The sequence below is a fragment of the Ipomoea nil genome, unplaced genomic scaffold, assembly GCF_001879475.1.
Source record: "Ipomoea nil cultivar Tokyo-kokei standard unplaced genomic scaffold, Asagao_1.1 scaffold0319, whole genome shotgun sequence".
Lineage (NCBI taxonomy): Eukaryota > Viridiplantae > Streptophyta > Magnoliopsida > Solanales > Convolvulaceae > Ipomoea > Ipomoea nil.
In genome coordinates, this window is record NW_017616747.1 from 593,334 (window position 1) to 654,691 (window position 61,358).

The 61,358-nt window shown below is 39.7% G+C and overlaps 2 protein-coding genes and 1 long non-coding RNA gene across 3 annotated transcripts; 1 reads left to right on the forward strand and 2 right to left on the reverse strand.

Moving 5' to 3' along the window:
• Positions 1-19,399: 19,399 nt before the first annotated feature.
• LOC109171483 (proteasome subunit beta type-7-A-like) lies at positions 19,400-23,585 on the reverse strand. The gene is made up of 8 exons (XM_019320513.1): positions 23,225-23,585; positions 21,523-21,664; positions 20,999-21,095; positions 20,828-20,897; positions 20,650-20,754; positions 20,465-20,563; positions 20,269-20,353; positions 19,400-19,655 (listed from the first exon to the last, which is right to left on the reverse strand). The coding sequence occupies exons 1-8, from the start codon at positions 23,366-23,368 to the stop codon at positions 19,579-19,581; spliced, it is 819 nt and encodes a 272-aa protein (XP_019176058.1). The 5' UTR covers positions 23,369-23,585; the 3' UTR covers positions 19,400-19,578.
• A 1,189-nt stretch (positions 23,586-24,774) lies between these two features.
• On the reverse strand, positions 24,775-28,041 carry LOC109171501 (uncharacterized mitochondrial protein AtMg00810-like). The gene is made up of 4 exons (XM_019320532.1): positions 27,951-28,041; positions 26,003-26,055; positions 25,753-25,896; positions 24,775-25,653 (listed from the first exon to the last, which is right to left on the reverse strand). The coding sequence occupies exons 1-4, from the start codon at positions 28,039-28,041 to the stop codon at positions 24,775-24,777; spliced, it is 1,167 nt and encodes a 388-aa protein (XP_019176077.1).
• A 14,015-nt stretch (positions 28,042-42,056) lies between these two features.
• LOC109171529 lies at positions 42,057-45,453 on the forward strand. Its single transcript, XR_002052606.1, has 3 exons — positions 42,057-42,445; positions 43,086-43,158; positions 45,185-45,453. It is a non-coding gene; the product is annotated as an uncharacterized LOC109171529 (long non-coding RNA).
• The last annotated feature ends 15,905 nt before the right edge of the window (positions 45,454-61,358 follow it).

Genomic DNA, 61,358 nt, shown 5'->3' on the forward strand with positions numbered 1-61,358 from the left:
ACTAAGTGCTGTAGGAAGGGATGCGAACAATCAAATGTATCCAGTTGCTTGGGTTGTGGTAGAAATTGAGAATACTGATTCATGGAGTTGGTTCTTGGGATTACTAAAGAATGACTTGGGTATGCACAACAACAGTGAGTGGACTTTAATTTCTTATCAACAAAAGGTACATTTGCTTGCTGATGTTTTATTATAAACTGTAAATTGATATGCATAGACTGATCTTTAAACTGATTTGCAACTCAATTTAAATTGATTTCTTATTTGTGCTCACTGTGAATTAAATTCTGTAAAAGTAGTCATAATTCATAACTTAAAACCAAATATACTTGTGCTGATTGTATGCATGGGCCTATATTGTTAAACTCCACTGTAGTCAAATGTACTATAAGTTATAATTCATAACTTAAAAATTTGATTTTTGCTCACTGGATATGCATAGAATGATTTTTAAATAGATTTGTGCTCACTGTATGCATAATTGGATAGACTATATTGTTAAACTCCACTGCATGCACCCATCTTCTAACAAATATATATATATATATATATATATATATATATATATATATATATATATATATATATATATATATATATATGTATGTATGTATGTATGTATACATACATACATACATACATATATATATATATATATATATATATATATATATATATATATATATATGTATACATATATATATATATGTATACATATATATATATATATGTATACATATATATATACATATATATATATGTATACATATATATATATATATATGTATACATATATATATATATATATATATATATACATATATATATATATATATATATATATATATATATATATATATATATATATATATATATATTGTTACAGCATAATTAAGCATAATATACTTGTGATGATTTACAGTAGCCTAATGTGTTCCCTTGTAAATCTTCTTTGTGTTCACTGCAGGGGTTAACTAAAGTGATCCAAAAATTATTTTCAGAAGCAGAACATAGAAATTGTGCTCGACATATTCATGAAAACTAGAGTAAAAAGCATAGAGGCATGGTGTTCAAGAAACTTTTTTGGAAATGTGCCAAGGCAACGACTACATCACAATTTGATGAAGTTGTAAAAGAATTGGCAAAGAGAGACCCTAAAGCAAGTGAGGATTTGGTAAAGTATCCACCCAAGCTATGGTGTAAAGCATTCTTTCGATCCCATGTTAAATGTGATTCTGTTGACAATAACTTGTCAGAAGCGTTTAATGGCAATATCGTAAAAGCAAGATCAATGCCTATAGTGCCAATGCTTGAAGATATCCGTGTTGCCATGATGAGGAGAATTGCTGAAAAATGTAATTCTATGGATAAGTGGCAAGGAAATCATGGCCATATCATCTTAAAGAAATTAAATCAAAATGTGTTGGATAGCGTTGGATGGCATGTTGACTTTAATGGCATTGATGGTTTTGAGGTAAAGAAAGGAAAACATCAATTCAAGGTTAAGCTACTAGAGAGGACATGTAGCTGCAGAGCATGGGATTTGAGTGGCATCCCTTGTATACATGCTGTTTGTGCAATATTTGACAGGAAAAAAGATCCAGCTGATTATGTACATCATTGCTACAGTAAAGAGATGTACCAACTGAATTATTCTCAAACACTTGAACCGGTAAATGGGGAATTATTCTGGCCAAGAACAGAATGTGAAGATATTCAACCTCCTATACCAAAGAGAATGACATGGCGTCCCAAGAAAAAAAGGAATCGAGAGGAAACTGAGCCACGCCATTCAAAGACCAAAATGTCTAGGAAAGGAGGAACAATCAGTATGTTGTTCCATGTGTAAGGCAACTAGACATAATAAGAGATTTTGTCCAAAAAAAAGACAATTGAAGTTGGCAGTGTATCATTGAATGTAAGTGTTACTAAAACTTGTAATCATTTTTTACACTATTATACTTGCATAATTGAAACTTTATGTTTGGTTTTTATTATAGTCTAGCCAAGCAGGGGAATGAGCTTGGACAGTATTGAGTAGTTGCAAGTGGAGTTGAAAGAGCAAGACAGGCACAATAGTAGAAATGGCAGAATATGTAGTATAACTTGTTTTATTTTTGTATATGTATACTGCCATTAACTTATGGAATGTTTAATGTTAAATTTTTTGTAAAGCTAAACTGTAGCTTGTTGCTAGGAAGTGGAGCTTTTTGTAATAGATGGTGGACTAGTAATGTATGAGAACTATGGAATTTAGTTAACTGCATATGCTCTTTATCTTCTTGAAATTATGGTATATGAATGTATGAAAATTTCTGGCATATTACTTTTCATTTTTACCACTTAATCAAAAGTTTCAGTTCACTAACTTTAGTTGTAGGAAATTGTACTATGAAATTTTTACCCTACTGGAAACCAAAACATACAGTACACTGCATGTTAAATTCAACTAAAAAAAATTGACAGTTAAAATGTACACTGCAAAACATCATTTCAAATTGTACAATGCAAATTTTTTACAGTATTGTTCAATGTACACTGCCATCATCATTCTCATTGCACTGCAAAACATCACAATACATTTTAAGACTAATAAAATACATAAAGTTTTTCTTGTAATCCATAGACCTCTACTTAGCAATCATTTTCCTTGCAAACTCATACAAGTAATCTTAAATCAACATAGGAACATATTCTAAATTCACACTACTGTACTGAAAACTACGAAATAAATAAATTGCTACAACTATTACACTAAAAATCACACACATTCTCTTCATTTTCTTTATTTCTCCGGATTGAACTTCCAAATCCCTTCGTAGGTGTTTGATTTCATCTTGCAATTCCAATATCACGCTTTTCAACTCATGAATTGGCGATTACTCACATCATTCACAACTTCAACATCATTAGCCAAGATGTCTTCTTTCCAAACAAAGAAACCACATCCTCCATCTTGTAAAATAAATATTATATAAATTCAAATTCAACTACACAAATTAATTAACATCATCTTAATGGTTCAGTATACTGTCATCTTAATGGTTCAATACCAAAATAAATTAAACTATACTGTCATCTTAATGGTTCAGTACCAAAATCATGCCACCAATCAAAATTTCGAATAAGTAAATGATAGAATTTTTTGTTTTACACCCACTCATAATACTCTGCAAAAATTCAAAAAATTCAAACCTTATATCTTTGACACCCAAAAATTTTTTGCCCATTATCTCGTGTACGATACAATGGAGCTTTTAACCCACAACGACAATAGATTGCTGGCTCATAATGGAGATTTGGTCTCAAAGAATTCGATGAAAATGGCAACCCACTATGACCGGAAGAAGACATTTCGAGACTCCACAACCGAAGAAGACGAGTGTGATGACTGATCGATTGAGCGATTCCAGAATGCGAGAAAAATCCAAGAGCTTATTATGTGTTGTGAGTTCAGAGAATGAAGTGAAGAGGGATCAAAGTCAGAGAATGAAGAGAAGAGGGATCGAAGTTAGAGAATGAAGAGATAGGGTTTCTGTGCAAATTTAATATTAATAAGAAGGAAATTCCAGTTAGGATATATACATGTGCAGATTTAATCCACGTGGATGACAAGTAAGCATTTACCGGCTGGGGTGGTAAGCGTTGGACTTAATTAGAGTTTTTTACCGGTTTAGGGGGGTTAATTGGAGCTTTTTTTAATTGGGGGGGCCAATTGCACTATCCGGTTGACTTAGGGGGCTGATTTGGCACTTTTTCCTAAGATTAATCCAGGGCTGATCAATTCCCATCCGGTGCATAATTTCTTTCAAAAAATCCATTCCATCTTGTCATAAGCTTTCGCCATGTCCAATTTTAGTGCACACCAACCGGTTTTGCCCTCTTTTTTTCGGTTCAAAAAATGTACTACCTCCGAGGCAATAAGGACATTATCAGTAATGAGACGTCTAGGAAGGAAAGCGCTTTGCGGGGTAGAAATAACATTATCAAGGACTTCTTTCAAACGGTTTGCCAACATTTTTGAAAGAATTTATACGTCACATTGCATAGAGCAATCGGACGTAAATCTCCCATACGGGTTGGCGCCACTTTTTTCGGATCAAAGTTATAAAGGCGCCATTCATACCATTTGGCCATTCCTCACCATTAGCACACTTCAATATAAAATCTGCAACATCATGACCGATCTCGCTTCAAAAATACTAAAAGAATGACGAGCTAAACACATCCGGGCCAGGTGATTTATCCGGTGCCATAGAAAAAATAGCATCCTTGACATCTTCACTGGAAAAAGGACGCAGCAGCTTTTGATTCTCTAAATCTGAAACTCGAGGCATGAGATTATCCAGAGAGAGGCATTCACTGATACACCTTGGGAAGCAAAAATATCAGTAAAATAGCGAGTTGCCAGATTGAGAATATCTTGACTTTCAACCCACTGATCCATTTCATCTTTGAGCATGGTTATAGTGTTCTTCCTTTTTCTAGCAGAGGCATATAAATGAAAGAATTTAGTATTTCGATCACCATTAACTAACTAGTGTTGTTTCGCTTTTTTACGCCATATAGTATTCTGTTGGTCATATAAAGCATTCAGCTTACTGTTTAATTCACGAAAGGAGGCTAAGGAAACTTCATCACGAGAATCCCTTAGGGCATTCAATTGATTTTTGAATAAAACCAATTTCATTGTCAATCTGCTTCATAATCCACCACCCCAATTTTTGAGAGATAATCCACAATAATCCAACCTACTAGGGAGAATATCACCAACTGTTGCATTCTGCGTATTCAAAACCACATTTTTACATCCAGAATCCTTTAGCCACGCATTTTCAAAAAGAAATCTACGTCGGTGTTTACTTAATCGGGGGCCCTCAACTTCAACAAATAAAGTCATTTGGTCTGAATTAATGACATCCATATTTCAAACCACAGCTTGGTTATAGATCGATGCTAGACCAATCTGCCCCTACAACAGCCCGGTCTAGACGTTCCTCAACCGAATTTTCGATGCATTTCCCTCGGTCCCAACTAAATTTCCTCCCCTGCATTCCAAGATCAAAGAGATGGCAATCTTCCAGAGCTTTATTAAAACCTTCTAACAAAGCAGTAGGATGGGAATGTTGTCCACGGTTTTCACTAGGTAAGGCCAAATCATTGAAGTCACCCGCTACTAGCCAAGGTAGAGTAGACTTCGTAGCAAGTGACTGTAATAAGTCCCAAGATTGTTGCCTTCTACTTCTTTCAGGAACCCATAAAAACCCATCAATCACCAGATGTTGCTGCCAGGCAGCTGCACCTGAATGTCGATATGTTTTTTCGAGTAGCTAATTAGATTCACAACATCCTTATCTCCCCAAAACAGAGACGCCTCGGGGCCGAGTGGAGGGGGTTAGACATCTCCTTGGAGCCCCTCCATGAGGCGGGTCTAGTAGTGTTGCGGCTTACTGGATTGCGACCTGTAACACCCCACTTTTTCTAAATCTTAATTATAATTTTAAACCACACTAAACATAAACTAAGCAGCGGATAAACAACTAAATAAGATAACTAGTGGGAATGTCACCGCCACAACCACCACTCCGTGGTGATTGCACATGCTAAGGGTAGAACTAGAAATAAAGATTTAATAACTAACATCCATAATATTAACTGAAAGTCATAAGGGGGAAAAAGACACCCCGAAGTCTACATCATCAAACGTCATCAACAACATAAGTCTAAATTCCGATAAATAACATCATAATCAAAACATTAAGAGTTTAGACTTCTATAACCACTAGACTAGTCTAACTCGTTCACTTCTCAACGCTGGGCCCACCTGAAAGGGGTTTTACAAACGACACATAGACAAATAGGAAAACACCCGTTAGCATGAAGCTAAGTATAACCACACTCAACCCTGTAAAGTACTATAAAGTATACTTTGGAAAACATTTGATAACATTCATAAACAACAATCTCATCTCATAGGCAACTATAGTCACATCACATACCTTCTATATGCTTGCAACCTATAATATCAACAGGCTTGCTTCAATACAAATGACTTAACAACATAAAGATTTCAACACATAAATATCACAACGAACTCATAGTAATGATCTCATGCTTACAAGCAATTTCATACTATTAAACCATACGAAAACTATCGTCATGCTTTCAAGTTCTCATCATGCAAACTGGATACACAAGACTTCAAAATGTAACAAAATAATCATACTCGATATACAAACTTGAATCATCATTTTCATTATGCAATCTCATGCAATACTCTACTCAAATGCAATCTCGTGCAATACTATACTAATATGCAATCTCGTGCAATACTATACTCATATGCAATCTTGTGCAATACTATACTCATATGCAATCTTGTGCAATACTATAAATATACTCATACACTCGTTGTAAAAATAGAATACTTTCTGTGGAGGTCTCATTGAGTCATAAATGACTTGCTTTCTTTCTTTATTTTCTTAGAGTCGCAATGACTCACTTCTTTCTTTCTTAGAGTCGCAATGACTCACTTCTTTCTTTCTTAAAGTCGCTATGACTCACTCTTTCTCTTTAAATGAACGAGGTAGGAACTTCACCATAGTATGAATGAACCTATCCGGGCACGGCGTCTAGCCGACCTAATACTCTGCTCCTCCACCGAACCACTCTCTTGGTTCTATGCTCAAACTCTGTGGAATCAGGTATCGAACTATTAGCGTGCACACCCCCTGACCAGGATTCCAAGCCTGGCGGGCAGTTTCCAACCTCGTAACGTGGGAATACACCGCGTTACATATACTGGGACCGCAATGTCCATATAATCATCCGAGAGGACATAGTCCCAACGGGGTCCTCCAAAACCTCACCGATATAGATAGTATATAAATATATCTCTCATGCACCAATCTCATGTATGCAACATCTCAACAATTTCTCAATGCATCAAATAATGATATACCACATGCTTATGAATTTTGAAAGTAATACTTGGGCTTACTTTGGCCACTTATGCACCTTTGAAATATGATATATGTGAGATGCAAAATACTCTACAACATTCTCCAAATCCATGTATATAAATCATAAAATTCTCACGGATACAATATCATACTCGGTTTGCAACATAACAAATTCTATATATTTCTATCAACAAAACAAGCTTCAAATCTCATTGGTCAAACAACACATTCTAGTCATGCTTTTCTAATAATTCATATTTTCAAAGTGATCATGCTTCTCTACTCAATACAAAAATAACATCAGACAATAAGGCAAAACATTTCTCTTTCACGGTGAACTTCAAAAACACATACTGTGTAGCAAAATCATTACTAAAACCATCATAACATACTCGTTTTTAATCCAAATTCAACGAAATCAAAGCTAAAACGTGCGTCGAGACGGCCCCGAGGTACTGAGCCACAAGGGCCCGTGACACCAGGCCCGAAACGACACTTAACTGAGCCACAAGGGCCCGACTATTGCACAAAATCTTCTCAGAACAATACTTAAGGACCTAGGGCGGGACTCCTCATAAGCCGCCCCATGAAGGCCGTAGCATGGCCGGGCCTAGGTAACGGCCCTCTCCTAGGGCCGTGCCTTAGGCCCGCTTGGCCCCAGCTCTAGCCGGCGGCCCTCCTGATGGGCCACGGCTAGGGCCGTTACTCTTGTCTGGTGCACACTGTGTGTGTACCAGATAGGCGATTTCATCTGCAAAACTCATTTCAAGCAAGTCCAAAACATCCAAAACATTATCAACACTTCAAAGGCAAATACTAGATCACTTCCAAGCTTAAACACAACAAAAATCTACCATTTCTACTCAATAAAAAATAGGCTTCACAGAGCCAAATATCAAAGAGGGAGTCAATGGGGTTATACCTTTGTAGATCAAAAGTTTATAGTAAAAATCTTTTTAGGGATACATAGTATTTCCCAAAATATACGATGTTAAAAATTTAAGAAATTTTAGGGAAATAATAGTATAAGCATCAAATATCTTTATAATCAAATATACACCTCATACATAATTATATAAGTATATATTCTCAAAATTTAGTATAATATTTCCCCAAAACATATATGCTCATATATATCATTCTTGAAATAGAGCTTTCTTGACAAATCATAGCTTTTGGTAGTTTAAACCCTTCTAAAACATATTTATGATTTTCTATAACAGCACGTTTGGTTTTAAAGGAATAGCAATCCTATTCCACAATGCAATAGAGGGTGGTAGTGGTCCCCATTTATGAAGTTGTATCGCCATATATTTGTGCCAGAGTTGGTGTTGAGTTATTGAGTAATCCAACTGTGGGCGGCTATACCAGTAGGTAGGGGCTGTTGAGATTACCAGTAGGTAGGGGCTGTTGAGATTTTGAGTAATCCAAAATCTTTATTCCTAGTAATGAAGGTAATTGATCAAATAATAAATTGACTGATGCAAGGAATGTAAGCTTATATGTTTTCTTCGTTGGTGCACTTACAGATGGGGATGTCGAAAGCTTTAGATTGGTTCCCATTTCTGAAGTTGCAAATATAATAAGGAGACCTTCATTTTTCAAAGCAAACTGCAATGTTGTTATAATTGAACCAGTTCGACAGCCCCTTAACGAAACCTTAGTTCTGGTCAGAGGCAGGGTTGCTATCGCTGCAACTGGCAATGAACTTGTTGACCGGCGAGAGGGCGCGGTTACAACCTGAGGAGATGTTTTTATGCCGGTGGTCTCATCGGTACTGCCTGAGTCTGTTGTTGTGGCGAAGTCTCCATCGTCGGTGGAGGTTGTTGGTGGCGGAGCTCAGACTTGGTGCTGGGCCTTACATGGTTTGGAGACTCCGACCAATGGAGTAGTGGTGGTGTCGAAAACAATACAAAGACACAGAGAAAGGGTAAAATAGAAAATAAAATATAAAATCTATTCCTGAGTTCTCAGGAATAGGTTAATACCAGGGGGGGCCCTGGTAATAGCTATTCCCCTTGCAGGAGGAATACGCCATTCCAAGGAACATTGTTCCTGGGAATAAAAATTTTTACCAAACAAAGGAATAGGCCTATTACTGGGAATGCTATGCCATTCTAGGCCCATTCCACGAACCAAACGTGCCATAAAAGAATACCTTTAAATATAAATAATCCTTCAATTCCAAATAATATAATATATATTCCAAAATAATTTCTCAAAGGTTGAAGTAGCTCAAGTGGAAGAGTTTTTAATTATTAATTACGAAATTAAGGGTTCAAATCTCATTTTAAACAATTTTCCAAATCATTTCCACACTAACTAAAATTAATAAAGGGGTTCCTCAATTTAAAACTTGGTACGCGAAGTACCCGAAAATTTAGGATTTTGGATTAAAAATAAGTTTTGGTGCTGATTTAATTTAAAATGTGTTCAAAATAATTTATTCAAACACCATTTGATCGCAAAAATTTTTAACGGAGTGAAAATGGCTATTTTGGAATTTCTTAAAATTGAGTTTTTGAAATAAAATTTTGGGTTGTTACACGACCGCCCCTTCTTGGAGACCCGAGACCTGAGGTGGGGTGAGTGGAGCCGACCCGCCATGACAGTTGTTGTTGATCCGATCCCTGAGGTCCCCATCTGACATTACGGGTCAGGTTTGCCGACTCGTCGTTGCACCATTGGGGTTGTTAGCGTGGGAGGGGTTACGTGAATCATGAGAGTTACGGGTGTTTGATCTTGATCTCGTCAGAGCTAAGGACAAATAATAGAGAGAGAGCACGCTTAAGCTTGTACAGCAGCTCTTAATAAGAGCACCAATGAAGGATTATATTAACATGGGGGTCTGAATTATATAACCTGAATATATGTATTTACGTGACAAATATAGGATTGAACGAATTAGGAACGAATATAACGATAATAATGAACGAATATACGTCACGGGGACGAATATTGTATTAATGGTAGGTAAAGTGTTTATTACAAAGGTAGGACTTATGTAATAACAAGACAAGTTTGGATAAAAGATAGAAGATAAGATGTCTAAACAAGACACAAATGAGAATTTTTATACTCAATGTCGCCTCAACAACCCCGAAGAAATCGGTGGAGGTCCCTCAACCGCCTTGGACCGCAACGGACGCCGCGTGACTCAGACAACACGGAGACTCGCCACTCGACCAAGCACGGAGCTCAGACAAGGTCCGCCCTAGCCAACCCTGGGGAGGCCGACCTCGGGTGAGGTCTGCTTTGGCCGACCCCGAGGGGCTGACCCCGGATGAGGATGACCCCGGCGTGGATGACCCCGACATGGATGAACCCGGTGGGATGACCCTGGTGGGGATGACCCTAGCGTGGATGACCCCAGTATGAATGACCCCGGAGTCGATGACCCTAGCTGAGGTCTGCCTTGGCTGACCCCGGCCTAGGTCCGAGTTCGGTGCTTCGGGTTTGGTCCGTTCCGGGTCCGCTTGTAATTATTTTATCAAATAAATATAGAAAATGATAGTCACTTAATGTGTTCATATGGTTTTGAGTAGCTAAAAAAGAATATGCTAACAACTCAACCAAGAACTCTAGATTTATACTCAAACATCCAACATGATCTCAAACTCCGGCAACTGGATGTCAATCTTCGGCGCCTGAAGAAACGACAGGGCAAGAAGAAGGGCCACCCCATTCCCTGGTCTGCGATGGCCAATAATACAAGTTGTGGTTAGGAGTGGGGACAACGAGGCTACTGTGGAAGAAGCAGCTGGAAAGGTGATGGATAAAGGTTTAGAGGGGTGCAATAAAGGGTTGATGGAGTTTGGTACATAATCACTTTGTCTCCATGGATCTGGAGACCGGTTGAACTGTCGAAGGCAGCGTGGTTGCCTTTTTTTTTGTTTGTTTTTTTTTTTTTAATTTCTTTTATAAAGTTTTATAATAAAATATATAAATTAGTGTCACGTAAGCATGGTAACTGGTGACAAAGCAAAGTAACATGTTATTTGGTACAATTGCATCATTTTAAGTTGTTCGATGGCTAAATGCAACTTTTTTTTAGTTCGTAGTCCAATTGCATTTTCATGTATAGTTCAATGGTCTATTTGCACCTTATTCCTTTATTTTTTAATCTTATGATGTAATAGAGTTTTGAGTTAATAACTATTTTTAAGGGAGAAATATGTATGGCGAATGAAGCTTAAAATTAAATTTTCAATTTTGGAATTATAGTAGTAGATAATTCACATAATCATGAACTAAAACAATAGCGGTTAGATTGAAGCTGACCGGATGACGACATCTTGAGCTTTCCAATTGCATTGTAAAATGATTCTATTGCACCTGGAGGTCCTCATGTACTCAGTATAAACGAAGGACGATTTGGGGTTGGGTTGAAGGAGATGAAGACAAGAGTCGGGTGAAGGAGATTGTGCAATCCACAGCTGAAGAGACTAAAAAAAAAAGAAAAAAAAAAAAGAAAACTGGTGCAAAAAATCGAGAAAAACAATGAAGGGACGAAAATTTCATTATCTAAAATAGGGTTTCACTTGAAAAGTCATCGGAAAGACCGAAAGTGTCCAAAATATGATAATCAGGGTTGTTAAATGACAAAAAATGATTATCTGCTGATGGAGAATATACCCTGGGTTTAGGCTCCCCGTACGCTCCGTACTCCTTTTTGGGTTGGTCAAACGGTTCGGGTCGGAGTTAACGGGTCAAGGTCAACCCGCCAACTCTTAACCCTATAAATAGGGTCTTAGCCCTCAAAGTTAGGGGTTCCTTCCCTTCACTTCGACTAGCTCTACTCTCTCTAGACACTCTTTCCTCTCCCTTCCCTCTACAAGCATAGAAGAAGAACATGAATAAAAGGGTCTTTGAGCTTACATACATTGTTCATACGTACAATATACTCTCTATATATAGATCCTACGTACATGAGAATTACCCGTATCATTTTGGCGCCGTCCGTGGGGATCATGATGAAAAGTTACGGTCCTACCATTAAAATATATATATATATAATTTAGAAGGATTTGAACCTAGGCGTTCAAGGTGCTACACTAACGCCCTAACCACCGAACTGCATTGCTTGTTGCTTCTCATTTTACGTTCGTGGAGACTTAAAGGAACCAAGCTGAGGGAGGCCGAAGGTAAAGGAAAACGATGTAGAAGTTCTAGATTGGGATGAGGTATTCAAACCCTGGCGTCCAAACTGGAGGTCCAATGCGCCAATCGTTGGACAACTCTACTTCTTGTTTTATTTTCATCATTTATTGCAACACATTGGACTCCTAGAGCCGCCAGCAGTACGAGGGAAACATTCACGCCACCGCCACTCCGTTCATCGACGCAAACTGCTTGCATCTTGCATGTATGGCTTCAATATCCTGTTTGTGGCTACCGACTTCGACAGACAGAAAAGTCCAACCAAAGACCATGAGAGCCTCACCATCATCATGAGATCCCACCTTCACCATCAGAATCTCTACCATCACCGTTATGAGGCTTCACCCTTCTACAGTTTTTAGAAATATGTATATATATGCATGTATTAAAAAGAAAAAAACGACAGGCACCTCCCCCACCTTCTATGCTTCCCACCAGCAGCAATGAGCCCAGAAAATCAGCCCTGCAGCGCCGGAACCAATATTCACTCTCTTGTTCGGCGATCCATCACCGTCCACCGCCCGCTGCGCTGTGTCTCCGCCAACCTGGGAACGGGACTTCCGTCATGAGCATCAGGATCAGAGGCAGAATCAGAGAAGCGAGCGCAACCTTTTTAATATCCATCAGCCATGTGCTACTGACTTTTATTCTCTGAGAAAGGTGAAGGACAAATTTTGCAGGTGTAGATTCCACAGAAGAATCCCTTTAAAAAATCCCCGCATGATCTATCAGTTATTGGATCGTTGACACCGTTCGTTCGTTGAAAGCCTCTCTCTCATTGATGAGGGGTGACAGTGGATAAAAATAAATAATAATAAAAATATAAATAGCAGGAGCAGTATGGAAAGTAGATAGTGCATGTATGCACTCTGGTTGGTTGCATGCGGCGGTGGCGTGAAAATCGAGTTAGTGGGGGAAAGAGAAGGGCTTTGTCAGATCACATCCTCTTCTCTGTACGTGGTTGGTCTCCCGGGTGTAGTATTTCATCTCCGGTTGTCGTCTTCGCGGTAGATGAATCAGTGACAGAGAGCAAAGAGTTCCCGATTTTTAGTCAAAGCACGAGCAGCGCTGAGCAGGCGTCACCAAGCTGAGCAATCCGGATTAATTACTCGGGTTTCACCATATTTTCTTGGACATTCCTAAGTTGTCACTTTGGCTTGTTCCCGATCGTGGCTGAAAACACCAGCGCACAATGTTCCCGGTCATCAGATCAGTTCTCCGAGCCCGAAGTATTACGAACAGCGTAATTCCGGTTGTTAATGACATGGTCGTCCGTACAACATCCCGGACTGGACCTTCTCCGAGCCGAGCTCCTGCGTATACCGGTCACACCATCCACACCCCAGGCCCTCCGAGCAGTCATAGGTCTCCAAGAACAAGTGTCTAATTCCCGGTTCTCCCGAGCTAATTGCCACGATTGGACCCACTGCTCTCCCGGACAGATGAACCCATGCCACTGCGAACAATCTCTGGACTTTGTGTTTAAATAGTCCCATCGACATCAAACTCCTCTATATTTATGGCAAAGAGGTTCTTCCCGGACATCCCGACGACAAGCTCCATTACCGTGACAGTTTCTCGCCATTTGAGCTTCCAGAGCTTCCCGAGCTTGCAATTTCATCCTTGGTTAGTTCCTCTCGGCCTCAATCTTGACTGTAAGCTAAGAAGAGTGCATCAAATCAACGCCACTGCATGTGAGCTCCAACTTCGCCCTGAGTATTACGGGTTGAAGATTTCCCGATCAACACCGCCGGATCTACGGACTCCGGTGTTACGTTTTTCCCGAGCAGAAAGTCAGCGCATTTCCCGACCTTGCCATGAGTCACCATGCCGCAAGCTATAAATCTAGCGTTCTCGAGCACAGAGTTCCCGAGCACAACCAAAATGCGTTTGACGCATAATTTACCCGGAGCAAGACCTGCAGACCATCACAAAACTACCGAGCGCGGTAGAGGAACCATTAACCGTGAACATAGAGTTCCCGGTCTATAGTCAAAGGACGAGCGGCGCTGAGCAGGCGTCACCGAGTTGGGCAATCCAGAATTAATTATTCAAGCTTCACCAAGCACTCCCCCGACCTCCTCAAGCATCGCAAATCGTCCCGATCACCGGTATCTCATTGATCAGGGCTTCCCGACCTCACCTTCTTTCGTCGATGTACAAGTGTATACGGAGCTCCGTCAACATTCTAGCTTTGTTGATCGAGAAGTTGACACCAGGTCAGTAACCCGCCCCCCCCCCCCCCCCCCCCCCCCCCCCCCCCCCCCCCCCGCCGTCTCTGAACAAGAGACCGGATCGGTGTTGGTCTTCCTGACACTACTGCTCGCCGTCTCTCCAATGCATACAACCCTGAGTGAGCTCCGAAACCACTGCCGAGCAACACCAGCAGCATCACCCAGGTTCCGATCGTAGCGATCCCGAGCAGGTGGCGGGCGCCAACCGGGTTAATTAAATGAAGATTAGTAAATTTTACCTCCTGTTCCTGACCGTCATAACATCTATGATTTTCAAATAAGAGCTAATACTACCTGCCCGGCAAAGTGCACTCAGTAATACTGTGTATGTCCCGAACATCATTATGATTTCGTTGGTCGAAGTATCCGAACAGAGTTCCGACCTCAGTTGGCGAGCTCCCAGTTTTCGGCCTCTCTATTTGAACTTCCCGGTCAGCGTAGAAGTCGTGCGTGCCCCCGAACACACCGGTCATCTATCGCTAGAGTCCCATTTAAACGTTCAGATAACTCAAGAGTAGCATCAGCCAGTTATGTCGCCAATCGCCCCCAAGCTTGATTAAGTTGGTAGTGATCGGGTAAGCCAGGGTCTCCAGGATTAGTGATCAGCTCCTATCAGATATCAGGCGACCATCAATTCTTTAGCGACCGTTCCCTAGCTGATGACCGCAACATTTGTTCTCGAACCGAGAAGGACGAATTCGAAAGCATGGTCGAGCTCATTCCCGATTGGACGCATTGCAGTAAAGGCACCTGTGACCGATCATCTAAGGAAACACGAGAATATATTCCGACAGTAGCATGTTGCCTCAGTGCTCAAAATTTTATATATTACTATCATAAAGTGTAATGATAGTGGTGGTCACCCCAACCTCTGATCGGGCCCCACTGTGTTGGTCGAATAGAACCAAGTGAGATAATTTGTTGGAGGTCGAGCCAGCTGACTACCGAGCAACTACCATGCAAAATTTTGTAAAATATGTAATTTTATTTACATTGTAGATTGTATTAGTCAGTTAGTCGTACCCTTGGACTTAGAAAATTGTAATAGCATATTAATAATTGTAATAAGTCCGGTTAGGTTGAAATTTTCACCACCGGCACCTAAAGCTCGGTCGGATTGGCCACGCCACCAACGGCGTTGTTAAGCCCGGGAAAGGTCCCGGCCCCAAGCCCTACAAAGTAGGTAATTCTGATCTCCCGACCCGCGAGGATAAGAGCCCGACCGCAAAGTCGCTTAAACTTGTATCGACCGCAAAGTCGCTTAAACTTGAAATGACCACAATGTCGCTTAAACTTTCGGCCTTGTTGCCCAAACGACTACAATGTCGCTTAAACTTCCGGCCTTGTTGCCCAAACGACCACAATGTCGCTTAAACTTCCGGCCTTGTTGCCCGAATGACCACAATGTCGCTTAAACTTCCAGCCTTGTTGGCCGAACGACCACAATGTCGCTTAAACTTTCGGCCTTGTCGCCCAAACGACCGCAATGTCTCTTAAACTACCGGTAAAACTTAAAACAACCGTTTGGCGTTAAAAGAAGGTTGGCACGAATAGCCCGACCCCACCGACGGTCTACCATCGTCGAACCAGGGCTAGGGGGGCCAAGGCAATACTGGACGCTCGACCGAACCGAGCGTCAAGACCTGTACCCGACTGAACCAAGCGTCAAGACTTGTATCTATGAAACGCAAAGCACGTAAAGAGAACCAAGCGAAACCTCGACCAAACCGAGCGTCAAACATAAACGAGCAGACAAAATGAGCAAAATGTCGAGCGTTATATATAAAATGCGCGAACAAAGCGAGCAAAACGTCGTCCGACCTCACGCACCGTAATAGCCCGACCCTTTCCCCGGCCGACCGGTGTCGAGCTCAGGCTAGGGTGGTAGGCGAAGCCCCGCCCTTGAAGTATTCGTAGTGTCACAAACGTTCAGTCAAACTGAACGGCGAAGCTCGTAAACAAAACAAACAAAACGTTTAAACCAAACCGAGTGGTAGAATGGCAAACCGAAAGTCGAAAAGCTTTATGTCTCGACTCCATACCATGTATATGGATTAGTTGTGCGCTAAGTTCGGTCCGATCGGCATCTTTGCCCCGTCGGGGCTCTACGCCCGGTTAGGTCAGCATAGCCACCACCGGCGCTCTACGCCCGGTTAGGTCGGCATAGTCACAACCGGCGCTCCACGCCCGGTTAGGTTGGCATAGCCACCACCGGCGCTCTACTCCCGGTCGGCATCATTGCCACCATCGGTGCTCTACGCCCGGGCGGTATCATTGCCATTGTCGGCGCTCTACGCCCGGTTAGGTCGGCATAGCCACCACCGGCGCTCTAAATCCAGTCCGGTCGACATCTTTGTCACCGTCGGCGCTCTACGACCAGTTAGGTTGGCATATCCTCCACCGGCGCTCTACGCCCGGTCGGCATCATTGTCACCGCCGGCGCTCTTCGCCCGGTCGGCATCATTGCCACCGCCGGCGCTTTACGCCCGGTTAGGTTGGCATAGCCTCCACCAGCGCTCTACGCCTGGTCGGCATCACTGCCACCGCCGGCGCTCTATGCCCGGTCGGCATCATTGCCACCGCCGGTGCTCTACGCCCGGTTAGGTCGGCATTGCTACCGCTGGCGCTCTATGCCCGGTCGGCATCATTGCCACTGCAGGCGCTCTACGCCCGGTTAGGTCGGCATAGCCACCACCGACTCTCTTCGCCCGGTCGGCACATTGCCACCGTCGGCGCTCTACCCTCGGTTAGGTCGGCATAGCGACCACCGACGCTCTACGCCTGGTCGGCATAGCCACCATCGGCGCTCTAAGACCGATCCGGTCGGCATCATTGCCACCGTTGGCGCTCTACGCCCGGTTAGGTTTGCATTGCCACCACCGATCCCTATCACATTAGGGGACCGATCCCTTGATCGGTGCGACTAGATCTAACAAAGTCCCAAAGTCCTACAAATTAGGCAAGGTGACAGGCGGTGCATCGGCGTTGTGTGCCCGCTCGGGTCACTTCCCGATCAGCGAGCTGTGAGTATGATCCAATGTATTGGCATCACAAACTCGATAGGGTCATTTCCCGATCGCAACCTAAGTTGCAAAGCAAACTTGAGAAACTATCGTATCTACTCCCTTAGGCTGACGATTCTCGCAACTAAGGGAGTGGGGCGCTACACTCATGAGGTTGTAGAGCACGCTCCCTCAGCCTGTGGAGCTTCCCGAGCGTAGATCGACCTTCCTGGCTTCCTGGTCTCGTAGATCGACCTTCCCGGTCTTGTAGATAGCTTCCCCCGTAGATCGACCTTCTCGGTCTCGTAGATCGCATCACGCGTGGATCGCCTTCCCGATCAAAATGCGTAGATCGACTTCCCTGGTCTCGTCATCGAGTCTCGATCAAAATAACCTTCCCGGTCTCGTCTCCGTTAGACCTTCGAGTCTTCCAGCGCCTAGCGTTTCCCGATCAAAATAACCTTCCCGGTCTCGCTATCGATAAACCATCGGGTCTCCTAGTGTTAGATCGTAGAAAGTTCGATCCCTAAATCGCAAGTTAACCCAACCTCCCGATTGCAGCTCTCAATTCGATCACTAGATCGGTAGAAATCCGGTTTCTTAAGTCGTGCCGTAAATCCAATCCTATTATTGGTAAAGTTAGATCTCTAGGTCACATTTAGCCTGACCTCTCGGTCATACCCAGCAACCTGGTCGGTAAACCGGCGAAGTAGACCTCCAAATTGTAGCTAACCTGATCTCTTGATCGTAGCTAGCTTCCCGGCCGCTCGATCGGTAAAGGTTCGACCTCTCAAATCGTGTTGCAAAACCGCCCCTAGGTCAGGCAACTCCCTTTTTAGTCCACCAGATTGCGTTTAGCGTTGTGCTCCTTTTTCCTTAGCTGAAATTTTTTCCCACGGGGTTTTTTATTAGCTTAAGGTTTTTAACGAGACAACCGGCGTAAGTCACGGACCGTAGTCAGATTTTCAGCCCAAACCCTTCCTCACTAACTCATCGTCAGGGCACGAACTAGGGGGGCTCCTTGATGGGGAATATACCCCGGTTTAGGCTCCCCGTACGCTCCGTGTTCCTTTGTGGGTTGGTCAAACGGTTCTGATCGGAGTTAACTGGTCAAGGTCAACTCGCCAACCCTTGACCCTATAAATAGGGTCTTAGCCCTCAAAGTTAGGGGTTCCTTCCCTTCACTTCGACTAGCTCTACTCTCTCTAGATGACCTTACATATAGTGTTCATACGTACAATATACTCTCTATATATACATCCTACGTAGATGGGAATTACCCGTATCATCTGCGACTAAATTTGGAATTGACATCAAAGACAAGGGACCTCCACTAAAATTAACTCATTGAAAAATTAATAAAAAAATTAAAGAGACGAAAATACTCTTGTCTAAAATAAGGTTTTTTTCACCCGAAAAATCATCAGAATGACCAAAAGTGTCCAAAATATGATAATCTAAGGTGTTTAATAACAAAAATGATATTCTGAGACTAAATTTGAAATTGCGACAATGGACCTCCGCTAGAATTAGCTCTGAATATAAACTTGTATATCATTCAATTATCTAAACTTCCATTTCCAAATTCTAACTAAAAGTAATTAATATTTTTTTTTTGAAGTAAAAAAATAATTAGTATTAATATATTTACACTATAATATAATATAATAATTATAATAATTTTTATTTTTTTCATTATGTATTTTCATTTAAAAAATATTTTATTTTGTAATAACTAATAAATAAATTTATTAATATATGTAAACTCAATGTATATTTTGGTCCATATTACTTGTGAAACAAAATAATAACTTTAAATAGCTCGGGTTATCAGGTTAGCCTACTAAGAATCAAATTAACCCGTTCATGCCACCGAACTTATTAGTTTCTAACTTATCAGATTGTTTTTTTTTAATAAACCTAAACCAACCCATCAATTTAGGCTAATATTCACTGTAATTATCATAAACAACTGTCTAATTTTATATAATATTAAATCAAAAGAAAAAGGAAACAAAATTTAATGAAATGCTGCTGCATAAAAAAAGGATTTTTAAAATCATCTACACCACCATATCATTTAAGAAAACATCTTATATATTTTGTCTGAAAGCAACATCTCATCAGATGAAATAGTTCACACAAATAGAAGATTCAAGCATGGCAACATAATAAAAAATAAATAAAGAAAGCAATCTTGCATTCTTGCAGCAGCATAACTCACTCTTCCATAGCATCACCACCTTCTATCACTTCTACCATATCTCTCAACGGTGTAATTTTCGTCAGAAGAACCTCTGTCACAAACAATTAATATAACCATCCAACCAAAAGTGCATAGCATTTAAAAAATTTGAAGGACCAGGACCTCGACCTGTAACTGGTCACGAAAATATTTGAGGGGAAATGGAAATAAAATTTCATGGGGAAAAAATTACCAAAAAAATTGATTCTATTGTTTGGTTGGTAGAAAAGAAATTACTAGGAATATTAATTCTATTGTTTGGTTGGGGTTAGAATGGTAAGAAATAATAAATATAAAGACTAAAATGCCCTTACACAATGATAATGATAATAAAAGTAATAGTGATTTTTAAATTAAAATATTATTATTTAGAAAATACAATATTATAAATTAAAATATTATAATTATATATTTTATTATAATAAATTAATAATATAATAAAAATTATTATACACATTTTGGTCTAAGGTAATTCAGAATGTTCCAGGGGCAAAATAGTCGTATCATGTGATACTTTGTTCCCAAGTTCCATGAAAACTTTTCCCTGTGAACCAAACGGAGGAAAAGTCCCCATTTTCCTAAAATTTAACGAAAAAGAAAAAAGTTTTCCATCCAACCTCAAGCCTTTACTTCAAGAGTAAAATGTTGAATAAGTGAACACTGACCAGTCTTTTTAGGAAAGACATAACCCTTCTGAGGATAGGTTCGGGGATTCGGCAACTTGTGGTTTCTAATGTATTCTGCATGCCCCTAAAGAACAAAGAGTAGACAACTTCAGAAAAATTAGTAATCATATTCAACAAGGTTGAAACATACCAAGGCAAAAATTCTTCATCACTATTATATGTTCCAGAAAAGCACCTTTGTTATAACACAAACATCAACATTGCTTCCACTGCCCAGATCATTGAAAATTCCTGCCAGTATCGCATCTGTCACCAGTTGAATTCCGTCTTCCCTCTGCAATAAAATTTCCCCTCAACGCTCAAGAAAATTCCAACTGGAGCCCTAATGCAACAAATAAATACACAAGCAAATGTACTTACAGTTAGCCCTTCTTTGTATCTTGACTCAAAGACGGACATTGCTGCTAGGGAACCAGAGCCCATTGTAGCAAATGGCAGTGTGTCAGTTGAACCATGCGGATAAATCTGTGAAATAATTCACAATTAAACCGTGTGATACAAAGAAGAATTGATGGGATTGGATTTTAAAGTTACTCACAGTGTGCAAATGAGGACCAGTGATATCAACTCCCCCAAGAACCAAAGCAGCTGAAACATATCCTTGGTGACTGGTTGATTTATAATATAGTTAGCCCTTGCACAAATGCAATATTACCTACATATAGGAAAATTGAAGACTCAAGGGAGACAAACATGAAAATAAACTCACCTGAAAAGATGGGACTTCAAAAGTGTAAGAGCTGTCACAACCCTGGATTCACGGCCAGTGTGATATCTATGAAGCTTCAGTTGGGAACTGACCATGTCTAGAAAATAACCATTGCACAATAAACACAATGAAGGCAGACAGACAGCAATAACATTATGCAATTGTAACTATCAAACAAAGATTCTTGATACAACCCTGGGGTTGTATGGGAATGCTCTTCTTCGAGTCAAGAACTAAACTCCAGAAAGCAGGAGAGAAAAGACATGGTTGTGCTTTGAGTGGCAGCCCAACTCCAGAAAAGGAGAAGAGAATGTCACCAGACAAATTCAATATATATTCTTCAGTCCCTTCTTCAAATACATAGATAGCTATATATACAGGATCATAAAACTACCCACTACCCCATTACTGTGTTATAACTACCCATGAATCCCACTATGCACTAATAATAATAATAATAATAATAGAACATGGGTGTATCATTGCTGATGCACCATGTGGTAAAAAAAAAAAAAAAGGCATACCAGTTACAGCCTCGGTATCAGCAGCAGTCCCTGCTCCACAACAATAAATATTAGGAGCCATGTAGTGAATTTTCTCACAATTCTTATCAGCAACTATGGGTCCTTCAGTGGCTCGTGTGTCCGCTCCGAGAATAACACCATCCTGAGGACATGTCATTACCAAAAAGGTAAGTATCTTTCAATTCAGCAAGCAAGGATTACCAAAACCTTGAATACAGTGGATGTCATGAAAGCTATATCAACAGCCAAGCAGTAATAACTATGTAATGCATGAATGATAAGGTGGAAGTTGACTGATAAGGGCACAACTAAAGATGAGAGGAAGCTGCTATAAAGAGAGTGAAAATAGTGCAAGTTCCCACGGCAACAAATTAAAGTTTATCCAGTGGCCATCCATTCAACATCATGAATCACTTAGTTTGAAAGAAAACTAAAGTCTGTGTCAATTATCCTCATTTTAAGTCATTGTTAATGATGATCTTGTATTCTTGTTTAGTAAATAGTAATGAGATTGATTACCAAACTTTTGACAGGAGCTTCACTGGAGTAAGCAGATTAACCACTCTTCTAACACAAGTATGCCAATGGTTGAAGAAAAGATACATAATTCCATGCATGATATAAATTAGACAGTTGAGTTGGACAGCTTTACAATTAAGAAGTTCATTACAACTGATACCCAACAGAACCAATTTCAACCAATGGTTGTTGAGTGAGAGTCAAATCTATCAGAAGTTATTCCTAATTGATAGAGTGGCCAAAATTAATTAATCATATACAATGAATCCATGACAATCCATGCAATAGAATTTAGAAACCAGTAGTCAGTGCAGGACCATCAGACAAACTGCATAATTATATTTCCGGGAACAAAATCACAAGCAGCATATGGAAGATTTCAAAGGTTTCCTTTCAAGAATGAAAATAGTTATACTCTGCAAGCCAGCCACTTATTAATAACTGTCAATACAAGTCAGCCATATTCTGAAGCCCTTGACTTCAAATAATTACCTCTCCAAATGAAATATTAACCATCTTGTCCAGAAACTCCGAGAGATCCATTATCCTCAACAAACTACACTTGTTATACCATGGACCAAGTCCAACTTCCATTTTGGACCCGGGTCTAAAACGACATTCATAGCCTCAAGTTAACATATTATGTACCTTCGGTTAATAAATTATGTGCCTACGATAATTAACATATCATGTATATGCAATTAATATATTATGTGCCTGAAGTTCACATAGTGTGCCTTCAATTTATTATTTATAAGTACATAATCCATTAACTGCAAGCAACGCACATAATATGAATGTACCCAGGTCCCCACTGCAAAGTGGACTATAAACTACTAAACTTTTTAAGTTTACTGCCTTATTCATAGAAGATCCAATTAATTTTGCTTTTGCACAAGTAAAAGCATAGTAGACTAAAATAACTCAAAAGCATCAGATTATCAGCTCTAAGAAATTGATTTCGCCCAAAATATATAAATGTTACTCACAAGATCACATTCATAACACAAATAACAGTTTAATGGGAAATCGTAACTCAATAGGTATCAAATTATCATCTAGGAAAAAAACTAGGCAGAAACTTTGAAATTAACATAAACATTTGCCCACACAGGTAACATTAAATTCAAATTTTGTTAAAAATGAATTAAAAATCGAATTTCGAAAAAGGGGTAGTAAATACCTGAAAAATTAATCCCACGATGGTAGTTCCAGTCTTGAGGAAAGACGGAGGCTGAAGCCCTTTCTTCACGAGCATCTCATTCCTTCGGCACAAATCGAAGCTAAAACCGCCCTTGGCCGGAACATCCGTCGTTGACTTCACCATTGCAGATATCAGAGCCTAACCGCAAGAAAAGATTTGCAAACTATTAGGGTTGCCCGATGATCTAAGAACAAGTAGAGATCTTATTCTCGCAGGGAGGGGGAGCTTGGAAAAGAAGTAAAGTGGGGCTTTGCCGCTTTGCTGTTTTAGTTGGGGGATTTTCTGTAATTTTACTACTTTCAGGGAGCTAAAACCAAAACATATTTGGGCCAAACCATTCCACTCGAAGGCCGAAATGATACGACAATTTAATGATTTACTAGGCAATTTATATGTTGCACCAGGGTGCGTACTGTATGTCTTGATGCAAAACGATGTCGTTTCAGATTTTTTTTTTTTTTGAAATTTTGCTACTTTGTGTTGGTAGTTAATTTTCTTTTAAAAAAATCTCATGTTTAAAAATGTACATAATTTTATACCAGAATACATATAATTGTATACATGAATGTACATAATTGTATAACAAAATACACATATTTTTTTTTAAAAAAATAATACATATTATCTAACATAATACATAATATACATAAACTTTTAACATAACAAACATCAACTCTTAACATAATACACATAAATTTTCTGTTTAAGATGTACATAATTGTATAAAAAAAAATGTACATGATTGTATAAAAAATGTACATAATTGTATAAACAAATACACATAATTGTATAAAAAATAAACATAATTGTATAAACAAATACACATAATCACGTCAACTCCCTACATAACTTACCAAAATGACGTCGTTTTGGGAGGCGCGGGGCGCACAGTGCTGTGCGCGCCATGGTGCAGGTTATAACGATCCGATTTACTAGCCGTGATACGCTCGTTGCGCGTTGTGAAACGGCTTTAATTGATGCCATATAGAGATAAAAGTAAATTGTTGAGCAAAATTGTCTTTCTCTCTTGTGAAATAGCTTTAATTGATGCCCAATAGAAAAAGTAATTTGTTGGGCAAAAGTGTAACACTCGACCGGGCAAGATCGTGCAGGTAAGACGGATATAACTCTAACATACAAAACCTCCAACAACCGGCCATGAGATTTTCAATTTTTTCCGATAAGCAAGAGGTCTCATCACTGAGGATGAGAGAATTCAAATTCAATATAGTTACAACAAACAAATTACAAGAGTGTATATCCGAGTATACCTCTAATCACTCCTATCTAATAGGATACTAACGACAGACTTATTCTAACACCATACATTTGCTAACTATAGATTATACAAGAATAATAATAATAATAATAATAATAATAATAATAATAATAATAATAATAATAATAATAATAATAATAATAATAATAATCACACACCCCTCAAGCACAAGGATGGTGAGAAATAACGTTGAGCTTGTCTCGAAGAGCAGTGAACCTTGGTCCCAGTAGCGGCTTAGTGAAGACATCAGCTAGCTGGTCCTTGGTTGAAACAAAATAACCACAAATTCCCCCGTCGCAACCTTGTCACGAACGAAGTGATAGTCGATCTCAACATGCTTCGTTCTAGCATGAAAAACCGGATTGGCACATAGATACGTTGCCCCTAAATTATCACACCACAAATTGGACGGCTGCCCCGTATGTAGCCCTAGCTCACGCAACAGAGAGACAACCCAAGTAACCTCAGCCGCAACATCAGCCAAAGCTTTATATTCTGCTTCAGTCGAGGAGCGTGCCACAGTCCGTTGTTTTCGGGAAAGCCACGAGATGAAATTGGACCCGAGAAAGACAGCATATCCACTGGTGCTCTTCCTGTCAATCGGACAACCAGCCCAGTCGGAGTCTGAATAGGCATGGATGGAAGCAGTAGGAGACGAACTCAGGCGTAGCCCATAGTCCAGAGTGCCCTTGATATACTGCAACACACGTTTGACTATGGCCCAGTGATCAGTAGACGGAGAATGTATGAACTGGCACAGGTGATTAACGGCATATGACAAATCAGGCCGAGTAATAGTGAGATACTGTAACACTCCAACAATACGACGATACTGAGTCGGATTATCAAACGGCTCATCGGACGGAGTAACCGACTGTGTGGTCGATGCGGGAGTAGCAAGCGGTTTGCAGTCAACCATCCCAGCCCTATTCAACAAGTTGGTCATGTAGCGACGCTGGGACAAGATCATACCATCACTAACTTCAACAGTTTTAATGCCTAAGAAAAACCCTGGTTTACCAAGGTCCCTGATTTTGAAAGCAGAAGCAAGACGACCTAGCAAAGTGCTCACTAGGGTAGCGTTACTGCCCATCATGATGATGTCATCAACGTAGACAAGGATGAATACCTGACACCCATCGGCGATGTAGTAAAAAAGAGACACATCTATTTTTTACGCGGAAAAACCTGCAGAAAGTAAGATGTCGTGAAGCCGCTTAAACCATGCCTGCGGGGCTTGCTTAAGATCATAGAGGAACCGTTGCAAGAGACAGACGTGACCAGGATGAGCCGGGTCTTCATACCCTGGTGGTTGTTTCATGTAAACTGTTTCTGCTAAGTACCCGTTTAGGAAGGCATTATGGACATCTAGCTGTCGTAGAGTCCACTTATTGGTGATTGCCAATGAAAAAAAACATGCGGACCGTGGTTGGTTTTACCACCGGGCTAAAGGTGTCGGAGAAGTCTTATCCGGCTACCTGGTTAAACCCTTTAGCAACGAGGCGTGCTTTGTGTCGTTCCACTGAGCCATCTGCAGTGCGTTTAGTGCAAAACACTCACTTGCACCCGATAATATTCATGGTAGGATCAGGTGGGACCAGACGCCAGGTGTTGTTATGGAGTAGAGCATTGAACTCCTGGACCATAGCATCCCGCCAATGCGGGTGCCCAACAACTTGGAGTAGCATGTTGGATCAAGTGTCGTTGCAGTTAGGGCCTGTAATTCTTCATTAGTGCCTTGGGTTATGTGTCGGAGCCGCATGACATGCTCCCGGTCTTGAGGTTGAGCCTGACCCCGACCTCGACCCCGTCCCCGACCTCGCCCCCGAGACGGTGCAGTAGAGGGCTCAATGGCTAAATGTGGGGTCTCCTGAGCTAACGGCACAGGGTCAGAGTCGTGTGGTAAAGGAGCAGCAGTATGCCTGTTGATGCAGCGTGGACCAGTACTATGGGTCCAGCCGCCCATGGCACGAGCTGTGGCTCAACAACCCGCGGTGATGTACCTATGGCAAAGGAAAAGATAGATTCGTCAAACCGCACATGGCGACAGATGTAAAGTTTTCCCACTAGTTAGGTCCATGCACCTGTACCCTCGAAAGGATGGAGGGTAACCCAGGAAGACGCAGGGAGTGGAACGGAACTCTATCTTATGCCGATTGTACGGCCTTAGATAGGGGTAACATAAGCACTCGAAGACTCGTAAGAAATGGTAGGGTGGTAACTTTTTATGGAGTCGGAAGTATGGACTTTCAAAATTTAAGGCTGAGGATGGGAGATAATTGTTTAGGCACGTAGCAGTTTCAAACGCGTGATCCCAATATTGTTGTGGGATAGACCCTTGAGTAAGAAGAACTAAGCCCGTTTCAACAATATGTCTGTTACGGCGCTCAACTCTTCCATTTTGTTCGTGCGTGTAAGCACAAGATTGACGGTGATTGATACCTAGGGACTGAAACGTGGTATGTAGTTTGCGGTACTCACCCCCTAAATCCAATTGTATAGACTTGATAGAGCGCGAGAATTGCCGCTCTACCAACACGCGAAACACATCAAAAATTTTATAGATGTCTGATTTTACCCTTAATGGATAAAACCAGCAAAAACGGGAGTAGTCGTCAACAAACAAAAGAAAATAACAAAACCCACTAGACGAGATTACTGGAGCAGGCCCCCAGATATCCGTATACAATAAGTCTAATACATTTTGGCTAGAATTGTTTATCATATCTAATTTAAAACGAGAAGACTTGCTGAGGTGGCAAGCCGTACATGACCCGAAACTAGTGTTATTTTGATTGACCGAGCAGTGTTGAAAAATTTTATTCTGGACTAGATTGTGTGGATGACCGCGCCTGCGATGCCAAACCGCCAGCGTAGCACGGGAACTAACGAACGCAAAATGACTCCGACACACAGGTAGCTTGTATAGACCTCCGAAGGTCGGGCCTTTAAGGAGCACCGCCTTGGTTTTGGAATCCTTCACAATAAAACAATTATCATGAAATTCAAAGAATACACTATTTTCATTAGCAAATTTCTGGACAGATAATAAGGGGACGGTCAATTTAGGGACATGTAACACATTAGATAGAAACAACTGTTTGGACATTGACGGGATCGATGCATGGCCTGTGAGCATATATCCATTAATGTGTATCCAACTATGAGCTTAGGCTTTTAGTTGAGATGGAGCACATGTTTCAATTTGGTATCAGAGCCAGACCAAAGGTCATGGGTTCGAATCGCAGCGCCACTCATAAGCGACTACGGTTTACCGGTCCACGTGTTGGTTGGAATTCACCGTACACGTGAGGGGGCGTGTGAGCATATATCCATTAATGTGTATCCAACTATGAGCTTAGGCTTTTAGTTGAGATGGAGCACATGTTTCAATTTGGCCAACTCGCGAGATAACTAAACATGTACCATTTCCAACCCGGAGCGTGTTCGGGCCACTATAATCTTCCGAGGAGGCCACCATGCCGGCGTCAGGAGTGGCATGCGCCGTGGCACCCATGTCGGTGTACCACGTGTCGGCCGGTGGTGCGGTTGTTGCCGGGGATTCACCGGAGACCGGAACATGAGCTTGCGCGGGGGGTTGCGTCGTGTAGCGTTTGTAACAATACACCGCTGTGTGCCCCTACGACCTACAAATCTGGCAACACGGTGCACATCGTCTGCCACGGCCACCGCGATTATTACGACCACCACGCCGGCCGCCATCACCTCCATTCTGACTACCGGAGCTTTGGCCACCACTGCCACAACCTGCATATAACGCCGTGTGAGAGCCGCCGCTGCCGCCTTCCACGGGGTAATCATCTGCAAGGATAAAATTGGCAGCGTGAAGGTAATCTGCCAACTGAGGGAGCGAGACCGGCGCGTTGGCGGTGAGGGAGGGAGCATACGACCTGTACTCCGGACGAAGACCTCTCAGCACGTAGAGGTTCTGCTCCGCCATGGACAGCGGCTGCCCGGCCTGAGCAAGGGCTTCGACAAGCAGCTCCGCTCGTCTGAGGTAATCCGTCGAAGTCGCGTTGCCCTGCCGGAGAGCTTGAAACTGTCCTAGCAGGTTGAGGCATCTCGCCTGAGTGTTGGAGCCCAAGGCAGTATAGATCGAACGCTAGACCTCGGCGGTGGTATTCCGGCCAACCGCAAGATGGAGAACTTCGTTGGACATTGAGGAGATCAACAAGGATAGGATCGATTGATCCTGCAACACTCATGTCTTATACGCCGGGTTAGGGGTAGGCTCCGCAGTCGTGGCGCTGGAACTGGAACCGCCGGAGGCAGCGCTCAACGTGGCAGCCGGACATGGGGTGCTACCATCGACAAACCAATCAAGTCTTGCCCTCTCAGGAAGGGAATGAGTTGAGTTCTCCAAAATAAGAAGTTGCATGAGGTTAACTTCATTGAGATGAAGTGGTGTGCGCCGGCAAGGGGGTTTGGACTCGCCGGAGACGTGCCACCGGCGGCGGACAGCGTACGCTCCGACGAATTGGACGACATAGATATGGAGGGGTGTTTGCGGTGAAAAGAGGGGAGAGGATGGATCGATAGGCTGATACCAGATGAGAGAATTCAAATTCAATATAGTTACAACAAATAGATTACAAGAGTGTATATCTGAGTATACCTCTAATCACTCCTATCTAATAGGATACTAACCACAGACTTATTCTAACACCATACATTTGCTAACTATAGATTATACAAGAATAATAATAATAATAATAATAATAATAATAATAATAATAATAATAATAATAATAATAATAATAATAATAATAATAATAATAATAATACTCACATTGAGAAGCGAGATAGATGCAATCGGTCCTGCATTTCATTTATATACGACGTTAGTTTTTTGGAATAACCGATGTTGTATCATGATTATTATTATTATTATTATTAGTATTAATATTATTAATATTATTATTATTATTATTATTGTTGTTGTTGTTGTTGTTGTTATTATTATTATTATTATTTACAAGTTTAATTTAACAACAACGGGTAAAAGCCTAATTTAATTTATTTTACAAGTTTAAATTATACATGTCAACATTTAAATTAATTGATAATTCAAAAAGTTTAATTATTATAATACGTTATTAGAAGAATTATTACATAAAAATTACACTATTGCATAACATTGCATAAAAGATAAAAATAACAAAACTAAATAAAAAATGGAAAAAATCAAATAAAAGGAAAAACATTTGATTTGCAAAATCCACCAAATTCGTGTTATTTAAAAAAAAAACATAAATATAAAACAATTTTGAGTTGACTGGCGAAGGAAAAAACACCCGCTCAACATGGGTATGTTACAACACACTATTTTTTTTTTGTTCTTCCCAAAAAAGTTATTTTATAGGGTGAAAAATATGGCAAACACTTCTACCTCCAATTGTTATTTAACGACCTGCAAGATGCCTCATCACTAAGAAGCGGGATAGATGTAAGACTCGACCAGGCAGGATCGTGCAGGTAAGGCGGATATAACTCTAACAGACAAAACATCAAAAAGTCACAAATGAGTTTTTCATTTTATATTCTTGATCAGCAAAAGGTCTCATCGCTGAGAAGCGGGATATATGGAACCGTTCCTACGCTTGATTTATATACGACGTTAGTTTTTTAGAATAACCAACGTCGTATCATTATTATTATTATTATTATTATTATTATTATTATTATTATTATTATTATTATTATTATTATTATTATTATTATTATTATTATTATTGTTGTTGTTGTTGTTGTTGTTGTTATTGTTATTGTTGTTGTTGTTGTTGTTATTATTATTATTATTATTATTAACAACGACAACTGGTAAAAGTCTAATTTAATAGAGTTTACATGTTTAAATTAAACATGTCAACATTTAAATTAATTGGTAATTACCAGGACTATGTGGTCTAATGGTATCTGGGTTGGACTTCCATTTGGAAGGTTGTAAGTTCGAGCCTCAGTGGAGGCGTTATTAGCTCTTTGTGTTTCAGTAGGTTGAGAAAGTATATGAACAGATACTACAATGTAATAGAGCTAGTAGCATTCAAAAAAAAAAAAAAAATTAATTGATAATTAAAAAAGTTTAATTATTATAGTATATTATTAAAAGTATTTATTCCCCAAAAAAAATACAATATTGCATAACATATAAAAGATTAAATAAAAAATGGGGAAAATCAAATAAAAGAAAAAACATTTGATTTGCATAAGCCAACAAATTCGTGTTATTTTTTTTTTAAAAAAAAAAACATAAATATAAAACAATTTTGAGTTGGCTGTCAAAGCAAAAAACACCCGCTCAGCATGGGCATGTTACAACACACCATTTTTTTTCTTCCCAAAAAAAAGTCATTTTGTAGGGAGAAAAATATGGCAAATAATTCTACTTCCAATTGTTATTTAACGACCTGCAAGATGCCTCATCGCTAAGAAGCAGGATAGATGTAACACTCGACCAGGAAAGATCATGCATGTAAGGCGAATATAACTCTAACGGACAAAACCTCAAACAGCCGCCCATGAGTTTTTAATTTTATTTTTCTTTGATCAGCAAAAGGTCTCATCGATGAGAAGCGGGATATATGGAACCGTTCTTGCGTTTCATTTATATACGACATTAGTTTTTTGGAATAACCGATATCTTATCATTATTATTATTATTATTATTATTATTATTATTATTATTATTATTGTTGTTGTTGTTGTTGTTGTTGTTGTTGTTGTTGTTCTTGTTGTTGTTGTTCTTGTTCTTGTTGTTGTTGTTGTTATTATTATTATTATTATTATTATTATTATTATTATTATTATTATTTTTTAAGTAACAACTGGTAAAAAGTCTAATTTAATTTACTTTACAAGTTTAAATTAAACATGCCAACATTTAAATTAATTGATAATTGAAAAATTTTAATTAATATAATATGTTATGTTATTAAGAGTATATATTACATAAAAAATTACAGTATTGCATAACATATAAAAGATGAAATAACAAAATTAAATAAAAAAAATGGAAAAATTCAAATAAAAGAGTTTAAGCCAACAAATTCGTGTTATTTAAAAATAATATAAATAGAAAACAATTTTGAGTTTGTTGCCGAAGCAAAAAACACCCGCTCAGCATGGGCATGTTACAACACACCATTTTTTTTTTCTTCACAAAAAAGCCATCTTGTAGGGAGAAAAACATGACAAATAATTCTACATCCAATTGTTATTTAACAGCCTGCAAGAGGCCTCATCACTAAGAAGCGAGATAGATGTAACACTCGATCGGGCAAGATCGTGCAAGTAAGGCGGATATAACTCTAATGGACAAAACCTCAAACATTCGCCCATGAGTTTTTAATTTTTTTTTTCGATCAGCAAAAGATCTCATCGTTAAGAAACGATATAGATGGAACAGGTCCTACGTTTCTTTTATATACGACGTTAGTTTTTTGGAATAACCGATATCATATCATTATTATTGTTATTGTTATTGTTATTGTTATTGTTATTATTATTATTATATTATTTAAGTAAGAACAATTGGTAAAAGTCTAATTTAATTAACTTTACAAGTTGAAATTAAACATCTCAACATTTAAATTAATTGATAATTCTAAAAGTTTAGTTATTATAATATGTTATGTTATTAAAAGTATTTATTACATAAAATATTACACTACTGCATAACATATAAAAGATTATAAAAAAATTATATAACATAGATGTATAGTATAGATGTATAGATTGATCGATAGATTACAATAGGAATTATATTATAGTATTTTATAATATTAGAATAGAATTTTAACCCAGAATTATTGTACGAATAGAAAGTAGAAATCAATATATTTTATTAGGAAGAGAGATTTTTTAAGAATTGGGCGGGAAGTTAAAATTGCAGGATTTTGTTTTTATATATAGTATAGATGTATAGATAGATAGATATATTACAATAGGAATTATATTACAGTATTTTATAATATTAGGATAGAATTTTAACCCAGAATTATTGTACGAATAAGAAAGTAGAAATCAATATATTTTATTAGCAAGAGAGATTTTTTAGGAATTGGGCGGGAAGTTAAAATTGCAGGATTTTGTTTTTATATATATAGTATATATAGTATTGATGTATAGATAGATACATAGATTACAATATGAATTATATTACAAGATTTTATTTTTATAAATTAAAAATAAAGCATTAGCCTTCATTTCCAATTTCCCATGCATTTGGCAAATAATAATATATATAATCTTTATCTTCTTTATCTTCTTTATATATTATTAAGGGAAAATGACACTTTTTCCCCCTGAGTTATATACTTATAGCACTTTTTCCCCCTGAATTATTTAGGTGGCTCTTTTCTCTCATAAAATGTTAAATGGACATATTTACCCTTAAAATAAATATTTAAAATAAATATTTCATTTATTTTTCTTCTCCAACAAATTATTACTATAATTTAGTTCAAACCAAACAGATACTATATAGCAACCAAACCAAAATATTCCAATTACAATTTAGAATCAAAACGCGATATTTAGAGTTTATTAAAATCGCAAACCAGAATGGCCGGTTCATGTTCCAAACTGAAAAAATAAAATACATTTATTGCTAAATTTAGACTATTTTAAAATAAAAAATAAAATAAAATTTTAAAATAAAGACGGTTCAAAATCGCGAACCGGATCCGGAACCGCCGGTTCACGGTTCATGATCCAGTTTTTTGGTTCATAAATTTAATAAATTGAAATTCAAATATTGGGTTCTAGATCTGAATCATAACCGAAAACTTTTAATTCGATTGCTATAGTGTCCGGTTCAGTTCGAACCGAACCGTGGTCATTGCTACATATACACAATAATTTGTTGGAGAAGTAAAATAAATAAAATGTTTACTTTAAGGGTAAAAATGTCAATTTAATATATCAGGGGGAAAAACCACCACTTTTAAAATAATTGAGGGGGCTAATGTGCTTACATAAATAATTGAGGGGGAAAAAGTGATATAAGTATATAACTTAGGGGGAAAAAGTGTCATTTTCCCTATTATTAATTATTATTATTATTATTATTATTATTATTATTATTATTATTATTATTATTATTATTATTATTATTATTATTATTATTATTATATATAATAAAGCAGAATCTAGCCACCAAATTTTCTCTCCAAAGTGTGAATACATTTTGATAGAAACAAGATTAGCAAGTATGAATACATTAATTGTGAGAGTAGATGTATTTATACATATTTTTTTTGAAGTTATTATGTGTATTTATATTTTATAAATTATATTTTATTATTATAGCTTTATCTATATCTCTATCTCTAAATTATATTATTATAAAAAGTTTATTGTGTTCAAATTTATTGGTAAAGTTTTATATTTAATATAATTTGTGTATATATTCATTTAAATCTCAATTATACTTAATTTGACTACACATATATAAAGAGGAGAAATTAGATATAAAATAAATATAATTCTTACATAAATAATCTTTTTCAAATGAATAAGTTTTTGGTGGAGATTTTTGACAAATATCGGCTGTTATTTTATTTACAAGTTTTATTTAAATACCTTTGGTGGGCATCCCACTGCCTCGAAGATTTTGTCGAACGTGCGGATCCATTCCTTGAGCGTCGTAGGATCTTCTTCTCCGGCAAAAATAGGTGGGCAATGGTTTGACACTTGGCGAGCCACATCGTGATTCCCATTCGGGGGCGGTCGGTTGTTATTGTTAAGGATGGCGTTGCTCAGTGCCTGAGCGACCTGAGTCAGTTGTTGTAGATTCTGGGTTAGCTGATCGTGGGTAGGGGGTTCAGGGGCCCTTGCCTGGTTTCTTGATGGTGTCATTCCGGGTTCTACAGGGTCATCATCGGTCGTAGATGTAAGTCAGGGGTTTGCACCCTTACCTTGATGCTAGAAGAGAGTTAAATGAAAGGGCAAGTAAAGAAACTTTACGGAAAGCGATAAACTCACAACCTCGTCGCGCGTCCAAGAATTCTTAAGTCCTAAATGTTTAAGCACCTAGAATTTCAGCTTAAAGTCCTAGAGTTTTGTCTTCAAGGCCTTATCCTAGGGTCGAACTTAGGCTTTGATACCAACTGTAACACCCCTAATTTTTAAAACATTTAAAGCTTATGAAATAAAGGCGAATCTATCATTAATTACCCAAACAGAGCAGAACTAAGCATACGAGTCAGGGTGCTATGCCACATCCAAGCTTGAGAACTTAGATGCACAGGCTAACTAACTAAACAGAACATAATTCGAATTCAATATCCAAAATACAAGTCTAGGCACGTAGGCCATCTACCAAGACTAGAACTATCTAAGCTAAGTCCTTGCATCCATCTAGCGCACTCCGAAGCTACTGATCTGTACCTAAAAAACATATGGTGTAACAACCGTCAGCGAATAATGTTGAGTAACCCACTCCCACCCGTTGAGTACAATAAGTATAAGTGTAGGAAATCATTTTGAGACTGGAATACATATATATAACCCAAAGCAACACTAACTTTAAAATCAAAATCAAGACTCAAGGCACAACCACAAGTTGACTCCATAAAGATACTAGCATGCATCCTAAGCTCGCACAATAAGATAATAACAAAGCTCAATAACAACAGACAACGGCAACAAGGGACTCAACAACAATCAATCACGACAAGTACTCAACAGAGAGCACATCCATCATCCAACCTTATACCAAGTTCCAACCTTTACTCCTCTCCATCCTTATTTCAGTTCCAACTTGTACCTCCAGGCCACCCTTATAACGCCTCCCTTATCCCTCCGGAGCACGCATGCTCCCCTCCGACCTGCCTCCAACAAATCCATCGATCTGATAACGTCGCAATACCATTAACACATGATCTGTGCCTATAGCACAATAATCAAGGCGTCTTGCCTGTAGCACGAAGACGTGACACCGCATCTCTTAAAACTTGATCCATGCCTTTAGCAAGCAAATCAAGGGTGGTCTGTGCCTATAGCACAATGACCGAACACTCGTTGTGCTAACCACCAACAAATCATTTCCACCAATCATATCACAATTCCCATCATGGACGAATCCATCATAACCACCGGTGCACCGTGGTAACGACGATCAACAACGATAATCAAAGCTCAACAGCAACAACAATCAAAGTCCAACTACAACAATAACCGCACACACATAACTCGTAAAATGGTACTCAGAAACATCATACGAAACTCATAAAAATCAAATGGGGTACAACGGGACACGGGGAAACACAAAACGGGGTAAAACGTCACAACACACCGCCCGTTCCAGCGGGTGTACGACGGGTGGTCAACCACCCGCCGGCCACCCGCTGGTACGGCGGATAAATATTGGCGGGTGGTCAGGTGGTGGTTCGTCCCCCCACCGACCCCCTGCTGGTACAATGGTAACTTGGCACTTTTCCCAACCCGGGAATTCCTCAACTACACCCAAAACCAAGTCCAAATAAATCCCAATACACATCAACAACAATATGGACCTGAACCACAAGAATTAAGCCAAGAAACCAATACAATTAAATCCTAAATACATGCTCCTAACATATCAAGACTCAAGAAACAACTTCTAATCATGCAAGAACGACAAGAATCACAAGAACATCAAGATTCCATCAAATAAACCCTAATAACAAGCTCTAGGCATGCCTAAATGAAAGGTCACACATATAATCAATCACAACATCAAGATCATCAGGATTATCAAATAAACATGACATAAACCCTAGGCAAAGCTCTATTAAGACTCAATCACAGAATCACACATACGATTATCAAAGGAGCCAATAATCAAGATATAGCAAGGAAAATAGGTTTTGTAAGACATGGGTTACCTCTTAGCCTTAATCAATTTTCCCTTGGCTACTAAGGTCCTTCTCTAAGACTCTCCTTCCATTGATCTTCCTAGGCTCGGTGGTGGGAAATCCCTTTTTGCTAGGTTTCTTGGGCAATTAATGTATCGGAGTTTAGGTGAGGGGGTTCTAATTGCTTTCTAATCCCCTATATATGGAGTCAGGAAATCCTAATTAGAATTTGAATGGTAGAAGGTGTACATTCCTTGTTCTTATCCAACTTAAAGTCTTTAATACAAACGGGGGTCCATGATCCACGGTGGACCGTACTAATTAATTGGGGGAATCCTAACCAAATTAAATCCCTTTTTAACCATTTATTAATGGTATTGATTTCATAATTAATCCGGTATTTGAAAGCCGTAACACGGGGTGTTACACCTCCGCCCTACGATCCGAAAGGGCTAGGCCCGGGAGGGATGGTAGACAAAGTGCTCGAAGAAATGCCTTAGCTGCCGTAGGACTTAAGAGTCTAAGCTTTACATAGTTTAGTAATGGTGCCTTGTATCCCCTTAATGATCTTTCGACCAACCGTTCCGTTTGCTTTCGAGAAGTGAATGTTTGCCAAGGAATGTTTGTCTATGGATGGCAACCCAATCTCATTTCCATTTCTTATTATTTGCATTGTTTTTTTAATCCGTCGTATCGTACACCTTGTTAATCATGATTTTAAGCACTTGCACTTGGCCTAGCTTGCCGATGTGTTACCTTCCAAACTCATACTAAACTCTCCAATTTGTCATCCTTTGAGAAAGACATCCCAGGAATCTTCATTCCCAAACTTCTTTCCATCCACTGCTTTACATACAATATCATCCTTCCAGCGTCATCAGTACCATATTTTTGTTGCAGTAAGTCCCAAATAGTTTTCGCAAACTTATGCTTCGAAAATATGTTGAAAAGGGCGTCGGTGTTGGTCCCAAAAGAGGTATGGTAAAAGTCTAGAGGGGGGGGGGGGGGGGGGGTGAATAGACTTTTAAACCGTTTCTCAAATACAACAATTGCTAAGGCAACAGAGAAACCAAAACTCTTAACTAGATTGTTAGAGTCTTGTGCACAGCGGAAATAATAAACGATGCGATGTGTGTGTATTTGTGTCAAGTTTATCCTCGTGAGAAGCAAGCAAGAGCAGTAAGTAAAGAAAGCGGTAAAGAACACAAGGCAATTATAGTGGTTCGGAGGTGGTGTAATCCTCCTACTCTACTTGTTCTTATCTCCAATAGCAATTCACTATATCCACCACTACTTGGTTTCTAGATACAATGAATTCCGTGATCTTGTGCTTTGATCACCAAGCCCACACTAATCACGCCCAGTGCCACCAACACTGCTGCTTCAGATTTCAGGACTCCGCGTTAGTTTCCAGGATTTCACGTCTCCGCGTTACTTTCCTCCCCTTTCTACTCTCCGGTAGAACTACAACTTCGGATTTCACAACTCCGTGCTACTATCCAGGATTTCACAACTCCGTGCTACTATCCAGGATTTCACAACTCCGTGCTACTATTCAGGATTTCACAACTCCGTGCTACTTTCCCGCCAACTTCTACGCTCCGGTAGAACTTCTACTTGTTTTGCTCCAAAACAAGTTTGCCTTGCTTCCAACTTTAAACTCTGTAGATGATCTTCAATATTCGCCAAGTCTCTCAATGATGAAGATTTAGTGCTCTCTTGAATATTTCTGTGTAAGCTTCTGAGCACTCTAAGTGTTTTTCTCACTTTGAATATTTCAAATATAACTTTTGAGATGGAAAACTCTTTTGATTTTCGTATGTTCTGTTTAGCTTTGTTCTTTGCTTTTGTGTGTTCTTGCTTCTGCTTTCCACTGCTTCAATCTTCATCCTTATATAGTTGGTAATGAGAATCTACCCGTTGGAAAAAGACGTTCTCATTTTGAATTTCTTCTAGATGTTGTAGCTTTTTCAGAGGATAAGATAGTGTTGCAGATATGTCAGAGATTCTCTGCAAGTTGAGCTTCAAGTCCACGTAAAAATGGCTTCCCAAAACTTCTTCCGATGTAGATCAGCCATCTGGGTTTTCTATCTTCAAAATATAATCTCTAATTTATTCCCTTACTAGTATTTTTGCTTGGGTTTCTTCTTCTTTGATTTTAAACTTCATCCCTTAGGATATCTCATCTGATGGATTTAATCTTGCCTTTTTTAAAATATGTAAAATGCGAGTTTTATCTTCAAAATATAATCTCTAATTTATTCCCTTACTAGTATTTTTGCTTGTGTTTCTTCTTCTTTGATTTTAAACTTCATCCCTTAGGATATCTCATCTGATGGATTTAATCTTGCCTTTTTTAAAATATGTAAAATGCGAGTTTTAAACCTATGACCTTGGGTTTAATATTTCAAGCTTCTACCATTTCATTCGTACAACCTTTTGGTTACTATCTTGTTTCACTTGGTGTACTCCTTTCTTTCCATAGATGCTTGATCTCCAAGATAGCTTCATGCAAAGTCCAAGTCACGTTCTTCTTCTTCGGGAACTATTGAGGGATTTCTTCATGGAATTAATTTTTGACAAGTCCTATATGCATAATTGAGTCATTTTTAATCAATTTTAATTTTGTTATGCGTTTTACTACTCTTGTCTTTTAATTCACGAACTAATACAAAAGTGCCAAATTAAATTAAAATCGACTTAGATTAGACCAAGGAAAAATATTTATTTCGATAAGTTGAACAGAGGAAATTTATATGTAACACCCCGTGTTACGGACTTTAATCTCGGATTAATTATTAAATTAATTCCGTTAATAATAATTAAAACTGATTTAATTTGGTTAGGATTTCCTCTAATTAATTAATGTGGTCCACCATGGACCGTGAACCCTTACCTAAACTAGAGTCTTAAGCCTATTAGGAATAAAGAGAGTAGACCTTTTACTAGTCAGATTCTAATTAGGAATCCTAGACCTATATATCTGTTAGGGATAAAGAAAGTAGGCCTTCACTATTCAGATTCTGATTAGGATTCCTGATTCTATAAATAGGGGGTTAGAAAGCAATTAGACCCTTACCACCCATAGTTATATTACACGAAATTATTCCGAAGGGATTCCCCACCACCAAGCCTAGGGAGATCAATCGGATGGAAATCTTAGGGAAGAACCTTAATAGCCAAGGGAGGATTAATTAAGGCTAAGAGGTAACCCATGTCTCGACAAAACCTATTTTCCTTGCTATATCTTATTCATTGGCTCATTTGATATATGATTCTTTGCTTGAGTCTTGATAGAGCTTTGCCTAGGGTTTTTATTGTGTTTATGTGATAATCTTGATGTTTATGTGATAATCTTGATGTTCTTGATACTGTGATTAATTATATGAACGATCTTGTATTTTGATTATGTCTAGAGCCCTAGGGTTATAACGTGGATTTCGTATTATGATGTTCTTAGTATATTTGGGGGAGATTTTGCATGATCGGGTGTTGAGTCTAGCCTAGGACTTGTGTTTAGGACTTTGCATATAGATTTCTTGATGTTATTGTGATTCCAGATGTCCCTGGATCGTTATGTGATTTATTTTGAGTTTTGACATGTTTAGGAATCGTGTTACGGTGTATTTGGTGTGATTCTTGGTTTGATTCCGTTACTTGAATATGTGGTGTTGTCGTTATGTGTTTGAATGTGTTTAGACATGGTTTCGGGTTCCACGAGAGATCCTGGACCCAAAAGTTGCCTGTGTATCAGTGGGGGGTAGGTGGGGGGACGGACCACCCGCCACCTACCCGCTGCTCGCATTCACTGTTCCAGTGGGCACCGCCCGCCGGCCACCCGTTGGAATAGTGCCCGGTCGCCGGCAGATGGCTGGCAGGTGGTCCTCCACCCGCCACCTACCCGCTGGAAACTCGGCGTGGTTCGTGGTGTTTTTCCCCGTTTTATATTTTCCCGTGCCCCGTTGTACCCCGTTTGTCGTGTATGAGTCTCGTTCGGTGTTTTAGGCATCATTCTAGGATTTTATGTGTGATACGTGTCATTGTTGTTGTGTCTTGCTTATTATGTGATTATGTGTTAATTGATTGGATGATGATGAGTATCGTGGTCATTGCGCAATGGCCAGTCTGACTGATGATGATGAGATTGTGATTAGGGGAAAATAAACTGTTGGCGGTTGGTACCACTTATGCCCGGTTATTGTACTAAAGGTACATGCCATAGCGGTGACTGTGCTAAAGGCACACACCCACCTTAGACTTGCTTTCTTATATCTACCTATATTGTACTTAACGCGTTGGAGTGGGTTACCAGCATTATTCGCTGACGGTTGTTACACCGAACGTTTTTCAGGGACAGTTGAGTAGCTACGGAGCGCGGTAGTTGGATTCGTGGACTTAGTTTAGATAGTTCTAGCCTTGATGAGATGGCCTACGTGCCTTGATTCGTATGTAGGTATTAGTTGTGATTTATGCTTTGTTAGTTAGTATAGCCTATGCATCTGAGTTTTCCAGCTCAGATGTGGCATAGCACCCCGACTACTGTATCTAGTTTATGCTCTGTTTGGGAATCAATAATAGATTTTCCTTTATTCCATAAGCTTTAAAAGTTTTAAAAATTTAGGGGTGTTACATTATATCATAGACAAAATTCAAAACAATGATATTTAGAACATCAGATTTTCGAGGAATTCATATCTGATTACCTTCTGCGTTTCTTGACTCCCATATCTGCTTTCAATATATCGTTGATGTGTTCTCTTGTCTTGTAGACATCATCTTTGAATTTCTCACTTTCAAATCTCTTGGTCACATTCCCAGCCATATAATGTCCAAAGGCATATTTAATGTTGGTGCCCGGAAGAACTCCGACTTCCCACCAAACTATGCATTCCTCAAAGCTTCTTTGGAATCCCAAATTTTCACCATTATTGTTGGTATGATCTCTAAGCTCGTACCACATCTCGGTTCACTTCCTTTTTGCTTTTTTTTTTTCTTCATTATTCTTGTAAGATATCCATTGAGTTTGATCTGCTTTGAGCCATCTTTTTACCATATTTGGCACATTCTCGGCTGTCCAAATTTTCTGCGGTGTTGCGGATCCTTTTGAACATTCGAACTAGCCATGAGTTTTAGCAACTTTCGATGAGCTTGATCCAAGACTAGGATTTGAAAATTGAGCGAAACCAACTTGGGATGGTTGACCACGACCTCGGCTATAGCCTTTTGTTGGTGCGGTCAAAACTGGTTGTTGTTCTTGTTGACCTCCAAGGATAAATTCCTGTTGTTGTAAAGCCAGATGATTGAGAATTTCTTCCCCCCTTTTGGCATTATCAACCAAAAATTCAAGGGTTTTGGAACCTTGTTCCTGATTGGCTTTAACAAGTTCAACACCATCATGAGTTTTGAGAGAAACATCCTACAAAACAAACAGATATTTTATTAGCTATAGAGGATAATTCCCGTGACAACCCAAATTATTATTTTATAAATCCGGTTTTAAGAAATTTCAAAATAGCCAATTTTCACTCCATAAAACTTTTTGCGAGAAAATCGGTGTTGAATAAATTATTTTGAGCCAAGTGTAGTTTATTCTTGTCCAAAATTTTAAGCCCAACAATTATTTCTTGAATCTAAAGTGTATAGCACAACATTTTGACCCAACCCGATACTCTAGTATGGAAACCCTACTCTATTTGGACCAATATATATTTATTTTTATATCTTATATTATATATATGTTATTTTGTTGGGAAATCTTCAGCCAAAAACATTCCTCATTTGCTTCTCTCTGCCGAGCAACCAAGCAGCCCTCTGTCCTTCCTTTTCTCTTGTTCTCTTCAGCTCAACTAGCAGCTTCAGCGTGAGCCTTGGGAGTGGATGGCGTCTTTCTCCGGCAAGCAGAGTGGCAGATCGAGACAGCAACAAGTCCGGCAGTGGTGGAGGCAGCTGGTTTCCTTCTTCGACGAACCCAGCAGCGGCAAGGTTTTCCCCTGCTCCGGCGTGTACAGAGCTCTTCCTCGGTCGAAGAAGGCAGCTTCTCCGGCGAAGTAACAGCAGGACAGCGTACGTACAGTTTTTCGGCGACCCCTGTTCCGACAGCGAGCTCTTGTATTTAGTTTATTCATCAAACACATAAGAATACAAGGTATAAATAGGAGATGCCAGTAACAGCTCTAGACTAATTCTAGGAGATAAAATATAACTACCTAGACTAAATCAAGATAAGAAAAGGTATATAAATATTATCCCTTAATACGGCGAGCATCTTCCGGCAATGGTTGACAGCTGGAACATGGGTAAGATATGTGGTTGTCCTTGGAGTCTTTTATTAAGAGTTATAAGTTGAGGAGAAACATGTATTTGTTAATGATGCCGATGATGATGAACAGTTAATGACGTGAGGATGGCATAATGTTCATTATTATTATTTTGGACCTAATAAGTTAATAACATGCTTAAGATGTTAATAATGGATTAAAGGAGTAAAATGGAGGAGTGGTTAGCTTTTTGGTTAGATAAGAGAATAAGAGGAAGGCTAGGGTTTGAATCCTCCTTCTAGCATTCTAATCCCAATTTATGTTATTATTTTGGGATGGATTAAAGAGAGTAAAGAGTATGGGATAATTATTATGTTTAAAAAGTGACTCTATTATTATTAATAATAGTATTTGAGTAAGTGAATAAGGGATTGGTTGAATCACAGGTTCCCTTCTCAAACAGTCAGCCTTGGAGTTGAGTCAAGGACCAAGTGCGTAGCTTTGGAGCTCGGATTAAAGGTATAACTCCATGGACTCCCATCTTAAGTTTTGACTCTGTGAAGCCATTGTTTTATAGGTAGAAATGAGTAGAAATGCTAGATTTTTGAAGTGTTTGAGCTATTAAGTGATCTATTACTTGTCAATGATGTGTTGTTAATGTTTTGGATGTGCTAGATTTGCCTGAAAATGTTTTACAGATGAGAAGAAATCATCTGGTGCACAGGCAGTGCGCACCAGTAGATTCACCGGCCCCAGCCAACGGCCCAACAAGGGGACCGTTGGCTAGAGCCGGCGAGTTGGCGGTTCGAAGGGCGGGCCTAGTTGAGCCCCGCCCCAAGGTCCATTGAGTTATTCCCTGTGCAGTGGCCGGGCCCTTGCGGTTCAGCTACGTGTCATTTCGAACCAGGTGTCACGGGCCCTTGTGGCTCGGTACCTCGGGGCCGTCTTGACGCACGTTTTGGCTTTGATTTCGTTGGATTTGGTTAAGTTTTGAGCTAGTTATGAATGTTTTTGTATAAGAAAATGTTGCAGAAGCATGTTCAGTAAATGAGATTAAGTGTTTACCAGGCTTTGATCCTCTATATGTTGAGCATGATATTACTGACTTGTTAAATAGAAAAGCATGAGTCCTATGTGCTAAGTTTTGCTAGAAGAAGCATGACTAAAATGTCTAGTATGTTCATTTGAGTTGTCTGCCCTTGTTTTAGAATCACCATGATGTACTGCGCATGATTTCCTTGAGTATTGTTATACTATGAATGAGGTTACATCGAGCATTTTGAGTTCTAATGGCATGTTAAATACTTGCTAAGTGTTAGTTGAGGAGATTTGTCAAGTTATGACTTACAAGCATGATTTATTGAATTATTGAGATTTCACTGTGATATATAGATTTGAAGCATGTTGTATAGTAAATTGCACTCTAAGCATATCATGCTTTATAAGTGCATAAATGACCAACGTGAGCCTAAGTATTATTTTCCAAAAATCATGACCATGTGATATGTCTTTACCTTGTTGCACTGAGAAGTTGTTGAGTTGTGACATACATAAGTTTGGTGCATGATATATATATATATATATATATATATATATATATATATATATATATATATATATATATATGTGAGGTTTTGGAGGACCCGTTGGGACTATGTCATTTCGGATGATGTTGATCGGATATTGCGATTCGATGTGTTGTAACACCGTGTATTTCCACGTTACGAGGTTGGAAACTGCCCGCCAGGCTTGAATCCTGGTCAGGGGGTGTGCACACTAAAAGTTCGATACCTGATTCCCCAGAGATGAGTTTAGAACCAAGAGAGTGGTTCGGTGGATGAGATTGAGCATAGGTCGGCTAGAGGCCGTACCGGGATAGGTTCGTTCACGCTACGGTGAAGTTCCTACCTCATCCATTTGTAAAGAAAGCGAGTCATTGCGACTCTAAGAAATGAAAGTAAGCGAGTCCTTGTGGCTCTAAGAGACCTCCACAGAAAAGTATTCTATTTACAAACGAGTGTATAAGCATACTTATAGTATTGCACGAGATTGCATAATGAGAATGTTTGCACGAGATTGCATTTGAGTATAGTATTGCACGGGATTGCATAATGAGAACGTTTGCACTAGATTGCATATTGAGAATGATTACCCAGGATTGTAAATTGAGTATGATTGCCTTAGTTGCATATTGAAGTTGATATCTCTTAATTGCATGTTGAGAACTTGATTGCATGAGATTGTTATGGAGTTGTTCTATAGAGTTGAGTTTTTCTATGTTGTTCATGTGTTAGTATGATTATGTTGATAAGTTGTATATTGATGAAGCATGCATGTTGATATTATAGGTTGCGAGCGTATAGAAAGCTTGTGGTTTATCTCAAAGTTTGTTTTAATGATTGAATTGCTTAATTTGAGAATGTGAACAAATGTTTTCTAAAGTATATACTGTAGTATTTTACAGGGTGGAGTGTGGTTATACTTAGCTTCATGCTAACGGGTGTTTTCTACTTGTCTACTTGTTGTTTTGCAAAACCCCTTTCAGATGGGCCCAGCGTTTGAGAGTTGTTCGAGTTAGACTAGTTTAGTAGATCTAATAGTCTAAACTCTTGTTTTGTTTTATGATGTTATGGATGATGGATGTAGACACCTTATGTTTTGTTGGTGGTAGACACCGGGTTACTTTTCCCCAAGTTACTTTGACGCAGTAGATTTCGGATATTAGTTTGTTTTGGTGTTTAGTTCTATCCTTAGCCTGTGCAATCACCGTGGGAAGGTAGTTGTGGCGGTGACATTCCCACTAGTTTGTTAATTAAGTTTGATTTTCCACTGTTTAGTTTATCTTAATTTGGTTTTAGAACTTTAATTATGTTTAAGAAAAGTGAGGTGTTACGATTCCACCTCAAGGTGATTTATCCTGGTCTCTTGATCTTGTATGGCCTTTATTTGCCTCAAGTGTCTTTCATTGTTGATCTTCTCGGTAGCTTCTCGTTCCTTCTTCATGTGTTGGATTATCTGTAATAATCCTTCAGTAAGATCCCCTTTCAAAAGTCTTTCGGCTCTATCAATTCTTGTCTACAAAGTATTTTGATACTCCAATAACTCCTTCAGATTGGTTCGTGTGTCCTCATAATGTTGCAAAGATAGATGTCCTTTCTCGGTTAAAGTGTTTCCAATCTTTTGACACACTACATCACTTGTCTCTGTAACTTTTGCAATCTGAAGGAGTTATTGGAGTTATTTGACACACTACATCACTTGTACTAAGATTCAGAGAGTGCAAAGATTTGAATAAATTTCTTCAAGAATCAGATAGAACTAGATTTCAACTGTAACACCCCTAAATTTTAAAACTTTTAACGCTTATGAAATAAAGGCAATTCCATTATCAAATCCTAAACAGAGCATAATCTAAATATAATTATCGGGGTGCTATGCCACATTTGAGCTGAAGAACTCAGATGTATAGGCTAAACTATCCTCAAATCAATATCTATTACAACTTCAAGGCACACAGGCCGATAATAGAACTATCTAGCTAGATCCACGGGTCCGACTAGCGCGCTCCGGAACTACTCATCTGTGCCTGAAAACCAAATATATCTATTCAGTGAATAATGCTGGTAACCCACTCCAATGCGTTAAGTACAATATAGGTAGATATATATAAGGAAAATCATTTTGAAGCCGGAATACATATATACTTTTGAAACTCTAATTTAAAACATAGAGTACACTCAATCAAGCAATGTTAGACACATTAATCACACACATAAAGATTCTAGCATGCACCCTAAGGTCACAAGACTATTCCATATCAATCATATCAATATTCAATTACTATTTCAGCCACAATCATCAATAAAACACGTTTACACATTTAGTGGCGCCACAGGACCCTTCACGTGCCCATACACGAAGTGTCAGTGCATATAGCTCTGACATGGCCTTGCAACACCCTACTTATACCGCAACACAACGAGATTGATCGCAACCAATTGATGAACCGCAGCTCATTTATATCATAACGTTTGATCGCAACCAAACGGCGGACCGCATCCCTATTATCATGTATATATCTGATCGCAACCAGATTATGGACCGCAGCCCTATATAGCCATCCAACTGCCTGTATAGCCAATTGATCGCAACCAATTGGGGTACCATGCACAATTAACACAGGAGCCAATCAACATGCAACCCACATTGACACATAAGGAGGGGGAATCATTGGGGAACACTTATCCTAATATAATTCATACCTAACAAACCACATCAAACTACTCACGGCACTCCTAGGGATCATACACCTTCCTCCTAGGCCAACGGGATACCAATTCAACTATCATGCAATACACAAGAATCTTTTATCCTAAGAATGATACCCGATACACCAAACTAGACTCACACACGACAAACAGGGTACAACGGGACACAGGGAAACATCAAACGGGAAAAAACACCACGGTCGGCACCAAAATTTCAGCGGGTGGAGGACCACCCGTCGGCGGCGGAGCACAAACCAGCGGGTGCCGGGCGGGCAGTCGCCTGCCCGCTGGGAAGAGGGCATGGGGCAGTGGGTACCCCTGCCCCCACCTACCCCTCACTGACTCCTATGAGCCCGAAACCATGTTCAGACACATTCAAATACAAACGACGACACCACGTATTCAAGTAACGGATTTAAACCAAGAAACACACCAAATACATCCTAACTCGACTCCTAAACATGCCAAGACTCAACACCCGAACATGCAAAATCCCACCCAAACATACCAAAACCACATAATACGAAATCCTCGTCTATTACCCTAGGGCTCTAGTCATAATCAAAACAAAAGATCATTCATATAACTTATCATGGAAACAAGAACATCAAGATTGTCACATAAGCATCAAGATTAACACATAAACATCAAGATTATCTCATAAACACAATATCAATCTCAGGCAAAGCTTTATCAAGACTCGAGAACATAATCATATATCAAATGAGCCAATGAAGAAGATATAGCAAGGAAAATAGGTTTTGTTGAGACATGGGTTACCTCTTAGCCTTAATTAGAATCCTTGGCTACTAAGGTTCTTTTTCTAAGATCTCCTCCTCGTGATTTCTCCTACGTTCGGTGACCGGTGAATTCCTGGGAATTCTTGTGTGGTGGAATCTATTGTGGTGGAATTTCTAGGTGCCTCCTAAGTCCTTATATATATATATATATATTTAGGAGTCCTAACTATGGTTTGAATGGTAAGGATTCACTTATTCTATTCCTTATAGGACTAAGGGTTTGGTTTAAGGATAATGGTCCATGGTCCATGGTGGACCCTTCTTAATTAATTAAGGGAATTTAAACCTCTATTAATGGTAAGAAATTAAATAATTCGTCTAGGTTAGAGGCCGTAACACGGGGTGTTACACCCTCTCCCCTTAACAGAAAGTTTCATCCCCGAAGCTTAGATTTGCTGAGGTCGGCCATCCTTCCTTACCCTGTCTTGGTTACCTTGTGTGAAAAGCTTGGGGTAGCGTTCCCTCATGGCGTCTTTAAGTTCCCATGTTGCCTCTTCGATCCCGTGATTGGACCAGAGGATCTTTACCATTTCTATAGTCCTTTGGCGAGTGGCCCTTGTCTTAGTGTCCAGGATCCTTACGGGTTTCTCCCCGTATGTCAGGGTGTCGTCCAGGCTTACTGTCTCGGGTTGCAATACGTGATTTGCATTTTGCACGTATTTCTTTAGTTGCGATACGTGGAACACGTTGTGCACTCGTTCTAGCTCGGCGGGTAAGGCGATGCGGTAGGCTAGGTTCCCGACTTTCTCTAAGATTTCGTAGGGACCAATGAATCGGGGACTGAGCTTCCCCTTCTTTCCGAACCTCATCACTCCCTGAGTGGGTGAGATCTTTAGCCAAACCTTCTCTCCTGTGGAGAACTCGGCCTGTTTCCTACCCAGGTCAGCGTAGGACTTCTGGCGGTCCTGGGCGGCCTTAATTCTTTCTTGTATGTGTTTGACTTTCGTTATAGTGTCCTGTAGGTATTGTGGCCCCAGGTTTACTAGATTGACCATGTCTTACCAGCATATGGGTGTCCTACATTTTTGACCATATAGTGCCTCGTAGGGAGCCATGCGGATGCTTGCGTGATAGCTGTTGTTGTAAGAGAATTCGATAAGATCTAGGTGTTCTTCCCATGTCTCCTGGAAGTCTATCATGCAGGCTCTTAGCATGTCTTCGAGAGTTTGAATTGTCCTCTCGGTCTGGCCGTCAGTAGTGGGGTGGAAGGCGGTGTTCAAGCTTAGTCTTGTTCCCATGGCCGTTTGTAGGGATTTTCAGAATTGTGAGAGGAACTTGGGGTCCCTATCGGAAACAATGTTTCGGGGGACTCCGTGGTATTTCACCACCCGGCTCAGGTAGGCCCTGGCTAGTTGTGTCATTGTCTAGGTTTCTTTCATGGCAATGAACCATGCTGTCTTGGTTAGTCGCTCCACTATTACCCAGATTTTGTCCTTCCCTGTTGGTGTCGTGGGTAAACCGCCTACGAAGTCCATAGATATGGAATCTCACTCCCCTTTGGGTATTTCGAGGGGTTGCACGAGTCCCTTGGCTTGCACCGTTCGGCTTTTACTCTTTGGCAGTTCAGGCATTTGCTTACGAAGTCTGCGACTTCCTTTTTCATGTTGGGCCACCAAAACAACTTCTTCACATCTTGGTATAGTTTATTGCCTCCGGGATGCACGGAGTACGGTGAACTGTGCCCTTCCTCTAAGATTTTTTGTTTTAGGTGGGGGTGTGTTGTAGGTACGCACCATCTTCCCTTATAGCGGAGGCTGCCATCATTAGATAGTTTGAATGGCCCGTCCTTTCCCCGGGTCAGGTCGAGTCGTATTTTATCTAACTCAGGATCCTGTCGCTGCCCGGCTTTGATTTCTTAGAGTAGTGTGGGTATGATCCTAAGATTAAATAGGTGAATTTCCAAATTTGGTCGTCCTTGCTCCACTATTTCCAAATTTAACCTTTGAAATTCTTTACATAGTTCGTCTGACAGGACCCACGTGGTGCTGAGAGAGTGGCTAGTTTTTCGACTTAGTGCGTCTGCCACCACGTTAGCTTTTCCCTCGTGGTACTGAATATCCAAGTCATAATCTTTTATGAGTTCCAACCATCGTCGTTGCCGCATGTTCAGATCCTTTTGATTGAAGATGTATTTCAGGCTTTTATGGTCCGTGTAGATCTTGCATTACACTCCATATAGATAATGTCTCCAGATTTTTAGGGAAAATACTATGGCGGCTAGCTCTAGGTTGTGCGTGGGGTAGTTTTCTTTGTGGGTTTTGAGTTGTCTGGATGCGTATGCTATTACCTTGCCATTCTGCATTAGCACGCATCCCAGCCCCCTTTTAGAGGCATCGCTGAAAACTTCGAATCCCTCTACCCCTGAGGGTAGCGCTAGTACGGGGGCTGTGGTCAGCCTTTCTTTTAGCTCCTAAAAGGCTGAAGTGTAATTGTCGTCCCACCGAAAGGGGATCTCCTTCTTCATGAGTCTGGTTAGAGGTTGGGCTATTCTGGTGAAATCGGGTACAAACTTCCGATAGTAGCCGACCAAACCAAGGAAGCTCCTGACCTCCGAGATTGCCTTTGGTGTGGGCCATTCCTTGACTGCGTGGATCTTGGTTGGATCCACCCTGATCCCCTCCTTGGTTATCACGTGTCCCAGGAATGCCACGTTCTCCTTCCAAAATTCGTATTTGGAGAGTTTGGCGTATAGCTGGTTTTCCCTCAGGGTTTGCAAGGTTGTGCGGAGGTGCTTCTCGTGTTCTTCCTTGTCTTGTGAGTAGACCATAATGTCGTCAATAAATACAATTACGAAGTCATCTAGGTGGGGCCAAAATACCCGGTTCATGAGGTCCATGAATACTGCGGGTGCATTGGTTAGCCCGAAGGGCATCACAGTGAACTCATAGTGGCCGTAGCAGGTTCGAAAGGCTGTCTTTGGAATGTCTGGGTCGGCCACTTTTATTTGGTGGTATCCGGATCTTAAATCGATCTTTGAGAACATCCCTGCTCCCTTGAGTTGGTCGAACAAATCGTCTATTCGGGGAAGGGGGTACTTGATCTTTATAGTAACTTGATTTTGTTCCCTGTAGTCGATGCATAGTCGCATGCTTCCATCCTTCTTTTTGACGAACAGTACCGGTGCCCCCCATTGTGAGGTGCTGGGGCGTATGTACCCTTTATCTAACAAGTCCTGTAGCTGTGTTTTTAGTTCCTTCATTTCCTTTGGTGCCAACCTATAGGGTGGTTTTCAGATAGGGGCAGCGCCGGGCACTAAGTTTACAATAAATTCCACTTCCCTGGGTGGAGGTACCCCGGGGATTTCATTTGGGAAAACGTCTGCGAACTCGTCTACCACCAGGATTGTCCGAGGCTCGATTTTCTTGGCATCGAGATCCTCGATCGAGCATAGGAAGGCTTCGTGTCCTTTTGTCAGGTACTTCCTCATTTTCATCATGTTTACTAGTTTGACTTCTGAATTCTTGGGGGATTCGCGGTAGGACGCCCGTTTGCTGTTTGGCCCCCTCAAGACCACTTTTTGTTCGCCGCATAGGATCTGTGCCTTGAATTTCCCTAGCCAGTCCATACCCATGATCACTTGTATTCCGTCCAGTTTGAACTGTATCAGATTGCTAGGGAACTCTATTCCTCCGATGGTGATCATTATGTTTTTGTACATGCGATCACACTTCATTACTTCGCCTGATGCTACCTTGACTTGCAGTTGCACTCTTGTGTTGGTGGTTAAACCGAGTCGCGTGGCGAATTCGGTTGCTATGAATGAATTTGTGGCTCCTGAATCAAATAGCACGCCGACAGGGATGGTGTGCACGAGGAAGGTTCCGGTGACTATGTCGCTGTCCCCGATTCGGGCTCTACTCATGGCAAGGATCCTTCCCTGAGTGATTCCCGTTTTCTCCTTGGGGACTTGCGCTATTGCTTCTTGGGGCGGGGTGGCCCTGGCAATCTTTGATTTCCGTAGTGGGGTTGCGTGATTCTCTCCAACTTTCCTTTTGTGTCCCTCGTGTGTCTCTTGTGGACTGTATGGTATTTGTTGGAGTTTGGCTGCCTTAGTATAGGCTTCCTCGAGTGTCTTTGGTTTGTGTATAATTATGGCCTTTCGGCTTTCGAAGTTGAGGCCTTTTACAAATTTCTCTATCTTGGTTGATTATGTAGGTACTAGTTTGGGCGTGAAACGAGCTAACTTGAGAAATTGTTTGTGATATTCCGTGACCATGGCTATCCCTTGTTTTAGGTGGAGGAATTCTTCGTACATGGCTGCCCTTACGTGAGCGGGGCAGAACCCTTCCCGTAGTCGTACTTTCAGGGACTCCTAGTTGAACCCCGGTTCTTATCTACAAGCAGGTTCCTCGTGAACCCACCAAAGGTCGGCTTCGTGTCCGAAGTAGAATGAGGCTATTTCTACACCGATATTTTGTCGAAGGTTTGGATCCATTCTTCGAGGATCGTGGGGTCCTCTTCTCCTGAGAAGGTGGGTGGGCGATGGCTCGAGATTTGCCAAGCGATATCTGAGTTTCCGTTTGGTGGTGGTGGTGATCGATTATTATTGCGGAGGACATCGTCGCTTAGTGCTTGGGCGACCTGAGTTAGTTGTTGTAGATTCTGAGCCAGAGATTCGTGAGTGGAGGGTTCAGGTGTCCTTGACTGACTTCTTGTTGGTGCCATGCTGATGGTTTACAGGGCCAATATTTATCGTAACAGTACGTTAGTGGGTTGCACCCTTACCTTGATGCGATAAGTGTAGGGGATTATTAAGCATAGAATAGAAAGGGGGAAAGCTAGGCATGTAATGATAGGTAAACCCACAATCTCACCGTGTGTCCTAAGTTTCCAGAATCTTATGTACCTAAATACCTAGAGTTCAAGCTTAATGTCCTAAATTCTTGTCTTAAGAGTCTTATCCTAGGGTCAAACTTAGACTCTGATACCAATTGTAACACCCCTAAATTTTAAAACTTTTAACGCTTATGAAATAAAGGCAATTCCATTATCCAATCCTAAACAGAGCATAATCTAAACATAATTGTCGGGGTGCTATGCCACATCTGAGCTGGAGAACTCAGATGTACAGGCTAAACTATCCTCAAATCAGTATCTATTACAACTTCAAGGCACGCAGGCCGATAATAGAACTATCGAGCTAGATCCACGGGTCCGACAAGCGCGCTCCGGGGCTACTCATCTGTGCCTAAAAGCCAAATATATCTGTTCAGCAAATAATGATGGAAACTCACACCAACGCGTTAAGTACAATATAGGTAGATATATATATATATATATATATATATATATATATATATATATATATATATATATATATATATATATATATATATATATATATATATATATATATATATATATATATATATATATATATAAGGAAAATCATTTTGAAGCCGGAATACATATATACTTATGAAACTCTAATTTAAAATCGAGAGTAGACTCAATCAAGCAATGACAGACACATTAATCACACACATAAAGATTCTAGCATGCACCCTAAGGTCACAAGACTATTCCATATCAATCATATCAATATTCAATTACTATTTCAGCCACAATCATCAATAAAACACGTTTGCACATTTGGTGCCGCCACAGGACCCTTCACGTGCCCATACACGAAGTGTCAGTGCATATAGCTCTGACATGGCCCCGCAGCACCCTACTTGTACCACAGCACAAGGAGATTGATCGCAACCAATCGATGAACCGCAGCTCATTTATATCATAACGTTTGATCGCACCCAAACGGTGGACCGCATCCTTATTATCATGTATATCTGATCGCAACCAGATTATGGACCGCAGCCCTATATATATATATATATATATATATATATATATATATATATATATATATATATATATATAACAGCCGATGGTTCTCAACCCATCCAACTGCCTGTATAGCCAATTGATTGCAACCAATTGGGGTACCATGCACAATTAACACAGAAGCCAATCAACATGCAACCCACATTGACACATAAGGAGGGGGAATCATTGGGGAACACTTATCCTAATATAATTCATACCTAACAAACTACATCAAACTACGCACGGCACTCCTAAGGGACATATAACTTCCTCCTAGGCCAACGGGATACCAATTCAACTAGCATGCAATACACAAGACTCTTTTATCCTAAAAACGGTACCCGATACACCAAACTAGACTCAACACGACAAACAGGGTACAACGGGACACAACAGGACACGGGGAAACATCAAACGGGAAAAAACACCACGGTCGGCACCAAAATTCCAGCGGGTGCCCGGCGGGCAGTCGCCTGCCCGCCGGATGCCCGCTGGGAAAAGGGCATGGGGCAGCGGGTAGGTGGCGGGTACCCCTGGCCCCACCTACCCCCCACTGACTCCTATGTAATATTTTGGTCCTGGGATCCTTCGTGGAGCCCGAAACCATGTCCAGACACATTCAAATACAAACGACGACACCACGTATTCAAGTAACGGATTGAAACCAAGAAACACACCAAATACATCCTAACTCGACTCCTAAACATGCCAAGACTCAACACCCGAACACGCAAAATCCCACCCAAACATACCAAAACCACATAATACGAAATCCTCGTCTATTACCCTAGGGCTCTAGTCATAATCAAAACAAAAGATCATTCATATAACTTATCATGGTAACAAGAACATCAAGATTGTCACATAAGCATCAAGATTAACACATAAACATCAAGATCATCTCATAAACACAATATCAATCTCAGGCAAAGCTTTATCAAGACTCGAGAACATAATCATATATCAAATGAGCCAATGAAGAAGATATATCAAGGAAAATAGGTTTTGTTGAGACATGGGTTACCTCTTAGCCTTAATTAGAATCCTTAGCTACTAAGGTTCTTTCTCTAAGATCTCCACCTCGTGATTTCTCCTACGTTCGGTGACCGGTGAATTCCTGGGAATTCTTGTGTGGTGGAATCTATTGCGGTGGGATTTCTATGTGCCTCCTAAGTCCTTATATATATATATATATATATATATATATATATATATATATATATATATAGGAGTCCTATCTATGGTCTGAATGGTAAGGATTCACTTATTCTATTCCTTATAGGACTAAGGGTTTGGTTTAAGGATAAGGGTCCATGATCCATGGTGGACCTTTCTTAATTAATTAAGGGAATTTAAACCTCTTTTAATGGTAAGCAATTAAATAATTAGTCTGGGTTAGAGGCCGTAATACGGGGTTTTACATCAACAAGCTGCATATTTCCTTCTGGTGAATCGGCTTCTAGAAGTTGATTTCCAGTCTCTCCTTCTTCGATGATCTCTGTTCTTGTATTGACATCTGTATTTAAATTGACTTCCAGAGAGATATTTTCATGTGACAACACAGGGTTGTTATCATGCACTAGCGCTTCATACAAACATCCCCCCAATTGATGGTCTAATTTCACCATCAACTTAGTCATTTACTTCATCCCTTATTGAAGCCATAGTAAGGTCCATTATTTGTGCATTTATGCCAACATTGGTGGGGGTCACATTTGTTATCAAAAGTTCAGCACTGTGAACTCTGACAGGAACAGATTCGTAGTTCTCAATGCCAGAAATTGGTACTTCAACAAGTGTACTTCCTTCATTTGCCCTTTCACCAAAATTATCAAGAAAATCATTGGCTATATTAATTGAGGTATCACCTGGATGTCGATGAGTGTCAGCCAAGGAGCTATGTAGAGCAATCTGTAGTCTTACTTCATTCTGTCTTTCCAAATTATCAAAAGGAATTTGAGTGACATCTTCTTGTGCTGCTGCGGCCACTCGTTTTCCTTTTTCATTCTTCTCTTGAAGCTTCAATCTATAAACTTGATTTGCATCCAAATTCAGTGCTTCAAGAAATGAGTCAGTTCCAAGCCATTCAAAAGCAAATTCCTCACTTCGTATCAAATCGGAGTCCACTTTTGAGATAAAAGAATGATATCTCTCAAGTCTCCATTCCTTCCATGCTTGAACTCGGTTTAATTCCTTCAATAGTTTAGGATAATCTCTTATTTGTCATGAGTTAAACACCACGGGTTCGGTAGTTGCTTCAGCTGCAGATTGATTCGAAATTCTCCTTTGCAAGTCATTAGAAACTTGCACTTCTACTCCTGCAAACTCCATTTGGGTTGTGTCTTCTTCAGCTGGCATCACGGGTTTGTTGACTTCTTGAGCTTCAGACTCTGACACTTCTTGGAATGGAATAAGTGACATAGCTGAGCCTATAGCTTCTTGATCTTTGTTGCTTGGATTGCTAGAGCCCATGTGTGCACTTGCTGCAGATATGGTCCTACTGTTCCTTCTCCGAGAGCTTTGTGGTGCTAGTATAACCACCTCCTTAAGATCCTTTCCTTCGATTTGATTTCTTGCCATAGTCGGTTCCATACTTTCTGAAAAGTTTTTTATAAATTCCAACACTTTTATTTCTTCTGAGAGGCACATTTTTCTTCATTAGAATTTCTCCAATAATAAGACCATATCCAACTTTCTGAATAAAGTGATTTCCTTCAAGTGGTCTTCCATGAGGTTTTGCACCGTTCACAAAGAATAACAGTTGATTGAAGATGTACTTAGTCCAGTTGAATTTTATTCCTTGCATAATTCCATTCATCAGACTTACAGATGGTGCAGATAGATCATCCAAAATTCCAAGCTTGTTATTAAGGATTTTGTACATCATCTCAATGAGCATATCATACTCAAGTTTCAACACGTTCTTTTGCTCGGTCAGGCTATGAACTGCAGGTGCTTTTGGTCCACGAATTTCATCCCAAAAAGATTGAACATCATAGTGGTGTGCTTCGGGCATCAACTCGGAATCGGGAAATTTGAAGCACTCTTTGATGTCTTTTTCAGAAACTTGAACATCACGTTCTCTTTCACAATGGCATGAAGATAAAACTCGGTCACATCTACTTCAAAAGCTCCAGCATATTTATATGTGAAGAAATCATATAGTCCACAATCTTTCAAAGCATTGAGAATTTTTGTTTTCGTCTCCTTGTCGAACGCTCCAAGCTTGAAAAACTCGGGATTAAGTGTCATCCCATTGATCATTTGTTATTGTAGATCAAGTAGATTTTTGGGTTGCCTGGCTTCGGTTCCAGACATGTTATCGCCAGTGAGATTGAGGAATTGAGAGAGAGAGATTTTTTATCTTGGTTGAACTGGAATTTTTGTTTCGTCTGAGAGGAATACGAAGGGTTTCGTATGGTTTAAGAAGGATTTAAATTGAAGTATGATTCTCAGAGAGAAATCTCAATTGAGACCCTTAGAATAGGTGTAGTGACAAGGCACATTTAGGGGTGAAGGTGTCTTTTGATTAAGGTGTCACTAGGAAAGAGAAAAAGAGTTATCATTGGCAAACAAGAGCATTAAATGCTCACAGTCTCTTAGGTACCCTATATACGTAAGGTGTATAGAGTGAGAAGATTATGAATGGACACCTCTGATTATTCTTGAAGATTTGAGAGGTAAAATTTAGGGTGTAGATTCTGAGAGATGATTTTCGAAGATTTGGGTAGAGATTTTGAGAGATAATTGTGATTTTCGAGAGAGGTAGGGAGAGGGGATCTGATTTTGTAGGATTAATTATGGGTGGAAGTTTAAGGGGTTACGGTTTTGAGAGGTGGAGAGTTTTAATGGGATTGGGTTTAGGTTTTATGGGTAGAGGTTTGATGGGAGGAGGTTTCAATCTAATCTGATCTCTTCCTTTTTCTTCTAAAAAATGTACACACACAGATAAACATATAATCTCACATAATCACACAAATTCACGCAAATCTCACAAATAATTTCGAAACATATATGGAATTTTAAATTTTAGCAATTAAAACACATCCATATATAATCATGCATGCACACATTAATTCCCTTATTAAAACAGTCACATTTTTTGGAAATTAGTCTAATTTCAATTAAGTCACCAAGAATACACGTACACACATATGGTAGATTCTAAACACATTTGTAAACCAATTTCTTAAACACAATCAGATAAATAATCAAATATTTAGAAACTAGCATATTATTCTAGACACTAATTAAAACTAACAATTTGCATGGCAATTTTCACATAGGCAATTAAATTACACGTAACACGCATACCATGCTATAGCCACAATTAAATTACTTAGACATGCAATTAAATCAGATAAACACATATTTTCGAAGATAATTTGCATGGCACATAATTTCACGTTAATTTTCACATGCAATTTTACAAATAGATGGTAAACATATTGATATAAATTATTCATGCAATTTTCGTACAGATATATAAGCAAATATATCAAATAAATTTATTTGAGCACAAGTATCAAATTTTTAACTCATGAGATTAAGTCCAGTGATACTTAGCTCATTTCCAACATTCTCATTTCATGCCTTATGGTAGCAAATCTCGTTTCACACAGAGGCTTTGTGAGAATGTCTGCAACTTGGTTCTCCGTAGGGATGTACTCGATTTTTAGATCTTTCCTTTCAACATGATCCCTTATGAAATGATGTCGTATGTCTATGTGTTTGCAATGGGTCATGTTGGTGTGGGAAGCGCTGGACAGGTCGGTGGTGTGGAAAGCCCCGATAAACCATTGTATACTGATCCGGTAATGTGGAAAGCTCCAGGTTGCTGTGTGATTTTGATTTGTGGGAAACGTGGTAAAAACGTATCGTGGGTTGTCGGATTGATAAGTGTCAAAAACTCCTGTTGAAAGGAAAGATGACCCATGAAATGATGTCGATCTTTAGATCTTTCCTTTCAACATGATCCCTTATGAAATGATGTCGTATATCGATGCGTTTGCAATGGGTCATGTTGGTGTGGGAGGCGCTGGACAGGTCGGTGGTGTGGAAAGCCCCGATAAACCATTGTATACTGATCCGGTAGTGTGGAAAGCTCCAGGTTTCTGTGTGATTTTGATTTGTGGGAAACCTGGTAAAAACATATTGTGGGTTGTCGGATTGATAAGTGTCAAAAACTCCTGTTTTGAACGTCTCTTTAAGGGCCGTTTTGAGCTTGGATTGTTCGTTCATGCATAAGTTTTAGGGCATTTAAGCTTATTTTGCTTTAGGTTACAATAAGAGCACCACACTTTGGAATTTGTACTTTTGTAGGTGAATTCAAGCGAAAATGAGGCAAAGTGGCGCATCCCGAAATCAAGCCGGACAAGGAGTCAAGGCGAAGCCAACCAACGAAGAGCACAACGTGCATTGTTGCAAGCGTTGCGAGAAGGAAGAAAAGCACCAAATTTCTAGAAAGTTCAACGCACGCTACAATGCGCATTGCAAAACGCGACAATGCGCGTTGTGCGATGCGTTGTGGCCTGCGTTGACGCGTCACTTATGTGATTTTTGAGTTTAAAATGGGGACTTTTTCAGAGGTGAAGGGAAGTATTTTCATAATTCCATTTTCAGATTTGTAAGAGAGTAGACTAGAAACTAGAGAGAGGAAGAGGAAAGCTAATAAATTGGATTGAAGATCTTGTAATTTGATGATTGGATTTGCTTTTGCTTGGTAATTTCTTCCCTTAATTTTTTAAAGCTTTCATATTCTTTGTTTTCTTATTCCTTTGCAAGAGATCCATGCTAGTTCTAGGTTTATTTGTTAAAATGATGAATTTTAGCTAGATTACTTGGTTGAGTTGGAATCTTAGGCTCCTATAATCTTAGGATTGTTTGCCATGATTTAGTGGATGATGTAATTGATGAGTTCTTGTGTGTTGAGCTTGGTTTGTTGGGACTTTGTTTGATTGATGGCCACAATTAGGCAAAGGTTTAGGGTGGTGATTTGAGCAAGAGATTGCCTTCTCACCAAAGCCTCAAGGTTCACCATCCCCGCCCTACGATCCGAGAGGGCTAGGTCCGGGAGGGGCGGTAGACCACGTGTTCGACGAAATGCCTCCATCGACATAGGTAGAAGGAGAGTCTAGGTTTGTCGTGACTTAGTGACGTGCCGTGTACCCCCGTGAGAACCTCGTTAATTCAGCATCCCGTTTGATCTTTTAGAGTTGTTTGTCCTGAGGTTGTGGGGCCGAAGTGTCCAACTCAACCTCTTGTTTTGCTTTTGTGTGTATCTTTTCTTCCCCTTTCTTGCTTGGTTGCAATGTTTCCTAAATTCCTAACTTAGCTTTCTAGCCCGCAAGTTTTCAAGAGTAGAACGAGCTAACTAATTCCAATTTGCCATCCTTTGAGAACGACAATCCCGGGAATCTCTTTTACCAAACTTCTTTCCACCCCACGTATACTTACACCACAGCTAGAGTCTCATGTCTTCTTCAATTGCAACCCGCTTCTCCGTAGCAGTGCCTCCACAATCTGCAGAGCCTCTGAAGCGGTAGAATGAAACATATAATTTAGGAGCAAAAAAAGGAATTAACACTTATTAGAACTGAATAAATTGAAACACCCTCATATTTAACTCCATTTAAATAGGTTTGTTGATGGAAGACGAAAAATGGTCATGGCATAATAATACTAGGACTAACATGGGATGTCCTAAAAAAATGTACTAAAAGTACACCTATAATCTAAGATAAAAATGGAATTAACTCTTTTTGTAATTATAACGGTGCATTTGAAAAAATAATTGATAGTGGAATTAGAAAAAAATTTCAAAATGCACAATTAAACATTACAAGATGCACATTCGTAATTACAAAAATAATTACAAAAATGTCACCGTGTTTTTTAGAAAAAATACTTGACAATATATTAGGAAACTGTTTACAAATGCATATCAATTATTTATGAATGCATAATCATGCATTACAATATGCACAATAAATAATTCACAATTATTATAGGAAGGGTAGTTCTCAAGGATCTGTCCCATATATATTCAAAAGAGAGCTGGCCTTCTAGGTGTTATATACTTATAGAGTAAATACCAAAAAAGGTCCCTCGAGTTTGGTGGTTTCACCGTCTGTAGTCCTTAACTTTCGTAATTACCATCCGTGGTCCTCCGAGTTGTGAAAACTGACCTACTGCCATCCTTCCGTTAGTTCATGTCGTCTAAACTGTCAAAAGTGGGGGTAGAAATGTCATTTGGCACATATAAATTTTTATTTTACACCCCAGCGCCAGCGAATTATTGTTCAGCCATGATGTGAGACTCCTTTTTCGACCTGTTCTATAGTTTGACTCCCAACTTTATGCCCAGCAAAAGGGCATCCGTGGGGTTGTCGAAGCTATTCCGCAGTTCCTGCCCCGATGAGCCGTCAGCGTTCGTCTCCCGGAGTACCAACACATCACCTTGTTTCATACTGTTCGTCTGCAACGAAGCAACTGAGGCCATAGAACACAAAATCAGTAGGAAGAGCAGCACTTCCATGGCTTGAAGTGTAACACCCCGTGTTATGACCCCTAAACCCAAATTAATTAATTAATTACTCAGCCCAAAAAGGGAGTTAAAATCCATTAATTAGCTAAAAGGGGGTCCACCATAGTCCATGAGCCCTTATCCTAAAGCCAATCCCTTAGTCCTATAGGAAATAGAATTAGCAAAGCCATACCACTTAGACCCTAATTGGGACTCTTAGATATATATATATATATATATATATATATATATATATATATATATATATATATATATATATATATATATATATATATATAT

Excerpts from the sequence above, each read along its gene's own strand:
- LOC109171483 (XM_019320513.1), bottom strand. The coding sequence starts at position 23,368 with ATGGTGAAGTCAACGACGGATGTTCCGGCCAAGGGCGGTTTTAGCTTC. Across the intron at positions 20,755-20,827 it reads CTGGTCCTCATTTGCACACT|ATTTATCCGCATGGTTCAAC; the intron begins GTGAGTAACTTT and ends ATTATTTCACAG. Across the intron at positions 20,564-20,649 it reads GATACAAAGAAGGGCTAACT|AGGGAAGACGGAATTCAACT; the intron begins GTAAGTACATTT and ends ATTTTATTGCAG.
- LOC109171501 (XM_019320532.1), bottom strand. The coding sequence starts at position 28,041 with ATGGGTGCCACGGCGCATGCCACTCCTGACGCCGGCATGGTGGCCTCC. Across the intron at positions 25,897-26,002 it reads TTGCTAAAGGGTTTAACCAG|CTAGATGTCCATAATGCCTT; the intron begins GTAGCCGGATAA and ends ACTCTACGACAG. Across the intron at positions 25,654-25,752 it reads ATCTTAAGCAAGCCCCGCAG|GTATTCATCCTTGTCTACGT; the intron begins GCATGGTTTAAG and ends GATGGGTGTCAG.